Genomic DNA, 71,833 nt, shown 5'->3' with positions numbered 1-71,833 from the left:
GCCATAAGGGCAACGACAAAGAACACGGCAGCGGAGGCGGACAAGATCCAGAACTCGTTGATAAGAAATCTCACCGATGAATCGGTAGAACAGCTCACAAAATACTTAAGAAACTCTGGGAAGAGGGAACGGTTCCGAAAGAGTGGAAACACGCGGAAGTCGTTATGATACCGAAGCCAGGCAAAAAACTGCAGATAGAAAATTTCAGACCTATCTCGCTAACATCGTGTATGGGCAAGCTTTTCGAAAGAATCATCACCAAAAGAATACAAAGACACCTAGGAGACGGAGGATGGTACCCCAACACCAAGTTCGGCTTCAGGGAACATCTGTCGAGCCAAGACGTGCTGCTTCAGCTCAAAGAAGTACTAGAAACAATGCCAAGCAAAGGGGAAAACGTAGTCATGGCCGTGGACATCAAAGAGGCCTTCGACCACGTATCCCACACAGCAATCATGGAAGGCATCAACGCCACCAACTGCGGAAAGAAAACACACGACAACGTGAGAAGCTTCCTCACAAACAGAACTGCAACGGTGGGTTTGGGAGACCTACGAAGCGAGGTCTTTCAAACATCATGCAGGGGAACTCCACAAGGCTCAGTGATATCACCAGTGTTCTTCAACATATCAATGATCATCCTAGCCAAAGAGCTCAGCCAGATACAAGGGATCAGACACGCAATGTATGCGGACGACATCACCATATGGACCAGCGAAGGCTCGTTAGGAAGCAAAGAAGAAAGTCTACAAGCGGCAGCCACCTGCATTGAAGGAGACATGAAGAAGAGGGGACTAAGGTGTTCCATCAAAAAGTCCGAACTTCTCAGAGTAGGAAGGCACCCTACAGAGGCTAACCTCGAGGTGAAACTAGAAGGGCAGAACATACCGGAACAAAGAATGATAAGAATACTTGGTATGTGGCTGCAAGGTAGCAGGAAATGCAGCCACACACTCAGCCTGCTACGCAAAGCGGCGGAGCAAGTAGGCCGAATGATAAATAGAGTAGCCAGCAAAAGGCATGACATGAAGGAAGAAGACACAATCAGACTGGTGAACAGCCTGATAGTCAATCGAATAACATATTCACTACCATACCACGTAACCACCAAAGCTGAAAGAGAGCAAGCAGAAGCTATCCTTCGCAAAGCATACAAGATAGCCTTACATCTACCAAGGAACACGTCCAACGAGAAGCTAATGCAATTAGGGCTTAACAACACTTTTGAAGAGCTGAGTGAATGCCAAATAAAGGCACAACTTCGAAGACTCAGCGACACAAGAACCGGAAGAGCACTTCTGACTAGGTTGGGTCGGGAGACGGAGAACCATCAGAACAACAGGGCAAACATACCAGACGCACTAAGAAGACACATAAGCGTACAACCCATCCCCCGCAACATGGACCCAAACGTCCATGCCAGCAGGAGGAGAGCCAGGGCAGAACACTATGAAAAAACAATAGGGCACAGGGACAGCACGGTATACACCGACGCCTCCCCTTACTATGGTGAACAAGGAAATATAATGGTGGCGGTAGTCGTCAAGCACCAGGGAGAACACACAACGAGCCTCACGGCCAGGGCATCAAATGTTGCAGACGCGGAGGAGATAGCGATAGCCCTAGCAATGAGGGAGGGTGATAGAAAGGGGAGACCCCTGAATATCCTAACAGACTCACAAGAAGCGTGTCGAAACTACACAAAAGTAAGGGTAGGCAAAACGACACTCAGGATCCTCAGCGAGGGGACACCCTCGGGGAGGAGAGAGAAACCTAACATAATTTGGATACCAGGCCACGCGGGGGTCTGGGGCAACGAAAGGGCGGACGAACTAGCTCGAGGGCTTACTATCCGAGCTGGGGGGTCACAAGCCCCGGAGGAGCTCTGGACTAGCCTAGGGGCTGGGTACTCTGAAACACTAAGTTTATACAGGGGGCTCCACCACACAAAGAGCTAAGCAAGGAAGAAGCCGCAAAATGGCGGAAGCTACAGACAGGCTCCTTCCCCAACTTATATATACTAAGCAAGATGTTCCCGACACAATACCGCGCCACATGCCCTTGGTGCGAAGCGAGGCCAACACTATACCACATAACATGGGAATGCGATAGAAACATATCGTTCCACAAACACGACACACCAAGTGAAGGCAATGGGAGAGCCGGCTCACCAGCTGTGAGCTAGCGGCCCAAAGGGCACTCATAGCACACGCAAGCGAGGTGGCCAGACTCAGTGGAGCCCTGGACTAGGGGACCACCCAAGGCTAAGGAGGCAACCTCAACACTTGAAGACGACCTCCACCGCAAGCTAAATCTTATAAATCAATAAAGTTTCTACTCTACTCACTCTGCGATAGCGAAACTCCTTTTAAAAGAGTTTGTTCGATTCTCTGTTACCCTTCAAATAAACTTTCCACAACAACAGACATGAACCTTGAGACAACAAAAAAAACAGGTTGTGCGTATTCGAAAGCAGCCGTTTCCAAATATCTAGTACATGACTCAAAGCGAAAGCTTACTGCGATGAGCACGCAAAAAAAAAATGTGTGGATTGTTGAGGAAATGACCAAAAATATTTGAAACTTTGAGCAGCTCCAAAATTACTCCGTTGTTCATTCATTCGAATGCAAATATTTCCAGTTTCCTAGTCGAGGATTTCAAATACTTTCTACAGGGTGCCTAATTACTTTGTATTTGTACCCTTAGAAACCTTCGACTGCGTTGCATAAAAACCTAGCTGTAGTGGCCCCATTCTGAGGTAGATGAACTGTAAAAATGCTCGTCTTCTGCGATTAAGCAACCATGAAAGAAATTGCAGGTCGCCGAAATTAGGCTGGACATTATCAAATAATTTTCGTGCCATGACTACAAAAGAAAGATAACACAGACGCTTGAAAAATTCAGGGGGGCACTTTGTTGACCTAAAGTGCGGTGAGGCGAAAGCCTTAAGCGCAGTGTTGCTGCTTGTGTCACTGATGTGTTGTTTAGATGTTAAGCTTCGCCTCTGAGAGTGAAACACGACAGCGTCTTGCAACGCTGCCAGGGAGTCCACAGAACGCCATCGCCCGTTCGGTTCTACGCCTTGCTTGTCGGTAAATCGGTTTGTGAGGAAAGGAAATGTATCTGTATCGCATACGTCGGTGGACACCTGAGCCTCGCCGTAACGGAAAGGGAGGGAGATGAGAGTGAACGAAGACACCGCATTCACTAGACGCACCTTTGTTCATTCCAACCATCGAGCTGGCATGGCGGAGGGGTTAGCATGCTCGTCTCGCATGCCGAAGACCGGGGTTCGATTCATGCACTCATTCAGTGAGCTGACCCAGGTATACAGAGCCTCACGCCAGCTCTACCCTCCGCCCCACCCCTCCCTAGATAACAGACACGCAACACTCCGGCGCAGATTACAGACACACACTCTCCCCTCGCCCCTTACCCTAGCCCACTATCATCCCTCCTTCCCTACTCCGGCATGCGCCCTATGCCCAGAACCCTTCGCTTCATCCCTCCACATCCTTTTCCTCTGCCCGGCGGGCCCTCCCGCGCGGGACCTAGAGAACCTCAAGACCTGGGAGGACTCGGAGACCCTGCTGCGCTCGGAGGACCCGGCCGTGCAGACCATCGCCACCGGCCGGGCTGCCAGTGTTATGGACCTCAGGAACATAAACAATTGAGTGGAGTGGGGCCGTGCGGGGACCCTGGGGCGTGCCCCGAATTCCTGTTGTAATAAAGTTTTTTCTCTCTCTCTCCCGAGCTCGACCAATTTCCTACTTGGTTTTATTTATTTACATGGCCTGACTAGAAAAGTTAATTAGGCTAATTGTGTAATTAAACAATTAAAAAATCAGGGGGCACTTTGACTGTCTAAAGTGCGTGGAGGCGAAAGCGTTTTCCGCACCACTTTCGCTGCTTCTGTGGCACTGGTGGCGTCACATATAATTGAGTACTAATTAGTAAGTGATTACAAATCACTAATTAGTGCTTTATTACTGATTACTTCCTGAATACTAATTTTACAGCTAATTAATTACGCTTAAGCTTCGCCTTTAGGAGTGGTACGCGACAGCGTGTTGTAGCGCTGCCAGGGAGTCCACGTAACGCCACCACCCGTTCGGGCGCGATGCCTTGCCCTTTGAACGAAACGCTTTTCGAGGAAAGGAAATGGCGCTGTAATTCTCAGTCATCTCGGGGGACACCTGAACCGCACCGTAGCGGAAGGGAGGAAGTGGGAGAGAAAGAAGACAAAGAGGGCCCGTAATGAAGAAAATGAAAATTGTATTTGAGGAAAGGAAATTACGCAGTAACTGTCTCACATATCTCGGTGGACACCCGTCAAAATTCAGGGGGGCATTTTTTTTGCCTAAAGTGTGGTCACTGATGTGTGGTTAAGATGTTAAGCTTCGCCTCTGAATGAAACGCGACAGCATCTTGCAACGCTGCCCGGGAGTCCACAGAACGGCATCGCCCATTCGGTTCTACGCCTCGCTCGTCGGTAAATTGGTTTTTGAGGAAAGGAAATGTATCTGTCTTTCATACTTCGGTGGACACCTAAACCTCGCCGGAAGAGAAGGGAGGAGGATGAGAGTGAGCGAAGACACGGTATTCACTAGACGCGCCTTTGTTCATGCCAAACCACCGAGCTGGGATGGCGGGGGATTCTGCTTCTGGCTGCCCTGCTAGACGGACGCAGAAATGGCTCGCTCCGGGCGAGGTGTCGCAACTGCCTTTGTTGGTCGGGATGAATCGGTGTCTGGACCACCTCCTGGTTTTCGCTTTCTGCTACCGTCACTGCCCGCTGACGAAGGTATGCGTTTGTGTATTTTCTTGCACGGTGATACCTCGAAGCGTCCGTATCGAATAGAGGACTTTCGTCAACCATTAGAAGATGCCGGCGTCCTTAGGGATGTCAGCGGCATTGGCGCTTACCAGATGAGCCACCTCTGGCTCGTGAGGTTCCGCACCCAGGAGGCGAAGGACACTGTACTTTCGGCCGGGGGCCTGAGTGTGAAAGGCGGTTACTGTGCCATTATTGATCCCTGTCGAAAGGAGATCAAGGTGAAGATTCACTGGGTGCCATTTCACATACCCAGTGAGACCCTACGGAAGGCCCTGAGCGAGTTTGGGGAAGTGATGGAAATTCAGCATGAGGAATGGAGTGTTCCAGGATTTGAATCGGCGGAGTCGACAACACGTGTCGCTCGAATGGTGCTTAAAGAGGGAGTCACGGCGGAGGAGCTACCGCATCTTTTCAAATTCTACGGGGGCTCCGTCCTTGTGGTTGTGCCCGGTAGGGCGCCTGTTTGTCTCCGATGTCGCAGACGCGGGCATATCCGCCGCGACTGCCAGACGCCCCGCTGCACTAAGTGCCGAGCCTTTGGTCATGTCCGTGAGGACTGCATACGTACGTACGCCAATGTGCTAGGGGCGGCCTCAGAGGACTGTGATGATAAAGAGGATATCATGGACGTTGAGGAAGCTGAAACGGCGGCCCCTGATGACCGTCCAAAGAAGAGTGCGTCTGGGGAACAGGGAAGCGTCTCCAACGGAAACATGGAAGCTTCGAGCAAGACGCCGAACGAACAACGAGCTTTGAGCAACGCGACTGAAACGCCGCCGATGAGTGACCAGGCGTCTGCCATGAACGCCGAAGCGGAGCCAGTCGAGGATGAAAGGGCATCACATGACACCTTCGGTCCGGCTAAGCGTGCCAAGACGGTGTTGCCGTCCCCTTCACAACCTTCCACCGAGGTCAGGTCGCAACGCCTTGAGCGCCAGTGGCTCAGACCCACCGGGGCCAAGGGGAAGTATGTGCCTGAGTGTCGTTCATCGTCCGCGTCTCCCGTGCGCAGCGCAAGGAGCGCTGATTAATCGCCCCTTCTCGGAGGGTAAGGCGTACGCCTGGTAAGGGACTTGTACCTTTTTGTGCTCAGGATTTTCAGCATGGCTTGTCTTCCGTCAAATTTAAAATGCGGCACGTTAAACGTGCGTGGACTAGCAGCTAGACGTAAACAATGTCAGCTAAGGCGCCTGCTCTATGAGAAAGACCTGGACATTCTTGCAGTACAAGAAACAAAGGTAGAGAGTGCGAGCGCGACAGACGCTATGGTTGCGCAGTTCAAGCCGCGATATAACGCGCGTGCTAGTCACGCAGTGGGGACATCAGCGGGCTGTGTTCTGTTAATTAAGAACAGTCTTAATATCGAGGAACAAGCAGTGGTGTATTGCACGAGGGGAAGGTTTGTGCTCTGTGATCTGTTGTACGGGGAGGAATATTTGAGAGTTATCTGTGTGTATGCTCCTACGAAACCCCGTGAACGACTTTTGTTTTTCCAGGAACTATGTGCGTATCTGGAATGCAATAGACTTGTCATTCTTTTAGGGGATTTCAATTGTGTTCTCAGTGCAGATGACCGATCAGGCTCAACAGTCACCGAAAACGAAAGTGCTGTTTTCTTGAAAGAAAACATTGAAAAGTATTCACTTCAAGACGTAGCCCAGTTTGCAAAGGGCGGAATGAGGCGTCATTATACACATTTTCAAGGGCGTAGTCATGCTAGGCTAGATAGAGCTTACGTTTCCCTTGACCTGGCGGCAATTTGCGATAACTACATCGTCGAACCGGTTGCGTTTAGCGATCACTGTTGTGTCATATTCACCATTGGCAGGAATGTGACACCTCAAGCGAAATTCAGCTGGGACTTGTGGAAACTGAATGCAAAGTTACTAAAGGACGATTCATTTGTTTTAGAAACAAAGAACGTGTTAGAAGAAGTTCGGTTGAATTATGGAAAAAGTTGGGCAGAAAAGTGGGAGGAATTCAAAATTGATGTCAAAAAGAGGGCTATTGAAAGGTCCGTAGAAATCAAGCACGCTGAGAAAGCGAGACAGAAGAACCTAAAACAGATGTTGAAAGAATTAATTACAGAGGAAAATAGAGCTCCGGGACTATACAGTGACCTTATCAGCGAAGTTAAAGCAAAGCTTGAGGTTATCGATGCGACATTGTTTCAGGGAGCTGCAATTCGTGCACGAGCAGATCGCTTGCTGGCAGATGATATGCCCAGTAGGCGAAATTTGACGACAGAAAAAAGATACGCTAGAAGAAAAGATATTGTAGAAATTGAAAACAAAGGCATTCTGACAGACAATCCCAAGGCGATAAGGGAGGCTTTCAGTGAGCATTACCGTGATTTGTTCGCTTCCAAATCGGCAGATGTACAGGCCTTTCAGGATGAATTTTTAAGTCTATTACCCCGACTGACCAGTGAAGACACTGACATCCTGTCTGCCGACTTATCAACAGCGGAATTGGAATGCGCTATTGATGAGCTTCACTTGGGGAAATCGCCAGGTACTGACGGGATAACAGCAGAATTTTATAAGGCGTTCAAACGTGAAACTGCTCTCATTTTGCAACGCGTTTATGAAGAGTCATATAGAACTGGTATTTTACCACCGTCGTTTACTCGTGCACATACAGTACTTATACCGAAAACTGACAATCCTGCTCAGCTTAAGCAAGTTACAGGTTATCGGCCGATAACGCTTACTAATGTTGATTATAAAATTTTTATGAAAGTATTAGCCAAACGTTTACAATCAGTTATGGACATCTTGGTTGGCCCCCACCAGACATGTGGAATTCAAGGGCGGACCATCTTCACGAATGTTCATGTCACTCGGAGTATACTGGAATGCTGTTACGCTGACTTTAGGCGAGTCGCAATGTTGCAAATTGATTTAGAGAAGGCATTTGACCGTGTATGTCATGACATTCTTTTTAAAATCCGTGAACATGTCTGTGTTGGAGAAGTTATTTTAAAAGGGGTTAAAATGGCCTATAGCAACTGTACCACGAATCTGGTTGTTAACCGAGAGCTCACAGACAGAATTGCCGTTAGAGCATCCGTGCGGCAAGGCTGCCCAATGTCACCGCTACTTTTCGCTCTGTACCTGGAGCCACTTTGCCGAAATGTAATAAATAACAGCTGTATTCGTGGTTTCGAACTGGAAGCATGTGAAATTAAAATATTGGCTTATGCCGATGATGTGGCAGTTTTCTGTAGTGACCACAGCAGCATAGAACATGCGATGTCGGTTGTTCGTAGATTTTGTGATGTAACCAATAGCGTTGTTAACCTGGACAAGTGTGCGGGCCTTTGGCATGGGAATTGGGCATCAGCGCCTTTGTTTCATGCAAGTGTAAAATGGTCACATGTTCCTTCCAAATACCTAGGTGTACCTCTTGACAAGTATCGAGATAACGATGACTTTTGGAAGGAGAAAATTCAAGAACTCTCCACGCGTGCACAGAAATGGTCGGGGAAGGAACTGTCTGTATTCACGCGCGCAAACATATGCAATGTATATCTGGTTTCAAAAGTGTGCTATTTGTTGCAGGTCCTTTCATGCTCTCGACTTAGAATTCAAAAGTTTCATCGTCTCTTCGCAGTTTTTGTTTGGCAGTCCTCATGGGAGAGGACTAAACGTGATAATTTATTTCTGCGTTTGAGAAAAGGGGGTCTTAATTTGCCACACTTGTACCTGAGGCAGGTGGTGTCAAGATTTCTGTTTCTTCGAGATCAACGCGACCCTTTCCTGCGGACATTTATTCAAGTGAGGCTTTCTTCGGCTTTGCCAAACTATGTTATTTCTAGTGTGGACGGGATGAGATACAGTGCAAGTAGGTTTTTGAAAGAAGTGGTCTTTGCTTTCCGGTTTCTGAATGCGCGCTTCAGTTTGGAATATCTGTCTAATGTCACGCGTAAGAAATTGTTAAAAGATTTGCTCGACTCTGTCTTCCCGGAGCCAATCTATCGATCTATGTATAGTGGAGGCCAAGCAGGAAATGTTTTAAAAAGAGTACGAAAAATGTTGGTGCCAGCGGGTGTGAAGACGTTCTTCTTCAAGTTACACACTGGGACGTTGCTGGTTAAAACATGGATGGAGGAAAAGGGATTGTTTCTACCATGGGGTGCTGACTGCTTGTTGTGTCGCAAACCAGAGTCAATAGAACACGTTTTTATTGATTGCTGGGATGCGCTGCTCTTTTGGGACGTGCTCCAGCGTACAATAAAGAAAGACTTACCCCTAACGCCGTATGGGATACGATTCCTGGACATAGAGCCGGATCTTTATAAATATGATGTAATTTTCCTGCTTGGCCTGCACAGTATTTGGCGAAGCAGGATGGCTGTACGACACTGTGATGAAGATGCGCGTTCTGTCCGCGATTACTTCAAAGAAAACATATTTAAGCTACGTGAAGTGTACAAGGAGCTATGTTTTGGAGATGAAGTTATCGAGTTGATGGGAGAGTTGTGTTCCCTGAGACAGTTTTGATTTTCTCACGCGAGTGAAACACATGTCCGTTCTTGTTGTTTGAGTGTGCAGCGCAGAACATCTGTTTATGATCTGTTGTAATCTGTCAAAACAGGCAATAAAGACAAAAAAAAAGAGCTGGGATGGCGGAGTGGATAGCATGTTCGTCTCGCACGCCGAAGACCGCGGTTCGATTCCCGAGCTCGACTAATTTCTTACTCGTTTTTATTTATTTATATTGCATGACTATAAAAGTTAATTAGGCTAATTGGGTAATCAAGCAATTAACTATGCTCAGTCCCACTTACTTGGAGCATCACTATAAGATAACTTCAATTGGTTGCATGGTTACTAGCCAAAGTTCAATTGGCCCCGTTTGATTTTCGCGCACTGTGACGTCACGACCGTTTCGACTAATTGAAAAGCGTGACATTTCTGTCGACAACTGCTGCTTACAACGATGAGACATTAAAGGCTTTCGCCTTAATAAGCTTAGTACCACTTACTTGGAGCATCACTATACGATCCCTTTAATTGGTTTTATGGTTACTAGCCAAAGTACAATTGGCCCCGTTTGAAATTCAAGCACTGTGACGTCACGACCGTTTCGACCAATTGAAAAGCGTGACATTTCTGTCGACAACTCCTGCTTACAACGATGAGGCATTAAATGCTTCCGCCTCAAGGAAGGAAGGGAAAACTTTATTTACACTAATGGTTTTTCCTGCGGTTTGGGGGCATCTTCAGAGACGACTTGGTTCTACCCCCAGGAGCCTTCTCTGTCGAAGTCGTCCGCCTCTAATCAGTGGTCGGTTGCCCTCAGTCCAGGGCTCCGCTGGCCACTGCCGCCCGTTGAGCTCGCTGTACCAGACCTTGTTGGTCTTCGCAGCGGTCGCTGGACAGCAGAGTCTCCCACTGCTCCACACTCGGGTTTTGTATTGTGGGGACCACGTCTATGTTTTGGCAGGCCCATGTGATGTGGTATAGTGTAGGTTTTTCGTCGCGCCAGGGACATTTGTTCGTGTATATCGTAGGGTGCATTTTGTTTAGTATATGTAGGTTTGGGAAAGAGCCTGTTTGTAATTGTCTCCAAGTGACAGCTTCCTCTCTGCTGAGAGATTTGTGTGGTGGGGGATATCGCATTCTTCTGCCTCAATAGTTTTGTAGTATGGCCGAGTGAGTGAGTGAGTAGAAACTTTATTGATTTATAAGATTTAGCCTGCGGTGGAGGTCTTCTTCAAGTCTTCTCTTCAAGTCTTGAGGTTGCCTCCTAGCCTTGGGTGGTCCCCTAGTCCAGGGCTCCACTGAGTCTGGCCACCTCGCTTGCGTGTGCTATGAGTGCCCTTTGGGCCTATAGCTCGCAGCTGGTGAGCCGGCTCTCCCATTGCTCCGCACTTGGTGTGTCGTGTTTGTGGAACGATATGTTTCTGTCGCATTCCCATGTTATGTGGTATAGTGTTGGCCTCGCTTCGCACCAAGGGCATGTGGCGCGGTATTGTGTCGGGAACATCTTGCTTAGTATATATAAGTTGGGGAAGGAGCCTGTCTGTAGCTTCCGCCATTTTGCGGCTTCTTCCTTGCTTAGCTCTTTGTGTGGTGGGGGGTATTTGTATCTTAGCCCCCTGTATAAACTTAGTGTTTCAGAGTACCCAGCCCCTAGGCTAGTCCAGAGCTCCTCCGGGGCTTGTGACCCCCCAGCTCGGATAGTAAGCCCTCGAGCTAGTTCGTCCGCCCTTTCGTTGCCCCAGACCCCCGCGTGGCCTGGTATCCAAATTATGTTATGTTTCTCTCTCCTCCCCGAGGGTGTCCCCTCGCTGAGGATCTTGAGTGTCGTTTTGCCTACCCTTCCTTTTGTGTAGTTTCGACACGCTTCTTGTGAGTCTGTTAAAATATTCAAGGGTCTCCCCTTTCTATCCCCCTCCCTCATTGCTAGGGCTATCGCTATCTCCTCCGCCTCTGCTACATTTGATGCCCTGGCCGTGAGGCTCGTTATGTGTTCTCCCTGGTGGTTGACGACTACCGCCACCATTTTATTTCCTCGTTCACCATAGTACGGGGAAGCGTCGGTGTATACCGTGCTGTCCCTGTGCCCTATTGTTTTTTCATAGTATTCTGCTCTGGCTCTCCTCCTGCTGGCATGGAGGTTTGGGTCCATGTTGCGGGGGATGGGTTGTACGCTTATGTTTCTTCTTAGTGCGTCTGGTATGTTTGCCCTGTTGTTGTGATGGTTCTCCGTCTCCCGACCCAACCTAGTCAGAAGTGCTCGTCCGGTTCTTGTGTCGCTGAGTCTTTGAAGTTGTGCCTTTATTTGGCATTCACTCAGCTCTTCAAAAGTGTTGTTTAGCCCTAGTTGCATTAGCTTCTCGTTGGACGTGTTCCTTGGTAGATGTAAGGCTATCTTGCACGCTTTGCGAAGGATAGCTTCTGCTTGCTCTCTTTCAGCTTTGATGGTTACGTGGTATGGTAGTGAGTATGTTATTCGACTGACTATCAGGCTGTTCACCAGTCTGATTGTGTCTTCTTCCTTCATGCCATGCCTTTTGCTGGCTACTCTATTTATCATTCGGCCTACTTGCTCCGCCGCTTTGCGTAGCAGGCTGAGTGTGTGGCTGCATTTCCTGCTACCTTGCAGCCACATACCGAGTATTCTTATCATTCTTTGTTCCGGTATGTTCTGCCCTTCTAGTTTCACCTCGAGGTTAGCCTCTGTAGGGTGCCTTCCTACTCTGAGAAGTTCGGACTTTTCGGTGGAACACCTTAGTCCCCTCTTCTTCATGTATCCTTCAATGCAGGCGGCTGCCGCTTGTAGACTTTCTTCTTTGCTTCCTAGCGAGCCTTCGCTGGTCCATATGGTGATGTCATCCGCATACATTGCGTGTCTGATTCCTTGTATCTGGCTGAGCTCTTTGGCTAGGATGATCATTGATATGTTGAAGAGCACTGGTGATATCACTGAGCCGTGTGGAGTTCCCCTGCATGGTGTTTGAAAGACCTCGCTTCGTAGGTCTCCCAAACCCACCGTTGCAGTTCTGTTTGTGAGGAAGCTTCTCACGTAGTCGTGTGTTTTCTTTCCGCAGTTGGTGGCGTTGATGCCTTCCATGATTGCTGCGTGGGACACGTTGTCGAAGGCCCCTTTGATGTCCACGGCCATGACTACGTTTTCCCCTTTGCTTGGCATTGTTTCTAGTACTTCTTCTTTGAGCTGAAGCAGCACGTCTTGGGTCGATAGATGTTCCCTGAAGCCGAACATGGTGTTGGGGTACCATCCTCCGTCTTCTAGGTGTCTTTGTATTCTTTTAGTGATGATTCTTTCGAAAAGCTTGCCCAGACACGATGTTAGCGAGATAGGTCTGAGATTTTCTATCTGCAGTTTTTTGCCTGGTTTGGGTATCATAACGATTTCCGCGTGTTTCCACTCTTTCGGAACCGTTCCCTCTTCCCAGAGTTTGTTTCAGTATTTTGTGAGCTGTTCTACCGCTTCATCGCTGAGATTTCTTATCAACGAGTTCTGGATCTTGTCCGCCCCCGCTGCCGTGTTCTTTGTCGTTGCCCTTATGGCTTGAATAACTTCTTCTCTTGTTATCGGTTTGTCCATGTCCTGGTTTTCTTTCCCTTGGTATTCTCCTTGGTAGGCTTTCACCTGTTCTTTTCCGTACCATTTCTCTTTTACTGCTTGGATTAGCTGCTCCTCCGTCCCTTCGTATTGGTGGATCAGTCTTTGTATCGATTTGTTACTTTCTGCTTTGTTCTTCGATGGGTCCATGAGCTTCCGTAGTATTTGCCACGTTCTGGCCGTGCCTAGGGTGCCATTCAGTGTTGTGCTGAATTGTTGCCATCCCTGTCTAGCCAGTTGTGTTGCGTATTCTTCCGCTCGCTGGGTGATTTCTGCTATCTTCTTTTTTAGTTTCCTGTTAAGCTTCTGTTTCTTCCAGCGTTTGGTTAGGCTTTTCCTTGCCTCCCATAGGCCGAGGAGTCGTTTGTCTACCTCTGGTGCCTGTTCTGTGCGGTTAACTTCTTTGGTATATGTATCTCTTATTTGTTTAAGTTGTTGGCTCCATTCTTCTACAGACGTGATGTCGCCTTTGATGCTTTTGCAGTGGGTGCGGAAAGCGTCCCAGTCTGTCAGTCTTGCCTTGCCTATTTTCCTTCTGATGCTTTCGGCTTCAATGGCCACTCTGATTATAAAGTGGTCGCTGCCTAGGTTCTCCTGTGTGTTTTCCCACTCTGCTTGTTTAGCTCCTCTGACAAAGGTTAGGTCGGGACACGTGTCTACGCTTACGCTGTTGCCTTGCCTTGTGGGTTGGCTCTCATCCGTAAGTAGCTCGCAGCCTGTGTTTTCTGCTGCTGTACATATGCTCCGCCCTTTTATGTCCTCTTTTTTGCTGCCCCATTGCGGGCTTTTCGCGTTGAAGTCTCCTGCTATAACTAGGGTGTTCTGCCCTGCAAGTTTCTTTGCCTCCGCGAAAAGCTTGATGAAGTCTCCCCTGTTTTTAGGTGGGCTATATATGTTTATAACAAAGGTGCTTTTTGCTTTCCTTTTCCTTTTGGGAATTATTTCAGTTATCACGTATTCTAGCTGTGTGTCTGCTATTTCCCCATGATTTATTGCTGTTATTTTGTCGCTAATGAGTGTTGCTGTTTTCCCTTTTTCCTGGCATGAGTAGCCTCTTAGGGTTGGGGTACAGTTTGTTTCTTGTAATAAGATTAGGTCTGGTGGGGTTCCCCTAGTGCTAATGAATTGCTGCAGGAGCCCCTGCTTGCGCCTGTAGCCCCTGCAGTTCCATTGCCAAATCTCTAGTTGTTGTCCTCCTGCCATGTTGCTGTGTTGCAGCTACTATTGTTCCCTTGGGTTTCTGTACCGAACCTCCGCTCATTAAAGAGGCGGTCTCTGGCGTCGTTTAGTGTTCTCTGTGTTGTTTGATTTTTAACGTAATTACGGAAGCTCTGGTCTTGCAAAGCTATCTTCTGGCTTAGTTGTTGCATTTGTTGCTGCATTTGTTGTTGCATTTGCAGCATGAGTGTTTTTAGGTCTTCCCCTGCCGTGTTGGTCTCCCCCATGTTTTTGTGGGTTCTCTATAGTTTGTGGTGGTGGTGTTGCCGTTCTCACTGGTGAAGGAAGGAAGGAAGGAAAAACTTTATTTTACTCTAGTCCTTTTTCCTGCGGTTTGGGAGCATCTTCAGAGACGTTTTACTCCTTGATTTTACCCCCAGGAGTCTTCTCTGTCGAAGTCGTCCGCCTCTAATCAGTGGTCGGTTGCCCTCAGTCCAGGGCTCCGCTGGAACCTGTTCTCCGTATCTCCTGTAGTTCTGCGATTAATTCGCTGATCTGCTTTCTTAGCTGCCTATTCTCCTTTCTTATGTTGTTGATTTCTGCTCTTAGGCTTTCGTTTTCTGCCTTGGTGTCTGTTGTGTTGTTTTCCTCGTGCGGAGCAAAAAGTATTTTGGGAGAGCCGCCTCCCCAGCTTACCTTAACTCGGGTTTTGTATTTTGGGGACCACGTCTATGTTTTGGCAGGCCCATGTGATGTGGTATAGTGTAGGTTTTTCGTCGCACCAGGGACATTTGTTCGTGTATATCGTAGGGTGCGTTTTGTTTAGTATATGTAGGTTTGGGAAAGAGCCTGTTTGTAATTGTCTCCAAGTGACAGCTTCCTCTCTGCTGAGAGATTTGTGCGGTGGGGGATATCGCAATCTTCTGCCTCTGTAGTTTTGTAGTATGGCCGAGTATTCCCTGGGTGCTGGCGCGAGTTCCGCGGTCTCGTCGGAAGCTCTGAAAGTAATGTATCCTCGAGCTATCCTGTCGGCCTCTCGGTTCCCTGCCACCCCTGCGTGCCCCGGTACCCACACAATTTTGTGTCGGATCTTGTCGTTTTGTTCTTCCCGGTTTTCAATTCTGTCACTCGCTGCGAGGAGTATACGGAGCGCGTGACGACCTATCCTGCCATTCATGTAATTTCGGCAGGCTGTTTGAGAGTCCGTGAGTATTTTTAGTGACCGCCCGGTTCTATAGCCCTGCGCCACCGCTAGAGCAACGGCTACTTCCTCGGACTCTGCAGCTGTGCAGCCTCGGAGAGACGCGCTGGTCATTAAAAAAATTCAGGGGGCACTTTGACTGTCGAAAGTGCGTACAGGCGAAAGCGTTTTCCGCACCACTTTGACTGCCTCTGTCGCACTGGTGACGCCTCCACTTGATGACGTCACACATAATTAATGACCAATTGCTAACTAATTACAAATTCTTAATTAATTGTTAATCACCAATTAATGGCTAAATACTCATTAACTGATAATTAAGGCCGCTTAAGCTTCGCCTTTAGGAGTGGAACGCGAGAGCGTGTTAGAGCGTTGCCACATAGAACACGGAACGCTACCACCCGTTCGGCACGATGCCTTGCCCTTTGAACGCAGCGCTTTTTGAGGAAAGGAAATGGTGCAGTAATTCTCCCTCACCTAGGTGGACACCTGAACCGCACTGTAAAGGAAGGAAGGAAGTGGGATTGCAAGAAGAAAGAGACAGAGGGTCCGTAATAAATAGAATGAAAATTGAATTTGAGGAAAGGAAGACGGAGAGAGAGAGACAGAGAGGGGGGGGGGGGGGGAATGTCGGCGAGGCGATGAAGAGCGCGCGGCGGTGGCGGCCCTGGCGCGCCAGCCGTGCGCCGTGTGATGCAACCCGCCCCTCGCGCATGAGCAGCTTGGACATTCCAGAGCTCCGCCAAATGGCTTAGCGACTAGCCTAGTGTTGCTTTCGCAAAAAAATCAAGCATTCACTGCGCAGGAATTTGCTTACACGGTAAACAATGTGGAGCCGAGCATGGATCAGCCAGCACTGTACCATATGTTGCTGCCTTTTCTTGTGGGGTCAATGGCTTATGGGTGTGATAACCACTTCGGTTGCGAGAAGTGCCAGGCCCAGTTTCCAGAAACACTCCGAAAGTTTTCTCATTTACTTTTAGCTGCTACAACTGGTTAAAAAAGAAAGTAGCCTTATCTCCAGGCTTGGTTACCGGCCGGCCAGACCAGACAGCGTCAGCGCTGTGCCTGCAGAGATAATGATTCACGTCGAGACTAGAAAGGGAACGAAGACATCTGTATTAACCGGTGCAAAACATAAGCTTCTAGCCTAAGTAAAGTTTACCTTTACACACTACAACACTCGAAATTGTTACAGAGCTATGAACAGAACGAAATGCAAAGCAGCGGTAAAGCAAAGCCTAACACAAAGGCCGATGAATGGCAAAATACATTTTCAAGAAATGCTTTCTAATGAAAGTGTTCAATCATTTAGGTGCAATTATAAGGCGAGTCCACAATGGAATAGAACAAATAACTCCTGTCCTTGTGACTGCGGAAGGAAGACTCAGGAAGCCACAAATACACGTGGGGCTCGTTGGTCTAGGGGTATGATTCTCGCTTAGGGTGCGAGAGGTCCCGGGTTCAAATCCCGGACGAGCCCGAACACTCACAATGGTGATTTTTATTTGAGGCCGGTGTATTTTTGAGTACTCCCGCTCCTTTATTTTGTACCTTCCGCTTCTAAAATACAAGTTTAAGACTATTGACGACAATAAGGCTTCAGAAGAGCAAATAGGGGAACAGGTTGCCGGATAAAAATATTTTTGGAGAGTTTGTAGAAAGTGCGTTTTAGTCATTTCAAATACTATTTAAAAAAACATATACTGGCTGCAATGTGCGCATTATCTACTATTCCTTGACTTCATTATCAACGCATCGCCTTGAAGGTTCTGACAATTTCAAGTTTTCCACATCATGACTGTGTATAATCATAAGTGTGTATATTCATCATAAGTGTGTACTTTGCTATTCAAATCTGCCGTCTAAAGTCAATATTTACGCATTCTGAAAAATTATCTTGTTTACCCCTTATTTAATAGCAATACAAAAATTTGCCTAGATGCGTAAGCCGGATGGTAGCTGCATGTAAGTGGTTGCCGTGGCCTACCTCAAATATCTTAATTTTTAACCCTTGGCTAAAGTTTGTCTGGGCACCCTGTATAAGCAGCCAACAATCGCAGTTCAATTAGGTAGCAATATTTTCGATCTTAGTACATATTCATTCATTTTACAACATCGCCCCGCCGTGGTTGACTTAGTGGTTACGGCACTCGGCTGCTCACCCGACAGCCACGGGTTCGAGCCCCGCTGCGGCGGTCCAATTTCGATGGAGGCGAAATTCTAAACGCCCGTGTATAATGTGCAATGTCAGTGCACGTTAAAGAACCCCCCGTGGTCGAAATTTCCGGAGCTCTTTACTACGGGGTCCCTCATTGGGCCTTGGGACGTTAAACCCCAATAAACCAAACCAAACCAATAATTTTGAAATGTCTTTTTACAATTTGGAAAAAATGCTAAAACACCTCATGTTTGAATGCTTAGATATTTAATACGTGTTTTGCTTTACAAATTCTTTATCACATTCATCTGCTGAACATTTGTTTGCCTTTTGTTGTGTAGTTTCCTTTATTTTTTTTCACCTCGGATTGCTCCGCGTGCGCTGGTATATTATACTCTGCTCATGCTGCCATAGGAGGCCCTATTTGCAGTTCCGACTTTTCGGCCTCCTGCTCTATACCAGGCGTTTTTTTAAGCGTTTAGAGATTAAAAAAAAGACGCTGATAGTAGATTGCCGCCTTCCTGGAATGTATATTCGGCTCGGCGCACACAAGATAAGGACATAGCGGTCAAATTTACTAAATTAATTAGCCACATTTCGTTAACTATCTTTTTGACTGTCCCATTACGCTGCATATTGCAATCAGAATACTGAAGACTGTAAGGCTTCAAAGCTAATACAGATTGCGGCATGGCCCTAAGTGCAAGAGATATTGAGATGTTCGCGATTGAATTTTCAGCCTTTTCGATCCGATTCGGGAACTGGAAGTTCAGAGTGCGCCGAAAATCCCAACCACGATACTACTCCAGAGGCTAACGAAACAATGACGACAACCGACGGCTCCAAAGCTAGCTCCGACTGCGGCAGGTATCCGCTCGAGAAGAGCTTACAGTCACTGCCCCCGTGAGCATCACGAACTCTTTTATCGTCGTTGGCATTGAATGCATAGAGGCACGTTTACTGCCGTCAGCGGCTTCGAAAAAGCAGCATGGTGATAACGCGCAAGATTTCCCTTTCCGCTCTGGCTCGGACAAGAAAGTACCCGCGGCTTATCGGCTTGCGATTTATTTTTCACCGGAATCTCTACTGGTCCGCTGCCGGCAGTCGATTCTGTTAACAGAAAGAACAAAGCTGCTGCAATGCTATACATATGAACTCTGAATGCGTGTTGCAACGGCAGGGCAGCTGCAACCACGATGCTCGTTGAGAAGAAGGTGCAGATGGCTGTCGCCTGTGTAAATACGAATGGCAGCGCCCGCGTCGCCTCAAGACTATAGGCTCCCAGAATTCTGGCCGCCCGGTTCCGTCACATACGATGTTCGCTAAAATGCACAAACTGTTCCGGACCACAGGATCTGTGCTTCATTCAAGGAAGGCAAAGTGAGCTATCCTGAGTGAATAATTTGATATCAAAGTTCTCGCCTACGTTCGTGCATACCCCGATGTCAGCAATCGCCTAATCGTCAAGGCTGTTGGATCCTCCCGCTATTCAGGGTGAAAAGCGCTCATGAAGCATGGTTCTTATCCTTACCACATATCGCTTCATCAGGATCTCAGTGAAGATGATTATAAAAAGCTGTATGAATTCAGCAACTGGCCATTGAGCAGATGTGACGAAGACTGACACTTTTTTAAGAAGGTTCTGTGCACGGACTTTTGCCGTAATGGGGATGTCAATGTACGCAACGTGCACTACTGGCATGATCCGAACCGGTGCTGGCACCGGGAACACCACTACCAAATCCGGTAGTCAGTAAATATCTGGTGTGACATTTACTCAGATCGAGTAGTGAAGAGCCGCTCTGCTACCGTGACACAGTGCTAGTTTGTGTGGTGAATAGCGTGGGTCAGTTTGCCTGCGTTGGTGCGTGCGTTGCCAACCTACACGGCACTAACCGACTTATTGCACATATTACAGGCTGTGGCAGACAGTTCTCTGCAGTAGCTACAGGCGATAAATGATTAATATTGTTGTCTAATGACTCCTCCAGCTCCATATCTTACTACGCCGATACTTGATCTGCATTATACGGCTCCTGTCACCTGCCTAGAGTTTCTGTTGACAACACACGTCTGTAAGCGAATTCGACTTGTCAGCAAAAGCAACAACATGAACAAGGCGCATTTCAGCCCCCGCTGCTCTGCTTCAGCCATCCCTAGATATGGCCATCGATGAACAACACTGGCGTACACTGCGCGTATTGGGCATCTGTGTACGCCCTCTCCATTTGAGAATAAACGGGATCGGAGGGGTGAAATGTGTGCAACAAGGATGCGAACGCAGTCGATGCTCCGCGGCGTCGTCGTTACGAATCAGCGCCGCAAGTTTCCACACTAGGCGAGCACTACGACGCTCAAATCACGCACGTAAACTTCATCCCAGGTTTGATATAAGGTTGAAAAGAACACAGCATGGAAAGCATATGACGCCATCACCGGATTATTTTGCAAGTAAGCTGCGATTTGTCGCCACGATTTCAAGATTTGGATCCCAGAGCTTAGGATACAACGCCGTTGGCTTCGAAACGGGTATCACGGGGCTATTTTCTACGTAAGTGTCCCTGAATAGTGCCGTGGCGAAATAGCATGTAAATGCCATGTTTGCAGAGTAAATGCGGCTTCTGACGCCGGACAACTGACAGCATAGACAGAGAGAGTCACAGGTTCAATTTTGGTACGCAAAAAAATTCGGTGTAGTTCTACTGAGTGTCCATTAGAGAGCTTTCGCGTGCAGAAAAAAAGGGCAAGAAAAAGAGCCTCCGCGACGGTGACCAACACACCCGCCATTCATTAACCGGTATCCATTCTCTTCTGCCCGCCATTGATGGCCTGGGCATCACCCTTGAGGAGGGTTGACATATAACACTTGGACGGCACAGAGATAACCACGGGACGGCACAATAACATACACCGAACCACCTATCCAGGTGGCTGTTTGAAACAGGGCATCTCCCCGAAGGGAACAGCGGGATCTACGGAGCCTCTCCCAGAACTGCACCCCCTGAACAAACCGGTCGCCAGGTCCGGGGGGAGCCTGTACCCATGCGGTAGATATCCGACGGTGGGTTTCGAACCTGCCACCTCCCGCAGCCGAGGAGGACGACCAAACGACTAGGCCACGGCTGCGGTGATAACACGCTCTTGTTCTGCAGTAATTTAACTGTAGTGTGGCGCTGTCTTCTTTATTCCTTATCTTGCGTCGAAATGTTGCGCAATTATCTTTCGAGGTTTTGCTAAAGAATGTATTTACTCCAGGTTGCTTCCCTTGCGTTAGTGAAGGCTGTTTCTCATGCAAGCGAAAATGCTCGCGATTCCTGTCGCCACGGCGTAAAAGCCTGTTTCTATCCGTCGCGGCGGCTCGGCCCGCCAAAGCGAAGTTCCAACAAATTGGAAGTTTTGCACGGCGACAGCGCGATAGCTCCGCTCTTGTGATCAATGAGTGCACGGCGGAAAAGCCATCAGACAAAAAGAGGACTCGTGCGGGAAAGACAATGTTCACTGCACGTGCTTCCAGACATGTCCCGTGGGCTGTTCAATGAAGCGATCATCATCGAGGTATCGAAGCACCCACTTCTATCGGTTGGCGGCAGCCGGACAGTGGTCCAGGCCTGCAAATTTTTAATTGAAGTTGGAAGGTAGATTTGAAGGTTCTAGAAGTAGTGGGAAATTTGAAGTGCTTCTGAGCCGCCACTGGCCACTTCCCTTAAATTTTATTTCTCTCCTGAACAATCTACGCACGTCCAAGAAAGGTATATAGCTAATCCTGTTTACCCCGAAAAGCACCAACGAACGCTAACGTTTTTCATAAAAGGTACTTCTTTATTGGCATTTCCGAAACATAGTACAAAGCGCTACAAATATAGCAAATTGCAACATGAAAACAACACTGTCTGTCAAAGCAGGGTAAAACAATATGCGCTCTTGTCCTCGGAGTACTCGCTCGAATAACCGAAAAATCTCATATTGCCGCGAAGGTATGTAATGTTTCCGTTATAATGCAAAGACGCTGGCACGCAGCTTTAACACATTGTTATCTGAGGTGCAAAAGCGTTTATCTCGAATGATAGCAGACACACACAAATGCTTCGACATTTCTAGAGATTGTCGTAGTTGCCTTTGGCGCAGTATCTTGAGAGCTTTTTGTCAGCTTTAAATTTAGCTCGGCCGAGAGTGGCGCTGGTGCTGCTTTCTACTACCGCTAAGCACGGTTGTTGCTATCGCCGCCGTCCATTTGGTCAGTTCTTTGTGGGCGCATTTCAGGCCAATAAAGCTAAAGCGTATCGCTCTCTTCCACCGGGATGTCTTCATCACCCCGTGACAACACGTGACATCAGACGGACGGACGGATGATGGCAGCGCCCTCTATGAAATGAGGTGGTTGCATTTTGTACCATGCATGGATTTCTTTTCTTTAGATTTCTTTCAGCGGTCTCTCCAGCTTACCGTTGTTTTTATAAATCCGCCTTTTTCATATGATTTTTATTCTGACCTTTTAGGCTTATGTCACCATCCTGATTTTGAGCCACCAATCTTCCAATCGTTTTTTCTACGTTCTACCTCAGAATTCACCTGATCATTGATATCTATAAACCCTCGACCTCGGAGAGAGTGACTGCGCCTGCGTCCACATCCGCATGGACACCAACACAATCTAGCATGGTATGTGTAATTTTTTCTAAAGATTTAATACAGGCTGCGCATATGTCACCTTCTTCGTTAAATTTTCTTGGTAGCTTCGCTTTCAAAGACGCCATGATCTGTCTTCGAGTTATTTTAAAGCAATTCCATTCAGCTCTACTTTTTGTATTTTCTGCATAGTTATATATAAAGCCTATATAAGGACAACGTGTAATACAAGAGCACTAACAAACCACCTTGAAGCGGCTATCGACGGGCATATGGTAAGTACATTGGTAGACACGGGAGCGGACTGCTCTTTCATCAGTGAACCGTTTACGGCTAAGCTCAAGAAAATGACGACCGCTTGAGACAGCCAGCAAATACGCACAGCAGGATGCAAACTTCTGGTGCTGATCAACGGCCATCGTCCCCGTGTGCGCCGGGTAATCTGAAAAATTCCAAGTCGTCGTTTGGAAAACATACAGTTGGGCTGAGACCGAGTACGGGACGTCGAAAGAAGCATCGCTCGTTTTTGGAATGAACTATTTCAGCTACTATTGAAGATTTCATCGAATAATACAAAGACATCCATAAAAAGAGGATGATGGCTTTCTAATAAAAGCTATCCCACCTTCGAACCGCATAGTTTGTTCTTTTTTTACTGAACGGAATGCTGAATGTGAAGTCTCTTTTAACCACGAATTCTTCTTCTTAACATAGTTTTTATGTATTCTCCTAACCTCTCACTGAATTTATTTATATTTCTTTTGAAATTATTGAAGTCCATCAAATTTTTAGAGTAAGGTTTCTTTTTCTTTATAGCCAATATGTTTTCTGTTTCTTCTTTTTCTTTAAAGTAGTAGCTGTAGTACAGCGCTGTAGTACAAAAGAAAACAGCTAAGGACTGCTAACTAGCAGGATGGTTAGCTAATACTAAGTACTTAACGTTTCAAATATTATACCAAGGTTTCCTAATTATTGAGGGGCCTGTAGCCCACCGTAAATAATATTCACTTCAGTTTTTAGAATTTCGAAAACGCTATTAAACTCGACGCTGTGGCCCAACAAATGTTGGCTATCTCGACGAGTTTCGTGCATTAGAGATGTTCCTTTGCTTGCAGACTTCTCGAAAGCGCATGTGTTTTTGTGTGATGTAGCAAAATTTTGTTAGGCCACACCGCCGAGGTAACCGCACTTTCGAAATTCTAAAAAATAAAATGCATATTATTTACGGTGGGCTACACGCCTCTGAATAATTAAGCAGCGTATCAGTAATAGTTAAAAGCTAACTATTATTTTTACTTCCCCAGCCGGCCAGTTATCACATCTTTGCTGTATTCTGATATTCTCAGCCGATGGCAATACTATGCCTAAAAAAGCGCCTCTTCTAATTGAAAAAGCCTTTTTTTTATATAAAATTGTGGAAAGTCTTTGATGAAACACCCTGTACTAGCTTCAGAAATTACGAGAAAGTATTTGACTAATATAAAAACTAAGCACACATGGAACGACTAAGGAATCGATGTGTATAACAGCCTTATATACATTAATGGAAGATATCTATAACGGCTGCAGAGGCAGTAGCGTTCTCTGTAAAGAGAACAATAAAATTCTATTAAGGAAGGGTGTTAGGCAGACAGTCATGATGCTATTCACCCCTGTTTTCAGAATATATTCACAGAACCGGGTTGGGAACAGTTAGGGATAATCGTTAATACAAAATTCCTTAGAATTCTGCAATTCGCTGATAGCTATGTCTTGCTAAGTAATACTGAAGACACAAAACTACGCAGGAGACAGGACACAGAAAAGTTTTGTGTCTTCAGTATGTCTTACCAACTAGCCTCTCATCACACACTTCTAGAATTGCTAAGTAACTCGGAGGATGAACTGCAAAACATTATCGATGATTTAGACCGGCAAAGCAGAACGGTGTGTCAAAAAATTAATCGACAGAAAACCAACGCATTGTTCAAAATTCCCTCAAGACAACAGCGGTTTACAATTCGTAGCGAGGCGCTGAAAGTTGTAAGTGAATATGTCCACTTAGGGAAGACAGTTGCGGCCGATCAGGATCATGAGAGGGAAATAACTAGAAGAATAAGAATGGGGTGGAGCACATATGGCAGGTTCTCTCAGATCATGTCCTGCAGTATACCAATATCTCTCAAGAGACAACAACAATATTTGGTTTAACAAAAACTTGAAGCACCTTCTTAGTAGGAAAAAACGGCTTTATCGTTCCGCGAAACTAAGCCAAAAACAAGAAGCATGGGAAAGATACCACGCCTGCGCGAGTAAATATTTAAATGAATTGAGTGCTGCGAAAGATAAATTTTTCTCTGTTGACTTGCTATCCATTCTCAGAACAAATCCCACCAAATTCTGTCGTATCTCTCTCCCCTAAACATAAATCTAATCGGTTCGATCTTGTAGGACCTGATGGCGAACCAGCTGATACTAATCAATGCGCAAAACTTTTAAATGACTACTTCTCATCTGTGTTTTCGCCTGTCAGCAATTCTACACCCACAGTTTTGCAAACCAATAGTCAAAAAGAAATGCCGGAAATTCAAATTAGCCCCGAAGGAATCTCCAAATTAATCAGTTCACTCAAGCTCTCATCATCTGCAGGATGTGACCAAATAAACAGTAAACTACTTAAAAACACTCTGTCATTATCAAGCCAGATACTACACCTAATATTTACCCAATCTTTAGACACCGGAATCATTCCTGACGATTGGAAGATAGCCCAAATTGTTCCCATTTTCAAAACAGGTGATCGCGCATGCCCAGCTAACTATCGTCCAATATCTCTTACTAGCATATCTTCAAAACTTTTAGAGCACATTATATCATCAAGCTTAATGTCCCACCTTGATTCAATTAATTTCTTTTATCCCCATCAGCATGGCTTCAGGAAATCGTTTTCATGTGAAACCCAGCTGGCAGAGTTCACCCAAGACATCCTTAAGGCCATAGACGATAACCTCCAAATAGATGCAATCTTCTTAGACTTCTCGAAGGCATTTGATCGCGTACCTCACAACCATCTGCTTGCGAAACTTTCGTTCCTGGGAATTCCTGCTAATCTGATATGCTGGCTCGAACATTTTCTAAAAGGACGCTCGCAGTTCACATCCGCCAATAACATCCAGTCACCCTTAACAGATGTAACATCTGGTGTCCCCCAAGGGGCCGGGTTATCACCATTACTCTTCTTAATATACATCAATGACCTGCCCTCTAATATTCAATGCAAATTGCGACTCTTTGCGGATGATTGTGTCATCTATAATGCAATAAGTAGCCCAACCGATAACCTCACTTTGCAACATGACCTTGACATTATTGCATCATGGTGTGAAAAATGGCAGATGCCTTTAAATCTTACTAAGTGCAAATCGTTGTCCTTCACTCACAAACACACCTTGACGAATCACACTTACAGCATTTCATCAGTCCCTATAACCGTTGCAAAATCTTATAAATATCTAGGTGTACATCTCACATCAACACTTTCTTGGGTCACCCACATTAGAACCATTTGCTCCGACACTTCACGCACACTTGGCTACCTGAGAAGAAATCTGAAATCTGCATCACCTAACATAAAACAACTCGCGTATGAAACATTTGTACGGCCAAAATTAGAGTATGCATCATCCATCTGGCACCCATGGCAATCGTATCTCACCATCGAATTGGAATCAATCCAAAATCGTGCAGCTCGGTTCATAACTTCATGTTACTCAAGAGAAGCCATGTCACCGCCCTCAAACAGTCCCTCCGTCTCTCAACACTAGAATCACGCCGCGTCGTTTCCCGCCTATGCTTACTTCATACATTTTATCATAACACAAGATCACGGCACGCTCTATTAACCGCCCCACTACGAACGTCCTCCCGGCTTAGTCACGGTAACCCGATAGCACGCATCAGTGGCCACACGTCTGCTTACAACAACTCATTTTTCCCCAACGCAATAGCACTATGGAATTCACTGCCTAACGACATCGCTGCATGCACTGATCACAAAACATTCCGCGAGAAAATAAAAATTCACCTCACATAGATCTTGATCACTTCTGCTCTCTTTGTTGCGAGTATTGCTTGACATATCTTTAATAAATGATGTATAACCTGCTGGGAAACCCTGATATGACTACAACCCCTTTTATGTTTGTTTGTATGTTTGTTCTTTTATTGTTATGCATGTTCCCATCATCGCCGTTGTAAACAAATATGCCCCCCCTTATGTAATGCCTTCGGGCCTTTAAGGGATCAATAAATGAAATGAAATGAAAAGCATACAACAGCTACACAATACCGGTACTCACCTATGGGGCATAAGCCTGTAGGCTAACAACGAGGGTTCTGCTTAAGTTAAGGAAAGCGCAGCGAGCTATGGAAAGAAAAATGATAGGCGTAACGTTAAGAGATCGGAAGCAGGCGGAGTGGGTGAGGCAACAAACGCGGGCTCATGACATCCTAGTGGAAATCAAGAGCAAGAAATGGGCTTGGGCAGGGCATGTAATGCGAAGAAGACCGATGGTCCTTAGGAGTAACATACGGGTTCCAAGGGGAGACAAGCGTAGCAGAGGTCAGCAGAAAGTAAGGTGGGCGGATGAGATTAAGAAGATAAAAAGATTAAGAAGACAGGGTTAATTATACAGATATGGGAAAAGCCCTGGTCCTGCAATGGGCGCAGTCAGGCTGATGATGATGATGGCGGTAAAGATGCACATGGCGGTGCCATGGCTATATTAAATTAATGCATAATTCCAACATAACTGTCAGTTCTAGAGACATTACCATAGCGCGCACCGCCACATCAAATGCGTACCGCGCGCTGGCCGTGTGCGCGCGCTGATTCGTCGCGACGCAGCAAGCTTATTGCGTGCAGCTCAACGCCACCTGGCGCTATCTGTCACCCTCAGGGCGATCTGCGCATTCCAGTGGCGGAGAGCGGTCGTGATACACCCTATGCTATACGTCTCTAAGAGATTCAGCGTAGCGCGATGCGCTTCGGTAAGAATCCAGCTGCGCATGCCCTATGCCATGCTTGCGCCCTCAACGGCATCTGCGCATGCGCAACTGACCCCTTCAGGCACTGATTTTCAATAGCGGATTGCGAATCGGGCTATGCAAAGTACCGTTATAACTTCCAGTCCGCAACAAGACGCATAGAGACGGTTCCTTCTCGAGCATCTGAATTAGCGGCAGACGGCTCTGTGGACAATATTGCCACCGTACGATCCAGTCAGTGCCACCGTACAGCGGCCGAACTGTTTTAGCTGAAACGTGCCATGACTTCGACATTCGAGGTGCTCGAAGATTGTCTCCTTCCTCGCTCGAGATCTCAGGTGTCTGGAACGCCCATCTCGTCTTATTAAACCTGGCCTGTGTTCTTCAACCGTTTGTCGGTGACAATATTGCCACCTGGTGTTCTCAGGTGGCGCTGAAGTGTCTTCGAAGACGTTGAAGTGTCTCGCGCTGGCTGGCTGGCTGCTTGCTGTATTCTGCCGGTTAGCGACCTGTCGCCCTATTTTCCGTTACATATTTTGGTGTAGGCGCTGGGTAAAGATCCCCGTATATGTCTCATACTCCTCCGGATACCCTGGGCTGCAGTCCTTCGCTAGTGGACACCCCCGTGCACCGTGCTAGCCGGAGAAACCAAGGCCTACCTCCAGAACACGGGCTTTTGGAGTCTGCCAGAGCACCCACCCATCGACCTGCCATGCCAGCTGCAGCCTACTACACCTTGCAGAATCCGCGACTGCCCAAACCATTCCACGGCAGTCAGCTCGAAGACGTAGAAGACTGGCTTCTCGAGTTTGAACGCGTGGCCTCATTCAACCAGTGGGACGACGCCGCCAAGCTTCGAAACGTCTTCTTTAGTCTCGAGGATGGTGCGCGTACCTGGTACGAAAACCGAGAAGACGCCCTAACATCATGGCACGAGTTCCGCCGACGCCTGCTGGAGACCTACACCAGCACGGATCGTCGAGAACGGGCTGAACGGGCTTTGCAGTCTCGCATTCAAATGCCGAATGAGACTGTAAGCATGTACGTGGAGGATATGACTCGGCTCTTCCGGCGAGCTGACCCGGCCATGCCCGAAGATAAAAAGGTGCGCCAACTCATGCGCGGCATTAAGGAGCAACTTTTCGCTGACCTCGTGCGCAGTCCACCTGGGACTGTTGCTGAGTTTCTCACGGAAGCGGTCACGATGGAGAAGATGCTCTTGCGGCGGTCTACCACCTACGACCGGCCGGTACTCGCCGCTTCACTTACAGAGCCGCTTCCTGCCTTCGGGGCTAACCCTTGTCTTCTCCGCGACCTGATCCGCTCCGTTTTGCGCGAAGAGCTCCAGGCGCTTTTCGGTTCTCCCCTGCCGACGGCCGGCTCTCTTGCTAGCCTCGTCCGCGAAGAGGTTCAAGCCTTGAGACCTTCGTTCCCGTCCGTTGACCCGCCGCTTTTACCCACGGAGTGCCGTCGTCCAACGTATGCTGATGCCTTGCAACGTCCTGCGCCCCCTTCGGCGCAGTTTCCTCCGTCCAATCAAGGCTCGCTGTTTTCCGCACACCCCGACACGTACTACATCGACAATCGACGATCACCCCAGCGGAAGACAGGACCTGTGGCGTGCTCCAGATCGGCGGCGTCTCTGCTTTCACTGCGGGGAACCCGGTCATCTGTATCGCCAGTGCCCGTATCGACAGCTTGGGCTGCAGGGGTTCCCTATCGACATGCCCCGTCCACCAAGAGGTCAACGACCCCGGGAGATCGAGGACTACATAGCCCAGCAGCGCATGGCGACAATTCCCCAGCGGCAGTCTCGGTCTCCATCACCATCACCACGCCGACCTACGCCACAGCCCCAAAGCTCCTCCTGGATGGCGCAGAGACGGTCGCCAAGTCCCCGCCGGGAAAACTAAAGAGAGCGACCTCAGGGGGCGAGGCCGCTGGCAATCGATGCGAACAAGACCCCCCGACAACGCGAACAGGGACCGACCGCGATTTAAAGGCAACGACTGCAGTACCTAAACTCGGAGATCGATTCTCGTTGGATATACCCGTGCTTCTCGATAGCTATAAGGTTAGTGCTTTGGTGGACACTGGCGCTGATTTCTCGATTTTAAGCGGAAAGCTAGCGGCGCTTCTTAAATAAGTAATGACGCCATGGTCCGGCACGCAGATTCGCACGGCTGGCGGACATGTCGTAAGTCCGCTTGGCCTATGCACAGCAAGAGTCCAAATTCGCAGTTCCACATTTGTTGTCAGGTGCCTAGTTCTACCTGACTGCTCCCGTGACTGTATCCTTGGCGCTGATTTTCTCCGAGAGTATGGAGCTATTATTGACCTCTGAAAGCGCACTGTCACATTTTCTACCGAGAAAGCTGATGTTTACTCCGAGGACTGTCCACGCCGCGCCGCCCTCCGAATATCCGCCGAGAGCGTTTGGATTCCGCCACGCGCCAGTGTTTTTGTGAGTTCACTGCGACGGACTACGTGAAGGGACAGCGGTCGCAGACGGCAACCTGTCCCTTTTGCTCACCCACGGCATCTGCTCAGCGCGAAGTCTCATCCACCTCCGCGACGGCTCCTCTGAGCTCCTGGTGACTAACTTCTCTAACGAGCCCCGGCACCTTTTTCGTGCTACTGCCATCGCATTCGTCGACCCCTTAGCGGAGGTTTCTGAATGTTTCGCGTTCGAAGCTGTTAGACCTGTGCGCCCATCCCTTGACATCAGCCCGGACCTTTCGGTGACTCAACAGCGAGAACTACGTGCCCTCCTACTCGAATACGCTACCTGTTTCACTTCTTCGTCGAAAGTCCGGCAAACGGCTCTTCTCAAGCACCGCATCATTACGCCCGACGATGCCCGCCCCATCCATCAGCAGCCGTACCGTATCTCACCGAAGGAGCGTGAGGCGATCCAAACGCAGGTGAAGGAGATGCTTTCAGATGGAATCATTCAACCTTCCAGCAGCCCCTGGTCTTCGCCTGTCGTGCTGGTGAAGAAAAAGGATGGGACACTCCGCTTCTGCGTGGATTATCGAAAACTGAACAACATCACTAAAAAAAGACGTCTACCCGCTGCCTCGTATCGACGACTCGCTCGACAGACTTCGTCGCGCCCAGTACTTCTCCTCCATTGATTTAAAGAGTGGGTACTGGCAGATAGAGGTCGACGAGCGGAACCGCGAAAAAACGGCGTTCGTGACACCCGACGGACTGTACGAATTTAAAGTGCTACCTTTTGGGCTATGTTCAGCGCCGGCAACTTTCTAGCGGATGATGGATACCGTTCTCGCTGGACTAAAATGGCAAACTTGTTTGGTTTATCTCGATGATGTCGTCGTATTTTCCGAAACCTTTGCCGAACACCTTGAACGCCTGAGGACAGTATTAGATGCCCTCCGATCGGCCGACTTAACGCTAAAGCCAGAGAAGTGCCACTTTGGGTACAAAGAGTTGAAGTTTCTCGGTCACCTCGTGAGTGCCGATGGCGTTAAGCCCGACCCCGAGAAAACTGCTGCCGTCGCCAACTTTCCTGTTCCTGCAACAAAGAAAAGTGTGCAACGTTTTTTGGGTCTGTGCGCATATTACCGCCGCTTCATCGCCGACTTTTCAAAGATTGCCGCACCCCTGTACCACCTCACGCGCAATGATACACAGTTCGTGTGGGCTGCCGAGCAGCAGGAGGCTTTTGCCGAGCTGCGCAGACGACTGCTAACAACCCCTGTTCTTGCGCACTTTGATGAAGAGGCTGAAACCGAAGTCCACACCGACGCGAGCAACGTCGACCTCGGCGCCGTACTCGTCCAACACCAAGGTGGCGTGGAAAGGGTCATCGCGTATGCAAGCCGCACGCTTTCTCGCGCTGAAACAAACTATTCGACCACAGAAAAAGTATGCCTTGCGGTTGTGTGGGCAACCATGAAATTTCGTCCGTACCTCTACGGCCGCCCGTTCAATGTAGTTACCGACCACCATTCGTTGTGCTGGCTTGCCAATCTTCGCGACCCATCGGGGCGCCTAGCCCGATGGAGCCTCCGCCTCCAAGAATTCGACTACACCATTGTGCACAAATCTGGCCAGACGCACGAAGACGCTGACGCACTCTCTCGCGCACCCGTCGGGTTAGCGGATGATAGCATAGAGGACGAGAGTGGTTTTATTGGAGTTGTCAGCGACTTAGACCTAATGACCCGACAGCGAGCTGACCCAGACCTGCGACCTATCATTGATTATCTGGAGGGCCGAGCTTCTGTCGTACCCCGACAATTTTCTAGAAACCTGCCGTCCTTCTGTCTCCGGAACGGCATTTTGTTTAAGAAAAACTCCAGCACTGTTGAACGAGCGCACCTCCTCGTCGTTCCGGCAGATCTCCGCACCGATATCCTTCTTGCATGTCACGATGAGCCGACCTCCGGCCACTTGGGCTTTGCCCGCACACTTGCACGCGTGCGCCTGGCGTATTATTGGCCCAAACTTTCTCACGCCGTCCAGCGTTACGTCAGAGGCTGCCGCGATTGCCAACGTCGTAAGGCGCCTCCTCTCAAGCCAGCGGGTTTGCTCCAACCTATCGAACCGCCTCGGACGCCTTTTGATCAAGTCGGCATCGATCTTCTGGGCCCATTCCCTGTGTCCTCTCCGGTCATAAATGGATCATAGTCGCGACCGACTATTTAACAAGGTATGCGGAAACTAAGGCGGTGCAGCGCGGTACGTCATCTGAGATCGCCCAGTTTTTTATGCAACAAATCGTGCTGCGTCATGGCGCACCGTCCCACGTAATCACTGATCGAGGTACGGCGTTTACGGCACAGCTCATGCGCGACGTGTTCGAGCTCAGTCACACGAACCATCGCAAAACCACTGCCTATCACCCACAGACGAACGGGCTCACAGAGAGACTCAACAGAACGATCGCCGACATGATCGCAATGTACATAGACTCGCAGCACAAAACCTGGGACGAGATTCTCCCGTACGTCACATACGCTTACAACACGGCCACCCAGGAGACGACCCGATTTACACCATTTCGTCTGGTCTACGGACGTGACGTTCAGACGATGCTGGATGCAATGCTTCCATGCTGCACTGATGACCACCCACTCACGCCAGACGCCGAGCAGTTCGCTCAGCGCGCCGAGGAAGCACGTCAACTTGCCCGTATTCACATTCAGCGGCAGCAGAGCACGGATGCGCGCCGCTACAACCTCCGTCATCGGCACGTCGAATACCATCCGGGTGACCAAGTTTGGGTGTGGACCCCGGTACGCCGCCCAGGCTTGTCTGAAAAACTGATGTGCCGTTATTTTGGACCGTACCGAGTTTTGCGCCGCGTCACCGAAGTGACCTACGAAGTTCTTCCTGACGGGACTGTGCAGCCTCAGCGTCGTCCACCCCGCTCTGAGGTTGTGCACGTTGTCCGCATGAAGCGCTACTTCACGCGGTAATGGATAGTACGCTCAGTGTTCCGCTAGTTTTCGCGTGGGACACCTTCGCCCACCTCCCTTGTAAATTTTTATGTGCTTGTGCGGTTTTTTTTCTCTTTCCACTGCCCGTACTGCAACCCCGTTTTTATGTTTTTCTTTTTTTGGGAGGGGGAGTAATGCCACCTGGTGTTCTCAGGTGGCGCTGAAGTGTCTTCGAAGACGTTGAAGTGTCTCGCGCTGGCTGGCTGGCTGCTTGCTGTATTCTGCCGGTTAGCGACCTGTCGCCCTATTTTCCGTTACAATATCATTTCCCCCCTTGAAAACATGGTATTCGACAGATATTCTTCCCACATCTCCGTTATATTTATGACACTGAATTGGCTCGCTAACGGCGATGATAGGAGCTTGATGCGTTTCTATGTCATACGAAACCAAGAAACGATGATAGAGTTTACCTAGCATTTACTAAAAGTGTCTCTATACTGCAGAATGGCGACCAGCCGTGTAATGCAAAGCAAGTACCTCCAGTGTGAAGTGCCAGCCTTCATCTAATTCTCAAGCTCATGCACGAGTAACTCCAGAGAAAAGCACAAGGTGCTGCTTTCGTGGATGCTATTCACAGAACAGTTTGAACTGAATGGATCGTGAACGTGCCGTCTGTGTAGTATGCATTTATAAACAAGCACAGCCCTGTTTCCAAGTTGTGTATTTAGGACAGGTCTGTGATTTTCTGCGATAGCGAAACATCTTTTAAAATTGTTTGTTCGTTTCTCTGTCACCCTTCAAATAAACTTTCCACAACAGAGGACACGAACTTTGAGAAAACACACAATAAAACGGGTTGTGCGTATTTGAATGCAACTGTTTCCGAAAGTTTGGTATATGACTCAAAACGAAAGCTTACTGTGATTAGTACGCAAAGAAAACATGATTGTGGGTGGATTGTTAAAGGACTGACAAACACATTTTGAAGCTTTGAGCAGCTCCAAAAGTGTTTCGTTGTTCAATTCGAATATAAATATATTCAGTTTCCTAGTCGAGGATTTCAAATGCTTCCAACAGGGTGCCTAATTATTTCATATTTGAACCGTAACAAACCTTCGATTTCCTTGAATAACAACCTGGCTGATGTGGCTCCATTTTTATCGAAAAGAAATGTAAAAATGCTCAAGTCTTCTGCGATGTAAGCGCAGATGACAAAATCCCAGGTGGCCGAAATTAGTCCGGACATTATGAAATGATTTTCGTGCCATGACTAAAAAAGAAAGAAGACAACACGAGCGCCTGAAACACCAAGCATTCATTGAGCAGGAATTTGCCTGCACGGTAAACAATGTGGCTTCGAGCATTAACAAGCCAGCACTGTATCATATCTTGATGCCATTTCTTGTGGGGTCGTTGCCTTAAGGGTGTAATTATCGCTTCGGTTACGAGAAGTGCCAGGCCCAGTTTTCAGAAACGCTCGGAAAGTTTTCTCATTTTCTTTTAGCTGCTGCAACTGACTAAAAAAGAAAGTAGGCCTATCTGCGGGTTTGGTTACCTGCCGGCCAGACCAGAAAGCGTCAGCGCTGTGCCTGCAGAGATAATGATTCACGTCGAGACTCGAAAGGGAACGAAGACATCCGTATTAAGCGGTGCGAAACATAAGATTCAAGCCTAAGTAAAGTTTACCTCTACGCACTATTTTATACGCACGAAGTTGTCACAGTGGTATAAACAGAACGAAATGCAAAGTAATGGTGTAGCAAACCATGACACAAAGGCCACTGAACGACGAAATACACTTTCATAAAATGTGGTCTAATGCGCAGAGTTCAAACAATTTAGGTGCAAATATAGGGCTAGTCCACAATAGAATGGGTCCCATAACTCCTGTCCTGATTACCGCGGAAGGAGGACTCAGGAGCCACGGACACACGTGGGGCTCGTTGGTCTAGCAGAGAACTCTTCTGTGGATAGACCAACGAGCCCGCCACCAGGAGTAAAGACTTTCTTTTTTAAGTTACATACCGGGACGTTACCAGTTAAAAACTTTCTAGAGGGAAAGGATTTCTTTTTACCGTGGGGATCGAACTGCTTAATTTGTAAACAGCCTGAAACAATAGACCATGTTTTTTTGCACTGCTGGGAAGGGGTTTATTTTTGGGACGTGTTACAAAGGACCATAAAGAAAGAGCTACCACTTGACGCGCACGGAATTCGCTATTTAAGCACTGATAATGAGGATGGGGTACCTTTTGATCTCATAATGCTCTTGGGCCTCCACTGTATATGGCGCTCCAGAATGGCAGGCTACCATTGTGACAAAGACGCAAGACCGGCCCGAATTTATTTTCGGGAAAGCATGGACTGGATTCTTGCAATCCAAAAAGCAGCTGCGGAGCCTCCCGAGTGGCTCTCAAGACTAGAGCCGTTGTGTATGTTGCGGGAATTTTAAGCTGACGAAGCCAGTCTCGTGCTGGCTGACCACGACAGTGTCGTATGTATATAGCGTTGTGTGTATTTTTGTTGTGCAATGTCATGAGCCAAAGACAGGCAATAAAGAAAAAAAAAGGGCTCGTTGGTCTAGGGGTATGATTCTCGCTTAGGGTGCGAGAGGTCCCGGGTTCAAATCCCGGACGAGCCCGGTCTCTTTTTTTAGCACTCCCGCTCCTTTCATTTCTAGCTTCCGCTTGTAAAATGCCTGTTTAAGACTGTTCAGCAGAATAAAGCTTCAGAAGAGCAAATAGGGGAACTGGTAGCGGGATAAAAATATTTTTGGAGAGTTTGTAGAAAGTGCGTTTTATTCATTTCAAACACTGTTCTAAGAAAAACACAATGCCTGCAATATGCGCATTATTTACTATTCCTTGACTTCATTATCAACGTTTTCCACTTCGTAAGTTTGTATATGTCGCTATTTATTTTAATGGAGTCTTAATATTAAGCGTCATTGTGCTGAGCAGTTGATGAAAGAAGCTTCCCTGGAACGATAGATTTTGGTCATTTTATGTGATTTTAACAGCAGGACGCCGTTGTGTACGGAGAGGAGTTGGTCGCGGATGCTTCGGGGGTGCATATGAATTAGTGTATTTTTTCTTGATACGCACGGGCAAGACCATCAGATTCTTGCGCAATAGTCTACACTTCTTGAAGGTGTTTTTGACACATTTATTTCATTCAACGCCATGCACTGCGCTACTGCCTGTGTCACACAAAAATCGCAGCAGAGCTCACCCAGCCTTGCCAACCGGGAACCCCCCCCCCTTCCTGCGCAAGCGGCCGGAAATGGCCCGATGCTCTGTGCTTTTGTCGCGGAACACCCGCTCTTCAGGGCTGACAGATGACGTGGAGCGCGGGTGGCAGCCTTTTCCAACATTCACGGGCAATAATTTTGAAAATTAAAAAAACTGTAAGATATTTTATTGAAATATCGAAGGTGATGATCGAGTTTTCCGATGGGTAGCGAAATTTTTCTTTTATAGTGTTTTCATCACCCGTACCGAGCAGTTAGGACTGCCATAGAAAACCAATGGGGAACGCTTTTGACAACAGAAAAAACGTTAATAGAAAAAAAATGCAATCCTGCCGGGAGATCTGCGGATAAAATGGGTCCCATAACTCCGGTCCTGATTACTGCGGAAGGGGGACTCAGGAGCCACAGACAAACGAGGAGCCACAGACACACAGATTCTTCTTAGTGAAGCAGCGCAACGGCACAAGGCCAAGGGAAGAAGAGGACAAACACAGCGCTGTGTTTGTCCTCTTCTTCCCTTGGCCTTGTGCCGTTGCGCTGCTTCACTAAGATATGTCAGACCAACTCGCCCACCAGTTCATGTTGTTACACAGATTCTTACAGTGAAACCCTAAAACACATGAAAAAATTACGCTCCTCAACTTTTCCCGCACAATAATGTTTTTCTCCAGAATTTTTGGGTACCCATGAACGGCTCGTACAATGGAACACCGACGGTGGTTGAGGCTAAGTGATCTTCGGACCATTGAGCCCGGAACGCTGCACGGCAGGCTCGAAAGTCAAGGCCCTTAGTAGAGAGGAAAGGGGCCAGAGGCGGACAAGGAAGATTCGAGGGCACAGTTTGGAAGGTCAGGAGACGAGAGGTTGGCGGAACGACGAGACAGACGAAAATCCTAAGCTGCGGGTGGAGAGAACAGCCGAGCTCTGGCCGCCACCGAGGTTAGACGAGCGCGTCTCCTCGCGCACGTTCCCGCTTAGACGACGGTGCGCGCTTGAAGAAGTTCGTTACGATGTGTGCGAGCACCGGCCAAGCACCGGCGCTAATGTCGAAACTATAAAACACTGGGAGTTCAATTTAACTGTCATCTAAATTGGTAAAACCATTTAAATGCGGTAATCAATAATTTCTGAACCTTAGTGGCTATGAGTCGACATCGTTGCTCGGTGGCCGCTTTGGTTATACCACTGTTGAGTGCATCGTTATTAATGTCATGCTTAAATTATGCCAGTTAATCTAGAGAATAATCACTACAGTTAATAAACAACGTACTTTTTTCTGCAGAGCCATGCATTACAATCCATTTTCAATCTTGATTTCCGGGCCCACATGGTTTATTTGTTCGAAAAATAAGACGTGGCGAGAATACTTAGTTATGTGATGTGAAACTAATGTAGAGGTATGTTAAGGAAGCCATCTTGAGAACCTGTCCAGGCTTGCTAATCTCAGACCCAGTGTACTATATACCGAAGTCGAAAATTTGGACTCTGGAATGCTCCCTCGTATGGAACAAATTTGGCTAACAAAGATTATCAGACGGATTACCGCTCCTTCTGCACAAACTTGACGCACTAAATTTTGACGTATCTCGATTGCAATTAAAACATATTTGAAGAATAATTTCCTGCAGTTAATTTATCGTTTGCATCTGATGTACAGGATTGTGTGAAGGGGTGTGCTTCGTTTTCGACGGATGGCTGTCTGGCATCTCTTTTTTGTACAAGTGCTTTGTTATTTTCCTTGTATAATGTGTGCTAGGTATTTCAGTGCATTTTCTTCCGTATTTCCTTCTGTGCGGAGTGAAAAAAAAATTGTTACTGTCCTATTCTGTGAATAGTTCGTAGTGCTGATAAGTAGCCGCCCACAAGTAAAGTTTGTCGGTTTTCCAATGCTGTCTTGCGTAACCTGCGGTGGCTGGTAACGCAAGCAGCCCCATGTGGCTTTTTACACGCCCCTTCAGATGCAATTTATGGGGAAAAAATGGAATGACATGACCGGCCCAGGGAACCCATACATAAACATGTACAGCAGCAAAGAACCCCGCATGACCCCATCGACATGGCGATCCCGACTCCAACGCAACAGACCGTCCGACGAGCGCGGTGAGCCAGTCGTCGCACTCCCTCACCTGCGGTATAAAAATGTTCTCCCATGCTTTTGAGGCGTAATACATTAGTGACCTTCGTACGTTCACACAGGAATAATTTTTTAACGCTGGCTCGAATCAAGTGTGCTGCGATGCATCTTCGGCATATATGAACCGCAATCTTAAGGCAGTTCAGACTATATAAGTAACAGTTAGGTGTTCCACAACCTAAACCAAGGCTTTTGAAGGAACACAAAAGAGAGGTGGGCGCCACTTGGGTCTCATTCGCACACAATATATCAGCTCGTCCACATGTATAAACACATCCAGAATCACTATCTCTGTGTCTAGATTGATTACTCTTAACCACATTTGTAGGATAGCGTTGCTTAATGCAATATTAACGTGAAACGTGCGCTGTTGGTGTTATGCGGCAAGCAATCAAGTGCAGTTGTATGTGAATACCACAAGAAACACGATTACCCATCGAGCTCCCAAGCTGAAAGCAAACCTTTTCATATTTTATATAAAACCGCAGAGCTGCATTATATAATAAAGATCGCACAACGAACTCTAAACGACTATATACATACACAGCTTTCCGCCCGATATCGCGAATTCCCTATCCTGACCTTCACACTTCAGTGAAATCCAATTTGGACAGCCGAAATTAAACTTGCTAGTGCTGTTCAAATTGTGGTGAGGAATGTTCTCAGATCCGTCGCTGATAGGTTGCTGCAGGCATTTGGGTTTCCATGGTCGGGATACGTGGCAGTCAAAAAATGCGCGCGCGAAGATGGGAACCAAACTGGAGACGCGAGCACTCACACTGCGTCCGTGGAAGGAGCAACGGTGTCGTAATGTGCTGTACCGTAAATTGGCTGCCACGTGCTGTCGCGCGCAAGTTTTGTCAGTGTGAAGATGATCCAGCATAACTAGGGCTACATTGGTTTGGTGTCCGGCTGGTATAGTCATCGCTGCCGCGGGTTCCCATTGGAGAAGGTGGAAGTATATCGTTTAGTGCGAGGGTAATACTTAACGTGCTTCCAACCTAAGTTTGTGCAAAGCATCAGCTTGAGGGCGACCTTGGCCAAACCGGAGAAATAAAATAAATACATTGAAACCACAGGATTTCAAAGCCATGATGGCGCGAAGTTAGTGATTAAGGCTAGTGTCCACTAGACAGAAGACGGGCAAAGAGAGAAGCTTACAACGTCCTGGAATTTGAGGTGATGCGCAATGTTAGGCCATAATTCGTATCTCCCACTTAGGCGGATCAACTTGGACCAGAATTGCGGATCGACCACTACTGTTTCCCGTAGTGTCGAACAATGTATAATATTAGAAAAAAAAAGTAGGCTAGGGGCCTTCCGGTGCTCGATCTAACTGCTGGCAGCACACCACACCCTCCGATAACGACGGTGCCGCTTGCTTACGCTCGGCACTTGCCAAACTTGCGACAGCTGAATCAAGAACTCGGAAAAATAATGCTCATGAATGAAGAATTCAACGCCGCTAGAAGCGCGACACGAAAGACGCGTCAGCGGGCACTCTCAGCGTCTCGATCAAAGGTGCACTATGCTCGCCTCATCTATAAAGTAGGTAAGAGGGAAGGGGCTCATATTTACTCCCATATTCTTCCCTGATCCCCCGAAACATATATATAGCTGCTACCACGAAATAAATTTCCACGCTTACTTCATGTAGAGGCTTCTAAATTTCACTGTACTCCGAAGGCGGTAAATTTTGGACTAGTTTATACCTGACATTTATATTCGCACTTCTTTAGCGCAGGAAGGCAAGAACGAGAGAAGGACGAGTAACATGGGCTCTAGTCCCAGTTGTTCAATCAGAAGCTAAACACAGAGCATATAGGTATAGCATACTCACCGTAGCAAGGTACCGCCGGTTTCCTTCGAGGGTGTTTGGAATTTCAAACTTTCTCTATAACTCGCCTAAGTCATTACAGTGAATGTAATGAGCTGTAAGAGCCGAAAAGAAAGTGAGCCGGGAGGAGGGGTTAACAAGATTTTGGATTAATGCAAAAAAAAGGCCGACAATGACAATGCTCATGACAGTATCACCTATTTATTACTATTTCTCTGCCTAAGAAAAAGAAAAAAAGGGCTCGTCCGGGATTTGAACCCGGGACCTCTCGCACCCGAAGCGAGAATCATACCCCTAGACCAACGAGCCGGCTCGGGAGCATATTGGATTGCGTTGCGTCGCTTTGGCGTTTAAAAACCCTTGACAGCTGGAATAGCGCTTTTAATCATCTTACGATATACCTTTCAATGCTGCTGTTTGATATCTTCAGCTTGTGCACTCTACTTTTTTTTCTGCTGTGGCAACAAAAAGGGCTCACAGAGGCCTGTTATTGTTTCGTAATATGCAGAATTTTTTTTCAAAGTCAACCATAGGCTTCCGCGTCCTCGAAGAGCATATAATGGGTATAGTCGACAGGGATGAACTTCGAGAACAACTCTGGTACAGTTTATAAGACCGCAGTGTAAATATGCTGTTCAACCTTGCACACCCAGAAAAGGTTAGCAGGTCTATTATTTTCCGTACATCGGAAGTGACGCAGCGGTCAATTTATCTACTTCGGATGGCTGACAATAAAGGTGACACGTTGGGTTATTTGGTTCTTTTCACAGCTCAAGTAAAAAAAAAACAAACGGGCTCGTCCGGGATTTGAACTCGGGACCTCTCGCACCCGAAGCGAGAATCATACCCCTAGACCAACGAGCCTATGGCTCTCGCTACGCGGCAGCCTCATCTCATCGAGGTAACGTTGCAGCCATCACCACCTCACCGTGAGAACCACGCTGAGAACACGGAGAGTGCACTCAGTCATTTTAGGTACCCTCGTAGGGCCACAAGTACCCTCGTACTTGCGGCTCTGGCCAGAACGTTTATATGCAATGAAGAAGATGCTGGTGTTATATTTGCTGCTTATATCTCTTCATTAGGCGATATCAAACGCAGCATGGTAATTAAGCCTATGGGGTAGTTCTTTCTTTTAAATTCAGCTTTATTAAAGAAACAGCTGACTGGATGACTACTGTGTGAAAGATGTCATCACTGTTGACCAGAATGTGTTACATAAGCAGCCAACGATCGTAGTTACTCTAATTATGTAGCAATATTTTCTATCTTAATATCTATATGCCCATTTTGCTATGTCGTTGTACAAGTCCAAAAAAAATGTTATAACACCACTTTGAATCCTTAGATATTTGGTACGTTTATAGCATTACAAGTTCTGTATCGCATTCACCTGCTGAACATTCGTTTGTCCTTTGTTGTTTGTTTGTTTTCTTTTTCTATAATATACCAGCGCTGTGCAAGCGCTGGTATATTATACTCGGTTCACGCTGCCGTAGGGCGCCCTATTTGCAGTTTCGACTTTTCGGCCCCGTGCTCTATATATATATATATCTTATAACCATGTACTGTACCTCAAATATGAAATAAAGATGTTCACGTTCAATGCAAAAAAAAAAAGTTGCTAGCGACTTTTCTATAGTCATACTTGTCGGAAGCTCTATCCGTGATCTAAAAATAGAACAAAATGTTTATCACCGGTTGACTCCGAAGAGTATCACTTCAGTAAAGTTCCTAGCAACTTTTATTCCTATAGTGGATAGCTTGCTGAGAGTTGAGCCATAGTTGGCTCTTTGTATTGTAAAGCATGATACTGCAAAATTAAAGACTCTAAAAAGGAATACACGTTTTATATTCTTTTTTTTGTTTTTTTTTGTGTGGATTCGCTGCCAGCCTCGTAGAGTCACAGCGCCGCAGCCTAAGCCTCAGTGAGCGGAAGAAGCTTGAGTGTCAATGGGCGTCAAAGCAGCCTTTCGGTCAAAGTCTCATTTCTCGGTATCTTATACCAGCGCCACGCGGGCAGAAAATGCTTACTGCCTTAGGTTTTAAGGGCATTCGCGCGGTGTCACACCGAAAATGCCTTATACTATTCACAATTTATGGAGTTCGAAACAGCATGCCAGAGAAATGCGTTCTCTCGACCGAATTCTATGATAGAAAAGCATTCAAATTTGTTAGTAGAAACTTCCTATAAAGTAGGAAGTAGTTTGTCGATAACGATTAGCTATAGATGGGGCACCTCTACTGCATTTTTGATGCGAATGGCGCCATTTTGGCATGCACATCTGACAGATACTCTCGGCTAATGCGCAGCTGACACACTCAAGTGTGGCACGGGTAATACTCTGTCCCACAAAGAGCTCGAACTGAACATTTATGCATTCGAGGGCTAGAGCTGCAGTGAGGCTGCTTCTAAACGCTGTAGTACATGTGTTCGTCACATTTTACTGCCTTGCGATTCTCGCTATAGCCTGTCACTGCTGGCAGTTGTTAGCAACATGTCTTTAATTAATTAAAGGCGATTAATTTAGGGCCCTGTAAAGAGACGGCGGTTTAAAATCCTTCGTTTCGACGGAGGCAGTAAGAGCACTGCTACCTGGTTTAGCTTTCATTCACTGTGATCCCAAAAATAGCACTGATAAGACCGCGGTGAAAGAAGCCCTCCACAACGACAGCTAATACGTGCCAGATGGCAACCGAAATGGACTGCGAGCGTTGCGCTTGGATAGTTACCAAGTAGCTGCGTCAGTTACACTCGATTGCTGAGAAGCTGAACCTACTCGTTGCTTCTGCCAAAAGGAGTGGCTACGCTCCCCTCGGCCTTGGACTGCACGCCGCTGAGGTTCCTTGGTGTCATTATCGGGGCACCGCACATTTTTCTTCATTGTAACATGTGCATTATAAAGAAAAGATGAGCGGACAGATCTGTTGATGAAATTACTGAAGTTGACACTTTTTTTTCGCTTTGAGGCCTGCCTTCTTGGCGCGCAGTCTCAGGAGTGCTGAAAGGGCAATGTGCTGTACGCCGGCAAAGGTGGTCGGGCAGAAATTAATGCTGTTTCTTTGCCTTTACCGAAATGTTATTCCAAGGGGTTTGGAACAATTCAATGAACACAACTCCACTGAACAATTCATAAACTTCTTTAGTGCGAGTGTATGTTAGCATACAAACATCTATCCGTCCCTTCGTTGGTGATATATTGTTCCTGCTAGTACTTGTGGAGTAGCAATGCTAAACTTAGACGCCCAACCTATTCGCGCATTGTAAAGTTGCTGGTAAAGACGTAAATCAGGAAGTCAATAATGGCGCTTTGCTCGCACGCGCAGGCTCCTTCAGGAAACACTGGAGTAAGTAGTTTAGCATTTTCAGTTTGCGCAACAAAACATATGTTTCAGTGGCAAGCCTCTGTGATTCTCGACATTTCAAGACGTATTATACACTTGTGAAGTCAGTACTATGTATCATTTGGCGGCATCATGCTGGCGACCTCTGATTCACGCTGTTGCTCCGCTGTATTCCTTCAGGCATCAGCCATCTAAAAACACAGCTTTCTTTACTGAACACAAGTTCCTAAAAATTGCTTCCGAAGCCATAGTAAAATGCCCGGAAAGTGCCTGAATAGGCTATGCCGCCTTTAAATTACATGCAGGCAACAATGCTATAGTTATAGTTTACATATCGCTGTAGTTTACAAATGCTATAGTTTACATATCGGTAGACATATTATAGCTACCCTTACAGCGCACCAATGCAAATACAATAGTGGTAGTAAATTCTCTCGGCAATTTCTAATCGTTCATGTGGGTAGACACAGGAAAAGCAAATGTGAACTATAGCAATACTGGACCAATTTCGCGCATATTGCAATAACTTTCACAGTAAACAAAAACGTTTCCACAAAATCAACTCAATGAAGAGCGCACGAGAGTGAAACCAAAAGTTGGCTATGGGGTAAGCTTCACACATTATGCTGAGAGAAATATACTGCGAAAGCTTCCTTCCTAAATTGTGTACGAGAGAATATATAACTGAGTACACTGAATATATCAGGGCGCTCCTACAAGAGTTCTATTATTAGTGCCGATGATGTCTTTAAACTGTAATTTATGCGTTATCTCCTTGTAATTATTGTATTCAGTCGTAGTCCATATGAGGACTGCGTATCTTGATATTGCCATGAAACTGCGCGCTCTTCATTAGGTTTTGACAAAGGGCTTCATCTGATAATTTTTGGTTCACAACACTGTTTTAACTCAAGTGCGCCATACTTGGAAAAGTTGACGATATGACGATGACAGTATTCCAATTAAAATTGGACTCAAAATCAACAACTCATGCACATTGCTCTCGGAGTAAATTTTGTCAAAGTGTTGTTCGCTTGATATAGCTGGCGGTTTCCAAGACAGAGAGCAACATTACGAAAAAGTGCTACTCATGTCAGAATTCAAACCACCTTTTCACATTACCTTAATCAAAGCTTGTCACACTAAGCTACGAATGTTACACCAGTTGTCACTGTTACTATTGGTCGTACACTGGGCTCGCGGTAATGCGCTGTCAGTCAGAGAGAATTTTTTATTAGTTTCTTTGCGATTACGCTTCCTTCTAAAACTGACGAGAAAAAACTCGTACTCGAAAATAAAGCAAAAAAAAACGAAAGGCGTGCGTGCCGGGCTGCTTCGCTGAGGTTCACATACCCAGGGTGCCGAAAGATGTAAGACCGGCTCTGTCTCAACGAACGGTGAATGCACTCTGTGGTGTTCATTCATAAGAAACAGCTGCCATATTTTCATTTCGTATTTTAAGTCTTGTGTGTGATTTGCTGCAATTTTCAAACTTCTTTTAAAGGAGTTTTGATTCTTTGTAATCCGCAAAATAAACTTCGCGCAACAACTGGCAAGCTTATGCTAAAAAACGCATACAAACGCCAGTGTGTATTCGAAAGCAGCAGTTTCAAAATGCTTAGTACAAAACGCAAGTTGAAAATGTTCACTGGAGAGAATGTAAGAAACTGATCTTGTGTGGTTTGTTCAGAAACAGACCAACGATACTTGAAATTTATAACATTTCTGAAAGTATATTACCTTTCATCAAGTTCACTAAGAAGTCATTAAGTTCCATGTCGAAAACAAAATACTCCTAAGACGCTCCCTTTTATTCTACATTTTAACCACCGCTCAAGCCCCAGTGACCCTCAGTAATTAACCAGCTGTGGCAGCCCCATTTTGATTCAGGGGAAATGTAAATGCGCTCAAGTCTTCTGCGATGTCAGAACACGATGCAGAACCCCAAGTGGCCGAAATGTATTTGGAAGCCTGAAAAATGACGACTTTAACATCCTGCACGTAGCGTGCATACCCCGCATAAGAACTTCTCCAATGAAAAAAATAAAACACTCCTTGAGCGCGCAATGATCTTCATGAGCAAACATTTATGCCAACTAGCATTGTTCACCTTAACAATTAATCATTTGTTGACCCCCTTTCTTGTCGGTCGTTGGACTAAGGATATGATTACCGCTTGGGAGCCAAAAGTGCAAGACTCAGTTTTCAGATAAGCCCGTGATGTTCTGTTCTTCTTTTAGTTACCACGGCAGATGAGAAACTTATGCTTATCTCCAAACCTGGATACCAGCTGGTCAACCCAGACATTGAGTCAGCACAGTGTCTGCAGTGATAACAAGCCAGTTTTGAAGGGAACGAAGACATTCGGATGCACTAGTGCCAAATGTTGACCTTCTAACATGAGTAAATTTTACTAATACCAAACATGTTACTACCTGGTTGTTGCAAAGTTATAAACACAACGCATTGCCCGAAACCACAAAAATGTCGTCGACCACGAGGAGCACAAACAAGCCGCTTAATATAGAAATAAATATGCAGGAAATACGTTCTAATGACAACTGTTCATGCCTGTGAGGAGCAATCACAGGGCGAGGCGGCCCTGCGTCATTTTCCAGGCTGTTGCGGAAGGCAGGCACATGATTGTGGGCACCAGAGCAGAACGTCCAAGCGGGGCGCGTTGGTCTAGGGGTATGATTCTCGCTTAGGGTGCGAGAGGTCCCGGGTTCAAATCCCGGACGACCCCAATTGCTTTTTTCTTTGTCACGCTATCAACATTTCTTTTCTATTAGCGGCCAGTCTGTTAGCGAGCACGTGCGTTACTTTCATTTGCAGGTCGCTTCTAAAATCTATGTTCTCTTCACCTAAAAATGTTCTCAACAGCGAATAGAATGTTTTGGAACATTTAAAAGGCAGTTAAAAACAAAGAAGACGCACAGTTAATCTGTTTATACTGACATTGCTTGCATTGTCTAATTTACCTTGATTTCATTATTATTTCCGTGTCTTTATTTTCATGTTCTTGGCTTTTGAAGTTTTTCCATTCGTAAGCTCGTATAGCACGTCATTGCTACTGTTTTTAATGTAGGCTATTCAAGCTGAAAGCCATTTTGTTGTGCGTTTGATCAAAGAAGCTTCCCTTAAGCACTAGTTTATGGTCTGTTTATGTGAGTTTAACCGCAGCATGGTGTTGTGTATAGAGAAGAGTGAGCAGCAGATGCTCTCGAGGTGCACATGATTTAGCCTGTATTTGTTTAATGTGGACGCGGTAGGTCTATAAGGTTTCTTGCGAAACGTTCAGCGCCTGTAGAGCACAATTTTCCCGGCAAATTTTCTTTACGTGCCATGCAATGAACGACTGTCTGTGTCACACAAAAACCGCAGCAGCGCCCACGTGGTGAAGAATTATCGAATAAACATTATGAAGGGAGAAAAGGAAGAAGGTGGTGATAGTGAAAGGCGGCAGACAGCTGCCGTAGTGAAGAGCGGCAGAATAAATTCCACCTACCTAGTTTGTTTCGTAACCAACCATTCCGGACAAAGGCATTTTTGCACAGGAAAGAGTTTATGAACGAAATTTGTTTATATATTGCAATACTTCGTTGTACCAATCAATATCTAATATGAAGCGGCGTTATGGCACTGAGCATTTCTATGGTTTATTTTCTCCCTTTCTATCACTGAATGTTGTCGTAGTACAGTGAATGCGTGGCATTAACTCATCATTATCCCCAGCTTATCCCCATCATTATCCCTACTCGTACTACAGGACAAATGTTTTTTCAATGTCTCTCCAATTAACCCTGTCACTTGCCAATGCGGCCAACTTATCCCCGCAGACTTCTTATTCTCATCCACCCACCTAACTTAAGGACCAACGGTTACCTCCCCTTCGCATTACATGCAATTCCCTACCCCATTTCTTCTTCTTGATTTCGACTAGGATATCATTAACCCACGTTTCTTCTCTCACCCACTTCGCCCGCTTTCCGTCTCTCAACGTTACACCTATCACTTTTCTTTCCATAGCTCGCTGCGCTGTCCTTAACTTAAACTGAACAATCTTCGTTAGCCTCCAACTTTCTGACCCATAGGTGAGCACCGGTGAGATGCAGCTGCTGTATGCTTTTCTCCTGCGGGATATTGATAAACTGTCTTTCATTATCTGTTAAAACCTGCCATATGCGCTAAACCCCATTTTTATTCTAGCTATTTCCCTCTACGGGGGCACGACACCGCACGTGGCACCATGCTCAACCCGCTACTGACATTTCAGGTCCTGCTGCTCTGGCTGCCTGCTGCTTTTCGCCCCTTTCCTCAAGTTCCGTCATCCGCTCGTGGCGTGAATTGCGCGGTCGGTGACCGTGTGCTCTGCGCCGTAGTGGACGACATTCCAAATTTAGCCCGGATACCGCTACTCCCCTGGCAACCCAGCCCCTCATCGACGTCATGGATCACCGGACCCGCCTGCACAGTATATATACCGCCATCTGCCGCGCACCACCTGGGGCACGACACCGCACGTGGCACCATGCTCAACCCGCTACTGACATTTCAGGTCCTGCTGCTCTGGCTGCCTGCTGCTTTTCGCCCCTTTCCTCAAGTTCCGTCATCCGCTCGTGGCGTGAATTGCGCGGTCGGTGACCGTGTGCTCTGCGCCGTAGTGGACGACATTCCAAATTTAGCCCGGATACCGCTACTCCCCTGGCAACCCAGCCCCTCATCGACGTCATGGATCACCGGACCCGCCTGCACAGTATATATACCGCCATCTGCCGCGCACCACCTGGGGCACGACACCGCACGTGGCACCATGCTCAACCCGCTACTGACATTTCAGGTTGGTTATATGAACAACTGCAGTGAATGTAAGACTAGCAACCGCTGCCTTGTAGCGGTGTCTTGCCCCTATGTGATGAAGTGGCGTAGCGCTTTGCGAATGTGTTGCGACTGTATAGCATCCCACCTGTTATCCCAGCTAATGTTATATCTATCAGGTGATGTTGAGCTGAACCCAGGCCCTCCAACTGCACTCGACAACTCGTCTGTTTTAGACACCCTCAAACGCCTCGAGAACGCGCATATTGCCATGTCTACTGAACTAAAAGAACTTAAGGCTACTCAAGACAACCATGGAAAGCTTTTATCCGAGCTAAACAACCGCATTTCTCTGTTGGAATTCGCTCACAAAAAAGACTCAGACGTGGTGAAAATCGAAGAAACTAACGAAATAAAACGGGAGCTTGCAGCCCTTCATGCTGCCAATATTGATGCAAACAATCGTATGAGAAGAAACAACTTACTTTTCTTTGGCCTTAAAGACGTCGAAAAGGAACCTTGGGAAGAATCTGAGAAAAAAGTTCGAGACCTGTGCTCTACTGAGCTCGGTGTAGAACTAGAAGCAGATTCTATAGAACGTGCGCATCGACTAGGAGCATTCTGCACCGATAAACAACGGCCAATCATCATTAAGCTAACTCAGTTTAAGACAAAGGAAAGCATTCTGGCGTGTGGTCCCAAACTGAAAGACACGGTATACGCAATCAGAGAAGATTTCGCTCCGGAAACCCGTCTTGCTCGTTCGAAACTTCTGAAATTTATCCGGCCTCAAAAATGTGCATTCAAACTGCGACTTGATAAAATGTACGTTGGGAAAAAATGCTATGCTTACAACTCTGCCACTGACACGGTGATTGAATGTACCGCTCGTGTTCCCAACACCGATGGTAGCGAATGACGCGCAGCAAATCATGCTCCCAACAAGCGTCCTTCATCATACCTCGACATCCAAATCGCCTTCACCAACATAAGAAGCCTTATTCCAAAGCGTGACCAACTTCTTAGCTTCATTGATGACATTGACGCCCACATTATCATTCTAACTGAAACTTGGTTGACTGCAGAAATCCTCGATAATGAATTGCTTCCCACTAATCTGAAATTCACCATCTATCGCCGAGATCGCGGCGGCCGTAGAGGGGGTGGCGTTCTAATAGCTGTAAGAAACACATTGTCATCATCCTTAGTGTGCCACGACGACGTACTCGAACTATCATGGATTTGCGTTCACACCTCAAATGGGAAAGCTGTATTTGGTATTTGTTATAGACCACCCGATTATGGTCCATCCTTCAGCAACTTACTCTGTCATAGTCTAACATATATTAGGGACAACTTCCCCCACTCACCTATTTTTCTATTTGGCGATTTCAACTTCCCCAATATTAACTGGCCTCTACTTAGCACACCTGGTAATTCACAATCCAGTGAGCCCAAACTATTCCTTGATCTAACTCTTGATTTCAATCTGCATCAATCCATATCACTTCCGACGAGAGGGAATAACACTCTTGATCTATTGCTCACGAGCAGTCCTGATGACATTAAAAGCGTAACGATTCACCCCGGAATCAGCGACCACGCTCTTCTTCACATTTCCATATCACTACTGCTAAAAGTTAGGTCCGCAACTGAGAAGATAATCTTCGACTACAAAAGAGGCAACTTTGATGCAATCAACGTTGAACTTGCACGGTTTCACGAGTGCTTTCGTGAGTCATATGCGTCACGAACGATCAACCATAACTGGGAACTATACAAAACAACAATGATAAACCTAAGAAACAAATACATACCAAAAATAAATATTACATCCGATCATAGCAATGAGTGGTTTACTGTGACTTTGAAACGCCTCCTGAACAGAAAGAAACGCCTCTACCGGTCAGCAAAGTCGTCTAACTGCCCTGCAAGGTGGAACCAATACTATCAGTGCGCAAAAACCTATATCGAAAGCCTGTGTGCGGCAAAACACAAATTCTTTTCAGTTGACCTTCTCAAAATCCTACAGTCCAACCCCAACAAATTTTGGCGTATTCTCTCTCCTAGGTCTCGGCCGAACCAAATAGAACTCATGGGAACTGATGGTGACCCAGTGGACCTAGATCAGTGCGCTACCGTACTGAACCAATATTTCACATCGGTTTTCACTCCCACACACAACTCTACCACCTCACTTCCACCAGAAACTTCACCGGTTACGATGCGTAAGATACTGATTAATCCCGACGGTATCAGCAACCTCATTGATTCTCTTAAACTGTCTTCCTCGGCTGGGTGTGACCACATCAACAGTAAGTTATTAAAAAACACATCATCAACCTCGTCCCAGATATTAGAATTAATCTTCACCCAGTCTTTGCAATCGGAGGAAGTCCCGGATGATTGGAAAGTTGCCCAAATCATTCCAGTCTTTAAAGCAGGTGACCGCAAATCAGCCTCTAACTACCGTCCTATATCATTAACCAGTATCCCATCCAAACTTCTCGAGCACATTATATCCACGAACCTAATGGCACATCTAGAATCTAACGACTTCTTTTATCCTCACCAGCACGGTTTTAGGAAACACCTTTCATGCGAAACACAGCTTGCCGAGTTCATACATGACTTACTCGAATCTATGGACAATAACCTTCAAGTAGATGCCATATTCCTCGATTACTCTAAAGCATTCGATCGCGTCCCCCATAACCACTTACTTCAAAAGCTTTCATTGCTAGGAATTCCCGCCAACCTAATCCACTGGATCGAAAATTTTCTTTCAGGACGCAAGCAGTTCACTTCCGCAAACGATAGCCACTCACCCTTCACCAGCGTAACATCAGGGGTCCCTCAAGGCGCTGGACTGTCACCGCTTCTATTCCTCATTTACATTAATGATCTCCCTTGTAACATAAACTCTAATTTACGGCTTTTTGCAGATGATTGCGTCATATACAGAGTTATTGAGGCGGCCAATGATTCATCTTTACTTCAAACCGATCTTAACACACTCGCGTCATGGTGTAATACGTCCCTCCTGTCGTTAAACATTAGCAAGTGCAAATCTATGTCTTTCACGAGAAAACGCACTATGAATCCGCATCAGTACAGCATTGGTTCACTTCTTGTCGACCCCACATTATCATACAAATATCTTGGCCTCCACCTAACACCATCACTATCATGGGTAACCCACATTCAAAACATTTGCGCAGAAGCCTCACGCACACTCGGCTACTTACGACGTAACTTGAAGGACGCATCCCCTGAAATAAAGAAACTAGCATACATGACATTCATTCGCCCGAAATTAGAATATGCGTCATCCATTTGGCATCCATCGCAAGCTTATCTCGCCGCCGACCTCGAAGCCGTACAGAACCGCGCCATCCGCTTTATAACATCTTCCTATTCAAGAAAAACCAGCATCACTGCACTGAAACAGTCCGTCTCCATTCCATCGCTCGTGTCACGCCGCATCATATCTCGCCTCTGTCTTCTGCATCATTTCTATTATCATCCGCGCTCACGCCACGCAAAACTAGAACCCCCCCATAGGACGTCTAGCCGCTTGAACCACAATCATAGCATCGCTCGCATCAACTGTCGCACGTTAGCACTCAGTTCTTCTTTTTTCCCGCACGCAATAGCTCTATGGAATGCCCTGCCAAACACCATTGTATCATGCACTAATCGCAAATCATTCTGTGAAATACTAAAGGACCATTTTTCGTGAGTGCAATCTTTTCAATTATATGTTGTGCTTGAGACAGACAAGTGTCCTAGCTTTTTTTCATTCCTTAGCCTTTGTTTACTCATGTGTTAAATTTTTTTTTTACTTGTTACATATTGTATAACCTTTTCGACGCCCCTTACCTGTTGTACATCTCTATTCCTTTTCAATGTTATTTTTTTTTCTTTCTTTGTAGTGTTCTTGTCTTGTTCGTACAAATCTTGAGTTTGCTCCCCCCTTATGTAATGCTCTCGGGCCTTTAAGGGAAAAATAAATGAAATGAAATGAAATGAAATGATCCGGATCAGCGGTCACTGCCTGCTCTAAGTAGATGCATCCCCTTACTACTTCCAGCACCTCGATACCAATTGTGAACTGCTGTTCCCTTGCTAGACCATTGAATACTACTTTGGTTTTTTGCATGTTAATTTTTAAAGCCACATTTATGCTCCGCCTGTCGAACTCATTCTTCATGCTTTGATCATTGGTGATACTCAAACGGTGGTAATTTATTAAATCCTTGAGCTTACAGATCGCCGGTAGAATTTCTTCGTGGGCAGCTGGCAGACAGTCGAGCGATAGTTATCTTTTTGGAAAATAAGGTGTGGCGGCATGGAAATGAAATATAGCAGAAAGGAACACACACACGGGACGAGTGTCATTTTTGTGCTAATTTTTTCTGCTTTTTGTGCATTCGCTGCCATAACGCCTCATACAGCTGCCGCAGCATCGCGCAGAAGTGAGCAGAGGTAGCTTGCGTGTCTCTGTACTTTAAAGTATTCAACTATCAATCAATCAAACCTAACTTATTTTCACCAAGAAGAAAATATACACGGCGAAAAATGAAGTCAGGAGAAAAAGACACACAGTAGCAGCTTAACAAGGCTGCAACCACCCAGGCCGCAATGACTACATTTCAAAGGTTTAAACTATCACTCTAAGAGTGGGCTCAGTAGAAAAAAACATAAGCGGAAACAATCAAAAGAAAAGCAGTCTTTATGTATAACTAAGGTTCGTTACAGAAATGACTCTTTATTGTAACTTTTGTTCAGTGCCATTACGTCTATCTGTTGCTTCGCGAAATCATTACGTGTGCGGCGGAAAGTGTAATCAGTGCAATTGCGGCCATAGGTTGGGCGTATGAAAGGAATTTTCTATGGTAGTTCATGGCAATGAATTGAGACTTGCGTTTGTTTGCGGCGATTCAGAGCAATAAATCTAACTTCCCCTTTGTAGCTCCGGTGTAACTGTTGATTAGTTTGTACTTTTATATCTTAGCAGCCTTTATTACCTTGTATTTATAGAAGAGAATTTTAGTGGGCTCACTGAACTGGACATTTTTTATTGCCCGACCTGCCTTTTTTTTGTAGAAAGACTAGTCTGTTTAAATTTCGGTTATCACACCAGTACACAGTAATTAAGTACTGAATGAAACAAAGAATTATACAAAGGTCTTCAGCTTTGGGGGGGAATAAATAGCGATTTCAATTGAGCATACCTACTCATTTTCGCGGTTGTGAGCAAACTCGATTGACATCATTGTTGAATTGAATGTGTTCAGAAAAGATAATTCCTATTGTTTTCATCATCATCATCATCATCATCAACCTGACTACACCCACTGCAGGGCAAAGGCCTCTCCCATGTCTCTCCAATTAACCCTGTCCTTTGTCAGTTGCCGCCACTGTATCCCTGCAAACTTCTTAATCTCATCCGCCCACCTAACTTTCTGCCGTCCCCTGCTACGTTTGCTTTCTCTTGGAATCCACTCCGTTAACCTTAAGGACCAGCGGTTATCTTGCCTTCGCATTACATGCCCTGCCCAAGCCCATTTCTTCCTCTTGATTTCAACTAACATGTCATTAACCCGCGTTTGTTCCCTCACCCACTCCGCCTTCTTCCGATCTCTTAACGTTACACCTATCATTTTCCTTTCCATAGCTCGCTGCGTTGTTCTTAACTTAAGCTGAACCCTCTTTGTTAGCCTCCACGTTTCTGCCCCATAGGTGAGTACCGGTAGGATACAGCTGTTGTATACTTTTCTCTTCAGGGATATTGGTAAGCTACCATTCATGATCTGAGAGAACCTACCATATGCGCTCCACCCCATTCGTATTCTTCTAGTTATTTCCCTCTCATGATCCGGATCTGCGGTCACTACCTGCCCTAAGTAGACATATTCTCTTACTACTTCCAGCACCTCGCTACCAATTGCGAACTGCTGTTCCCTTGCTAGGCTGTTGAACATTACTTTGGTTTTCTGCATGTTAATTCTTAGCCCCACCGTTCTGCTCTGCCTGTCTAACTGATTGATCATGCTTTGCAGTTCTTGTCCTGAGTGGCTTAGCAAGGCAATGTCATCAGCGAATCGCAAATTACTCAGGTATTCTCCATTAACTCTTATCCCCAACTGCTCCCATTCCAGTCCCTGGAATACCTCCTGTAAGAAGGCAATGAAGAGCATTGGCGAGATCGTGTCTCCCTGCCTGACCCCTTTCCGTATTGGAATTTTATTGCTGACTTTATGGAGAACTATAGTAGCTGTGCAGTCGTTATAAATATCTTCCAATATTTTCACATAACACTCTTCTACACCCTGATTCCGCAATGCCTGCATGACAGCTGAGGTTTCCACCGAGTCAAATGCTTTCTCGTAATCAATGAAGGCTATATATAAGGGTTGGTTATATTCTGCGCATTTCTCTATCACCTGATTGATAGTGTGAATGTGGTCTATTGTCGAGTATCCTTTACGAAAGCCTGCCTGATCATTTGGTTGACTAAAGTGCAAGGTTGTCCTGACTCTATTAGCGATTACCTTAGTAAATGCCTTGTAGGCAACGGACAATAAGCTGATTGGTCTGTAATTCTTCAAGTCCTTCACATCTCCTTTCTTATGAATTAAGATAATGTTAGCGTTCTTCCAAGCTTCTGGTACTCTCGAGGTCACAAGGCATTGCGTATAGAGGGTGGCTAGTTTTTGTAGCACAATCTCTCCTCCGTCCTTCAACAAATCTGCTGTTACCTGATCCTCACCAGCTGCTTTCCCTCTTTGCATTGCTCCTAAGGCTTTCTTTACTTCCTCTCGTTACTGGCAGGATGTCCCATTGCTGTGCTTGACTGCCTCCCTCAGTAACTTGATGATTACATTCGCTACTGTATAGATTTGTATAGAACTCTTCGGCTAATTCAACTATCTTATCCATATTGCTGATGACATTGCCCTGTTTGTCTTTTAGCGCATACATCTGGTTTTTACCTATGCCCAGTTTTCTCCTCACTGATTTTAGGCTACCGCCGTTCCTTAGAACATGCTCAATTTTCTCCATGTTAAACTTTCTTATGTCGGCTACCTTGCGCTTATTTATTAACTTCGATAGCTCTGCTAGTTCTATCCTGTCTGTGGAGTTAGACGTCCTCATGCTTTGGCGTTTCTTAATCAGATCTTTGGTCTCCTGAGATAGCTTGCTGGTATCCTGTCGAACCATCCTACCACCTACTTCTGCGGCGCACTCTGTAACGATAGCTGTAAGATTATCATTCATTGTTTCAACACTGCGGTCGTCTTCATCAGTTAAAGCAGAAAATCTGTTTTGCAGCGACATTCTGAATTCCTCTACCTTCCCTCTTAATGCTAACTCGTTAATAGCCTTTCGCTTCACCAGTTTTTTCCGTTCCCTCTTCAAATCTAAGCTAACACGAGACCTTACCATTCTGTGGTCGCTACAACGGACCTTACCGAGGACCTCCACATCCTCTACGATGCCAGGGTGTGCGCACAATATGAAATCTATTTCATTTTTAGTCTCACCATTGGGGCTCTTCCAAGTCCACTTCCTGTTTGCTCGTTTGCGGAAGAAGGTATTCATAATCCGTAAATTATTTCTATCTGCGAACTCTACTAATAACTCTCCCCTACTGTTCCTAGAACCTATGCCATAGTCACCTACCGCCTTGTCTCCAGCCTGCTTTTTACCTATCTTTGCATTAAAGTCGCCCATCAGTACAGTGTACTGTGATTTTACTTTGGTCATTGCCGATTCCACATCCTCATAGAAACTTTCAACTATCTGGTCATCATGGCTTGATGTAGGCGCGTAGGCCTGCACCACCTTCAGCTTGTACCTCTTATTAAGCCTAATTACGATAGCTGCCACTCTCTCGTTAATACTGTAAAACTCCTCGATGTTGCCAGCTATATCCTGATTAATGAGGAATCCCACACCTAGTTCTCGCCTATCTACTAATCCACGATAGCACAGTACATGCCCGCCCTTTAATACTGTATACGCCTCATCTGTCCTCCTAACCTCACTAAGCCCTATTACATCCCATTTAATACCGGCTAATTCCTCCAATAGCACTGCTAAGCTAGCCTCACTTGATAAGGTTCTTGCGTTAAACGTTGCCAGGTTCAGTTTCCAATGGCGGCCTGTCCGGAGCCAGAGATTCTTAGCACCCTCCGCTGCGTCACAGATCTGACCGCCGCCTTGGTCAGTTGCTCCGCAGCCGCTGGGGACTGAGGGCCGAGGGTTAATTGGTTTGTTCATAGAAGGTTGTGGCCAAGTACTACACCAGGGTGGCCAAATCCTGTTCTGGTGAGGAAGTGCGTTGTCGGTTCTGGTCACCGAAATCAGGCCGCACTCCAAGCCTGGTTATGCAATTCCATCGACACGCGGAGTTTCTTTTCTTCTTTTTTTTTTAATCCGGTGGAGAATTGCGTGGCACCGGGATTCGAACCCCGGTCCTCTTGCACGCGAGGCGGATGCTCTACCTCTACGCCATCGCCGCATCCTATACGCCATCGCCGCATCCTATCTATCCTATTGTTTTCACGTGTCTCTTTCTCTTCGTTGTGTACGGACTAACGGTAATGCCTTCACAAATTTCCACAAGCTTACGTAGTGCACGGAATGTAACGCACTTTGTTTATTCATTAAACATTACGTTGTTATTCTGAGCCCACTCTTTAAGCCTAGAACAAAGGAAGCTAGCGTGCAGTAATATATCGGTCAGATCTTTCCCAGTACCAAAATATGTTACGATCTTTAGCGTAGGTAACAAATTGATAAAATATCAATTAGAGCTACATATAATGTTGCCTTGTGGCAGAAGGCTTTGTATACATCGTTTTTTTTTTTAGGCGAAAGTCTTTAATGCCTCATCGTTGTTGACAGAAGGTTGTCAGCAGAGGTGTCACGCCTTTAGGTTGGTCGAAATGGTTATGACGTCAGAGTGCGCGGATTCGAAGTAATGAGATCATCCACGGATGCCTAACGCCCCCTGTTGGAGCACACGACTGCTAATAAAATAGTTGTCCGCTCCGACAGGGGGCGTAAGGTGTCCGTGGGTGACTACATCACATACCTCATTTCTGCGAACAGAGCCATAGATACAACGGAACTCATCGAAGCAGAGAGAGTGTTCTGCTAAAGAAGCAGTCAAAGTGTGTAGTCAAATAAAGCACTAATACAGCACAAACAGTCTCGCAGTCAATGTCTAACAGTTCGCCAGGAAAGTCGTTCGCCTTCCAGAACTTCAGAGAGCCAAAGTGCGTCCTGATTTTTTTTATTTATTTGCAACGATTTCAACGAACTTCAAGCGTGAGGGCAAATAGGACCGGATAAATTGCGTGCATGTATCACGCAAACCACATTTTTCTAGTTTGTCCATTAATAGATCCTGATTAACACTATCAAAGGTTTTACTGAAGTTTATGTAGATACACAAAATCATTAGTTTCCATTCTAAACTTTCTAAGATAATCTCTTTTTGGATGAGCAAAGCATTTTCTGTGGAAAGCTTTTTCCTGAAACCAAACTGATATCAAGTTATTAGTTCTTGCTTTTGAGAAACTTTATCACTGCGAATATTATTAGTTTTTTGCTAGCCCTTTACAAAATATTGGTGAAATAGAAATCGGTCGGTGTTATTCATTCTACTTCTGTCCCCTCTCTTACGTATTTTGATAACACGAGCTGGCTGCATGTTATTTGAGAATACACCTGTTCAAAGTGCGGAATTAACTATACGTGCTTACACGTGTGCAATCAGATAAAGCACGCATTTAATAGGTCTAGTTTCTAAACCATCTGCGTCCGTGCTGCGACTATTGCTAACGGTCTGGAAAGCAGTAATCACTTTGCTAGCGCAGGTTGGCTGGAGAAATATGCTTCCAGGATTTATTAAGATGTGTGTTATGCGTCTGCTACTACGGCTGTTTCTACCTATTTCGGAAAAAAAACTGTTAAAACTTTCTGCAAGTTCTGATGTCTGCTTTTCTTTGTCATTCATTTTAAGACTCTCGAATTGCGAGGTATTCGTTGTGTTTAGTAATTCATTTGATTTCTCCCAAACTTCATCGCTCTTCCAAGCTTTATCGCATCAAAAACACGGTGGTAATAGCCTTTCTTTGATTTCTCTTTTTAGCTATTTAGTTCATTACAAAATTTCTTGTTTTCGAGCTACTGCTTTGGATTACGTGTTCGTTCGATTAGCTGTTAAAGTTTGTTCTGATTTATTTTCCTCATCCACTCCGGTATAATCCACGCCCTTCCGACCTTTTCTGAATAGCAGTGAGGTTCAATATACCCGTGCCAAGAGGGAAAATTAAACTCCAGTAAGTGCTTACAGCCCTAAGTTTTAACAATATTCGTGAGGTGCGCAAGCAAAATATTAATAGCATTAACCTCACTACCATTCGTAACTTACTCAGTTGCGAATTAATACTCTCGACCCAATTCCTCACATAGAAAAGCATGGAAATCTGTTAGTAACAACTTCCTATCAAGTAACTAGCGTGCGCCACAGGTATTACTCTGTTCCACAAGAAGTCGAACTCAGCACTTCTTCCTTTAAGCGCTAGCGATGCAGGCAGCTTCTGTGCGCCGCACATGAATTTGTCACGTTTTACTGCCTTACCATTCTCGTTAGCCTCTCCCTTCTGGCGGTTTTTAGCAAGGCAGCCTCATACGCTTTAGCAATCCTTAAAAGCGCTTAAGCGAAGGCCGTATAAGGAGACGGTGCTTTGTAGTGCTTCGTTTTGTGGGCAGCAGTTAGATAACAGTGCTCCCTGGGTTTAGATTCCCTCCGCTGCAAGTCCCGAAAATAACACAGATAAAAGCACGCTGAGAGAGGCCCTACGCAGCTACAGCTGATAAGTTGCTGAGCAGCGGCCTAAACGGACTGCGAGCGTTGCGCTTGAATAAGTGAAAAGCGGTTGCGGCGGTTATGTATATTCGAGTACTGTAAACCTGAACGTAGTCGCTTCTTGTGAATGGCTACGCTCGCGTTGCCCTAAAACTCTACTGCTCTGAGACTGCTCGCCGGCCTTTCTGGGGACACCTTTTGTTTATTGTGCCTCGCGCAATATCAATAAAGATGCGCGAAGTGACCAGTTCACAAGACGGCTGAAGTTGACGACTCTCTTTTGTCTCTATGCCTTCTATCGTGGTACACGAAAACAGCGCAAACTTCTCGAAGGACGCAGAAAGGGGAGACGAGACAAAGGCGCTGCTAACAACTGAAATTTTATTGTTCTGACATATTGGTAAATACACTCAAGGCATCAAAAACAGCAACAAAGATAAGGCATGAAACATTGACAATCGCAGCAGGAAACGAGCAGGAAATCATCAATGCCGAGCTGTTGCAAGGAAACGAAATTCCTTATCCAGAAGGGCTATGTATGGGGTGCTGACACAGCGGCCTTTTAGGATACGATTTCCTTGGCTTCAATTACATCTCTCGTGATTTGGTCACTGCACCTGCTCAGCACGCTCGTGTCACTCCAGTGAGGAGTGCATTTACAGTCGCGGGAATGAACGCCCAGATGGCGTGAGATTCGTGTGCTTACATTGTATTTGTATTGTGGCAGTCTTTTGTTAAGGCATCTGCTGGTTTCGCCTACGTAAGCATGACCACAATACAAGGGAATTGAGTAGACTACGCCTTCAGCACTGGAAACAAAGCGATTGCGATGATTCGTGGTGCAGCCAACATATCTGCGACCCATCTGATTTACACGCTTGCACAGGCTTGACAGACAATCTATGGCTGAAAATACTACATCTATTCCTACTTTTTTCATCTTTCTCAGGAAATGTGAAATCTCGAGTAAGTAAGGAATCACGGTGATTTTCTTATCCCGGTCCCTTTGACGTGGTTCTTTTTTTGTCAACATGGCCTCGGCCACCGATCACAAGAGCGTGAGAGGGTGCGTCTTTCGTGAAGTTTGCGCTGTTTTCGTGTGATCGAAAACCAACTAGCTCCTGCGGTGTTCTTCATGTCCATTTTTATAGTGGCTCAAAATTTTGCGATTGCCAGAAGGGGAATGTCCAGCACACCGGAAAAGGTACTGGGGCCGGAATTTGTATTGTTTTCTTTTCTTTGCCGGTATGTTATTCCGACGTCTGTGAACAATGCAATTAAAAGGACCAATTGTACTGATGAGAGTAAAAGTTCCTAATTTGCGAGTGTATCTTGCTAAATCATTATTTTTTGGTCCCTTCTTTAAAAGTTATTGATACTGCTAGTTCTTTTTGACTGCCTATGTTATTTGTGCCACACTGACACCCATGCAATTGGTGCCTTAAGCATTTATAAAATGCTTGTGAAGATTTTATTCACACAGTCAATGTTTACGCTGCTCTCGCACACTAGCTCTTTGAAGAATAACAGAAGTTGTCTGGTATATACTTCTAATGAAACTAAGTTTATTTCTGACCGGCAAGCCTCTAAGCATTTGTACATTTTAAGCCTGCTTATGAAGTCAGCAGTCTGTTACCTTTGACAGCGTCATGATGCCGACGTCTGGTTGGCGCTATTGCTTGGCTGCATTCCTGCATCTATCAGCCATCTTAATACACAGCTTTATTTTTATCTCTTTCCTTCATTACTTTCTTTTTCCTTTCTTCCTTTCTTTTTTCTTTCTCTCTCTCTCTCTCTATCTTTCTTTCGCCGCCGCCGCCGCCGCAGTGGCTCAGTGGTTATGGCGCTCGGCTGCTGGCGCGAAAGACGCGGCATCGATCCTGCCCGCGGCGGTCGCACTTCGATGCAGGCGAAATGCAGAGGACCGGGTACTGTGCGATGTCAGTGCACGTTAAGGAACCCTAGGTGGTCGAAATTTCCATAGGCTGCCACTACGGCGACCATCATAGCCTGAGTCGCTTTGGGACGTCAAACACCACTAACCATCTTCCTTTCTTTCTTCCTTTCTTTGTTTCTTTCTTTCTTCCTTTCTTTCTTTCCTTCTTTCTTCCTTTCTTTCTTCCTTTCTTCCTTTCTTCCTTTATTTCTTTCTTCAAAAAAATATCTTGAAAACTGCTTCATAAGGCATAGCAAAAGGCCCGGAAAGGGCCTGGCTACGCTGTGCCGCCCTGACTGCGCTACCAGCAAATCGGAGCATTTACACTTCCCTAAACAGCTTATACCCAATACAGTGCATAAATTAAAATACATTAAAGGTTTCCATCTCCATCAATACATTTCTAATCAATCATGTCGAAGGACAAGCGAAAAATAAATATGATCTATAACAATACTAAACCAATTTCGCAAACACCACAATAACTTTGACAGCCAGCGCAAATACTTCTATGAAATGAAGCATGAAATGAAAAGCCGCCTAAGAAATGAGTTTCGCACGTTATGCTGATAGAGAAGTATATCTTCAACTTCCTTCTTAAATTGTATTCGAGAGATTCTATATTGCAGTACGTTGTATACGTCAGGACACTCATTCAAGAGTTGTTGTATTAATTACGATAATCTCTGCCACAATTTGTGCGTGCTCTGGTCATAATTAATAAATTCTGCGGTATTTCTTATGGGTACTGCTTCACTTGATATTTTTCCTGAAACTGCGTGCCCTTCACTTGGTGTACTGACAAAAAGCTCCATCGATAATTTTTTTTAAACAGCTCTTTTATCTCAAGTCTGTTATATATGGAAAATTACAGAGCAGTGCTGCCAGTTGATGGTACGTTTTCAATTTCCCGCATTGTGTGCTTTTCTTATGATAAAAAAGAGTAAGCTACTCTCGACTGTCGTTGACCACGAGTCACAGATGAATGGAAAAGTGCACTATAAATGTTACGCCTAGCATCAGACAAGAGGTAGGATCTTAGTTTACATAAAATGTCATTTGATCTAGATTAGTCTTTTCTTGATGCGTTCGCGCAGGGCGGCACGGGAAGTTTTCCTCGAACGTAGCAGGAAAAAATCAGATTGTAGTTCAATGTCAGATAGGTACTACCGACAATCCCTCAGTTAAGGCTGCTGAATTAGTCGTTTAGACTTAAACGACAAATAATTATTTTTCTCATTAAATTGCAATTTATAGGACTTTAATGATGTGTTTTCATTTTTTATCCATACATTTGCCTCCCTGAATCCCCCATGTGAGGTAACTTTTCCGATCTGCGTATAGCACATTTTTTTCCCCTTGATTACTAATAATATTCTTTATGTAGAGAAGGCTCCTTGGATGCAACAGCGGGCACCAAAGTAACCACAGCGCGGATGGGACAGATTATGTCACGTGGAACCTGTAACGTGGAGCTAAGCGTTGCGATTTGATGGACGTCCCTGAACGCTCTCAGCAAGTGAACGACTTTTCAATTGCGCGATAAATAGCCACAATTTGTTGAGCAACAGCCATGATGCTAATCGCCATTTCAAAATTCTAAAACATAACTTGGCTATTACTCAAACCCGGCCACCAATTTATAGATATAACCAGGTATTTGACTAATAGTTATAAAGGCAAATAGCTAACAAGGCAGAAAATGGAGCTTTGGTACACGTTGATTTTGAAAAAAATGAAGGCGCAAGCTTCGAGACAAAGACTCGAGCAAACCAGAGCACACAGCTCTCAAACCAGTGGTTTTCTCCCTTCCCTACCTCACATTTAGAAGCTGTGCTTTTGCTAATTAACATGCATCAGTGATTTTGTGGTGTCCGCCAACACTATTACTACGCCGCAAAAGCCATACTGTTGCCTCAAAAAGCGGTTTCTTTTTAAATTAGCTACGAGATTCCATTGAACACCTGGTAGCAACCAAACGTACAAGATCCTGGCGGTTTCCTGCGAGGCTGTTTGGCTTTTCATTCTTTTCCTATGACGCACCTACGTCATCAAATTAAACATAATGAAACTTAACAGCAATACGTAGAGAAGCGGGAGTAATGGTTTCGGATCGGGGTAAAAAAACCTTGAAATAAAAATGGTAATGGTAGGTTAGCGTACTTAGTAACCGTTTCTCAGCCCACAAAAAGAAAAAAGGGCTCGTCCGGGATTTGAACCCGGGACCTCTCGCACCCTAAGCGAGAATCATACCCCTAGACCAACGAGCCGACTTCAGAAATCTACTGCGACCGCATTGCCTCTTTCGAGGAACGCTTCAACATCGCCTGAAATTCAGAAACTACGAAACTACGATCGATCTCAAAGACCCATCAATGTGCTCAATGCCTTGCGTAGTATATAATTCCGGATGTGAAGGATGAAAGAAGATTAGAGGTGTCGCTTCAAAAAAGTCGTAGGATATTGGTGTTGTCATGGCGCACCCCTCATCACGTTCTTGCACACACGAGGCAGCGCAGCCAGCTGGTAGAGAGCAAAGCAAGGGTAGAGAAAAAAAAGGCTCTGTGTAGCTTCTAGAAGTGTGTGATGAGAGGCTAGTTGGTAAGGCATTCTGAAGACATAAAACTACGCAGGAGACAGGACACAGAACAATGCAGACAGGACTACGCTCGTCCTCTCTGCATCTTTTCTGTGTCCTGTCTCCTGCGTAGTTTTATGTCTTCAGAATCTGTGTAGCTTGTTTTGCTCAAAGTAGTTGTTCCCTCATCATTATATATTTGAGGTAATAGGCATTATGGTACAATTCCTTATTATGGTTTCTTATCCAACATTTTTTTGCCTTTCAACATTGCCGTACAACTCTCTATAAGTGGGACAAATTCAGACGACGAAAGTTGGTTTCTTACATTTACATATTTGAACAGAGCTTCTTCGTGGACAGCCGGTTGATAGTTGCGGTATAGTTAGCTTCTTGTAATGCGAGGTTCTGATGTAAGTGAACCTAAACACAGCACAATGAAGTACACGCAAACTTGACGAATCTCTTCTCTGTACACGTTTTTTTTGCGTGTGTGTGCATCCTTTCTGTGGATTCGCTGCTACCATTCCTCATAAAGCTTCCGCCGCATCGTGCTTCAGGGAGCTGGGGTGGCTTGCATGTCAGCGTGGCTTAAGGCGATCTTTTGGCCGCAGTCCAACTTCCCGCGGTGGGTTACTGTGCCCAACAAAGAGGTCGAACAGAACATTCATTCATCCAAGGGCTTGAGCTGCAGTTTGACTGCTTCTACACGCCGCGCGTGACCACGTTGCGTTTTACTGTCTTGCGATTGCCGCTAATCGGTGATTTTCTGGCAATTGTTAGCATGAAAGCTTTACATGCGTTAACAGTCATAAAATGTGCTTAAGCAAGACCCTTTAAGCAAGACGGCGTTTCTTAATTCTCCGGTTAGTCGGCAGCAGTCAGATAACAGTGGTGCATGGGTTTAGCTTCTGTCCTTGGCAAATCGAAAAAGTGACACTGATAAGACTGCGGTAAAAAGAAGCCCTATAGAGCGGGCACCTGATACAACGTACAATCAGCCGAAATGCACTGCGTGCATCATTCTTAGTTGCCAATAGCTTGAGGCTGCTACACACGGCCGCCGGAATGAATGGCATCGCTCCCCTCGCACTGAGACTGTATGCCGCTGAGATTTTTCGTCAGCCATTGTGAGGGAGCCTTATATTTCTTTTGTTTATTGATCAAATGACTTAAGTTTACAGCTATTTATTGCCCCTGGGGCCTTCCTTCTTGACTCACAATTTCGCAAGTGCTTGAAGGGGAATGTGCATGCAGCATGCCGACGAACATGTTCGGGCAAAAATGTTTGCTTCGTTTTCTTGGCCGGAATGTTATTCCAAAGGTTTTGGAACAATCCAGTAGAAACGAACAACGACACAAAATAATCAAAAAGCTCCTCATGTGCGATTGTGTGTAACTAAGTAAAACTTGATTGGTTGTTTCGTTGCTAAGATATCGCTGCTGCTACGTATCTGTGCGTACTGCCTGTACTGACTGTATCCTTTTGATGGACATTCTGTTCGAGACTTCGACTTCAACTTACATTGAACACCTGGTGGCAGCCCGCCGTACAAGATCCTGGCAGTTTCCTGCGAGGCTGTTTGGCTTTTCATACGTTTCTTACGACGCTCCTACGTCGTCACATTAAACATAACAAAACTGAACAGCAATACATAGAGAAGGGGTAGCAATGGTTTCAGCTCGGGGAAAAATAAACCTTCAAATAAAAATGGTAATGGTAGGTTAGCGTACTTGTAACAATTTTTCAGCCCAGAAAAAAAAAGACGGGCTCGTCCGGGATTTGAACCCGGGACCTCTCGCACCCTAAGCGAGAATCATACCCCTAGACCAACGAGCCAGGTTAGAACAGCAGCGTCTGCTGCTAAATTTGACCATTGTGGAGCCCAGCTAAGAGTGCGAGGACGGGGCCTATGGAGCCCTTCACGTCTGATAGAGGTTGCCTCCAGCCTTTAAATGTCGTTCGCCGTCTCCACCTTCTGTGCGAATTTCTATTACTTTGCTGCGACAAGTAAGAGAGCTGGCACGGGTTCATCCATAATTAAGGAATTCAGTGTTTTTCAGTTTGACGATGAATGCTGTTCCAAATTAAACGAAAGCTGCCTCATTCTTCGAAGAACGCGTATGCTTAGAGCCGACGGGGTGGAACTTCTGGCACCACTTGTGCTCCGTTTTTCGGACCGCAGTGGCTTAGCGGTGGCGTAGCTGTGACGTTATCAGCTCTGGATGGCTGGGATTGAAGCTACCACGTTGGCCTATTTTGGTGTTTTTACAACTCACGTAAAAAAAAAAAATTCTCGGGCTTGTCCGGGATTTGAACCCGGGACCTCTCACACCCGAAGCGAGAATCATAACCCTAGACCAACGAGCCGACTTGAGAATTACCCTGCGGCCGCATTGCCTCTTTCGAGTAACGCTTCAAAATTGCCCAAAGTTCAGAAACTACGGAAATGCGATGGATCTCAAAGGCTCACCAATGTGCTCAATGCCTTGCGCGGTATGATTCTGGATGTGAAGGATGAAAGAAGATTAGAGGTATCACTTCGAAAAAGTCGTAGGACATTGGTGTTGTCGTGGCGCACCCGTCATCACGCTCTTGCATACACGGGGCAGAACAGACGGATGGTAGAGAGCAAAGCAAGAGTTGAGAAAAAAAGGCTCTGTGTAACTTAATTTGATCAAACTAGTTGTTCCCTCATCATTATATATTTGTGGTAATAGGCATTATAGTACAATTCATTATTATGGTTTCTTATCCCCCATTCTTTTGCCGTTCAGCATTGTCGTACAACTCTGTATAATTGGGACAAATTCTGGCGACAATAATTTTGTTTCTTATATTCACATATCTGGACAGAGCTTCTTCGTGGACAGCTGGCTCGTGGACAGCATTTCGTCTCCATCAAAATGCGACCGCCGCGACCGGGATCGAACCCGCGTCTTTCGGATCAGCAGCCGAGCGCACTAAACACTGAGCCCCCCCGCCGGCGGCGAAAGAAAGGAAGAAAGACAGAAAGAAAGATGAAAGGAAGGAATAAAGAAAGGAAGAGAGAAAGAAAGAAAGGAAGAAAGAAAGAAGGAAAGAAAGAAAGAAGGAAAGAAAGCAAGAAGGAAATAAATAAATAAATAAAAAAATAAAAGAAAAAAAGAATGAAAGTAACAAAGAGAGAAGGAAAGGATGAGGTGAAGAAAGTGAGAATAAAAATAAATCTGTGTATTTATATGGCTGATTTCATGAAGGAATGCAGTGAAGGAATAGCGCCACCGAGACGTCGGTGCCATGACGCCGCCAACTGCCGACTTCATAAGCAGGCTTAAAATGCACAAAAGCATAGAGGCTTACTACTGAGGGATAAGTTTGGTTTCATTAAAAGTATATGCCGGACAACTTCTTTTATTCTTCAAAGAGCTTGCGCACGAGCGCAGCGTAAACATTGAATGTATGAATGAAATCTTTACAAGCATTCAATCAGCGCTTAATGCACGAATTTTTTTTCTTTATTACCGACTTGGCCGGGCAAACAAAACAAAAATACAATGACATGACAATAAAAGCACAGGTCAGTTTCTAGCTAGTGCACGATGATAAAATGGGTTAAATGATTTTAGTTGGTCGAGGACAGGCAGCCACTCATGCTGAGGAGCTTGCTGTCCGAAAACTTCCTGGTATACATGATGCTCTCAATGAAATACTGATGAGCCGGATTCACAACAACATGTTCATGCCTGACATCCATTCGCGTACGCCATAGGCTGTGCATGCAGAGCAACATTAGCAGGTCGCAAGGCACTTCACCTGGTTCTGCACATGGTAGGAAGCGTATTCCAAAAGGAGTCAGGGGGAAATCTTTTTTCAGTGTGCGCTTCAACACATCCCAAAGAAAAACAGCGTCATGACAGTCGAGAAAGATATGTTCTATAGTTTCACTTTTTTGCAAATAAGACACTCTACTGACCAAGGTACAAAAAGGCCTTTGCTTTGCAACCATGGCCTCACTGGGAGGGTTCCGGTATGGAATTGAAAAAAGAAAGAACGCACTGAAGGCTTCACCGGCATTCTTTTGACTCTTTTTAGCACATCCCTTTCGGGTCCCAGAAGATACGCACTGCGATAAACAGGCACTGGCAGAAACACATCAAGCAGGTCCTTGTACATCTTTTTCCATGTTACAATGGTTAGATACTCATCGGAAAATTTTGACCGAAGAATACGGACTGCTGCAACAACTTCTTGCAAAAAAGCACTCAACCCACTGCGCCCTGCAGACATGGATGACACAACATAATCAGGCAGTGATTCTGACAATCGCACTTGTATAACAGTTCGCAGAAAATCATTATCGTGACGCAAGAAAAAGAATCTAGTGACTATCGGTCTGAGAAATAAATTTGATAACCCTAGCCCCCCGTTCCGCACCTTGTGGAACAGATTGCATCGGCAGGTACGTTCCGAATGTTGACGCCCAAATAAATGTTGCAAACACTCTGTGCAACCTTTGCACTGAAGTCCTTGGCAAAGTTAACGCTTGCAGAACGTAAAAAATCCTCGCTATTAAAAACATGTTGCACACCGTAGCTCTTGCAAACATGGAAAAGTTGTGACCGCCCCATTTGCTTGTCTGAGCCTTGACTCGTTCGGTTTCGTGGGCCCAATATTCTTTGCTTTCTCTGTAGTTGGTTAGCGGCACGCCGAGGTACTTTCCTGGCGTGTGTACCCACTTCATTCGACAGAATACTTCTGGCGGGGCCTGCCACTTTCCATGCCAAAAACCAAAACATTTCTGCCAGCTTATCGCACAGCCACTTGCATCACAAAAATTTACGGTTCCTCTCACCACTTCTTGCACGCTTTCCTGGTCTCTGCAGAACACTGCTATATCATCTGCATATGCCAATACCTTCACTTCATTATGACAAAAGGCGTAACCTCGAATGTTTTGCGTAGTTAACAGCTTTAAACAAAAGGGCTCCAGGTAAAGTGCAAAAAGCAGCGGAGAAAGAGGGCAACCCTGCCTCACTGACGACAAGACAGGAATACCATTACTCAGGCGCTTATTAATTATGAACCTTGATGTACAGCCATCATAAACCATTTTCACGCCATCGGTGATGATACATCCTACATTCACATGTTCCAACAGCGCGAACAAAATTTCATGCACAACTTTATCAAATGCCTTATGCAGGTCCAGTTGCATCATGGCGACACGACCATCCGTTGCATCACAGCATTCAAGGACACTCCTAGCTACGCGTATGTTAGTAAAAATGGATCTGTCTTTTATGCCGCAGGTCTGGTGTGGGCCAACAAGGGTTTTAATTACTGTTTGGAGTCGTCCGGCTAGCACTTTCATATAAATTTTATAGTCTACGTTAGTTAAGCTTATTGGGCGGTAACACTCAACTGACTGCAACCTACTCGGGTCGTCCGATTTTGGGATCAACACCACGTGGGAAGTTCGAAAAGACGGCGGAGTTAACTTTCTTTCGAAACACTCGCTTATTACGCGCTGCAATGCTATTGCCATTTCTGTTTTCAAGGCCTTGTAAAGTGCGGCACCGAGGCCGTCCGGCCCAGGCAACTTGTTTAAGCTCAGCTGCTGTATTGCAGCTTCGATTTCTGCTGCCGTTATGGGCTCCTCAAGTACCTGCGCCAGGTCCTCCTCGACTCTTGGCATTAGCGACAGGAATGCAGTTTTGTAATGTTCAACATCAGGCGTTTCAAGGCTAAACAAGTTTTGGTAATATTCCAGAAACGCCCTTTCAATCACCTAAGATTTGGAAGTTACGTCATTGCGATAACAAATTTCCTTTATCTCTTTCGAAACTGCATACTGTTTTTCGTCGCTGAGCGCCCTTTTTGTGGGCGTCTCCCCAAGCCAAAATCTTTTGCTGCGCGCCCTTATCACAGCACCTCGATATTTCGTTTCATCTATTAGTTCAAGCTTAGTTTTGGTCTCTTTTATTTCTTGTCTGTACAACCCCGGCTTGACGCCTTCCATGCTGAGCATGAAATCAAGCTCGGTACGAAGTTCCTTTTCTTGCTGTTTTTCTTTACGCTTTAAAACACGTGCTCTTTCTATAGCGGCCACTTTCACGTCGCATTTAAATTGTTCCCATGTTTGTATAAAGTCTGTCTCTTTTTCTAACAAGCTTTTGACTGAGTCTTTTAATTTCTTGCTAAACTCCTCATCCTCCAACAATGAGTCATTAAATTTCCATAATTCCCAACTAAACTTGACAGTTCTTTTCCTGTCCCCAAGTGTGATCACGACTAAAGAATGATCACTGAAGCTGACGTGCACAGTCTGGTACTGGGAACACAAGGGCACAACCTCAGAAGGAACGTAAATTCTGTCCAGCCTTGCGTGACTAACGCCTTGGAAATGCGTGTACTGTGCTTGTTCTGAACCTTGCATTATAATGCCAATGTCTTCCAATTCTGCTTCATTAATCATCTCAGACAGCAGCTCGGCACTCGTGTCCTGCAGGGTTTTGTTGCTTGTTCTATCTTCAGGTCTACACACGCAGTTAAAATCTCCAAGCAATAGTACACGCTTTTCTGTCAGCAGGAAAGGTTGAACACGGCGAAAAAAGGCATCTCGTTCGGTAATTCTATTAGGTGCATATATACACACAGCTCTCCACTCTACACCAGAAAAGTAAAAATCGCATGCTACAATCCGGCCACTTTCACAGGAAAATACAGTTTCCACGGCGACTTTGCCGTTTCGAATTAAAATCAGACACCCTCCCGACTTTCCTTCTGCATGACACACGCAAACACTGAACTGTGCACGGTAAATTTCTGCCATCGCATCTGTCAACTCTTCGCTTTCAATTTTTGTCTCTTGAACAGCCAACAGATCGATTTCGTTTTCGAACAAGAGACGCTTAAGCTGATTTCGCCTCCTTCGCGCAGAAAGCCCTCTCACGTTCACTTTGGCAATAGGCAAGCAAGATGTTATTTGAGACGCCATCTAAATGGTTGGGATTCGCCGCTCTCGAAGTGGCATCGGTTTGCAGCTCACCTCATCAAAAATCCTTCCAGTTTGCAAAGTACGGCGGTGTCAGCACTGAACCCGATCGAAGACCGGGTTACCAACACGAAGACCCTGCAAGGCACCTCCGCTAAGGCGGAGGGACACCCGACGAAGTCCTACGATCAGGAGGGATGTTCGGCTTGGGCTTGTAGGCCGCACGTCGAACAGGAGGCGCTTTGGGAAGAGGTTCCTCATGGTCCGTCCCGTCGTAGCTCGTCGCCTTGTCATCAGCTTCGTCGTGCGTCCTCTTCGCTGGCAAAGTTGACGCCGCGGGCATCTCCGTGTCAATGTCCTTCTCGTCGGTCGATTCCAAAACCGTCTCAGGTGCACCTACCGCAGCATCATCTGCTTTTCCCGCGTCCGCCTCAGTTCTGGTGTCAGGCACAGGTGGTTCTTCTGAGTTGGCAGCCTCATGTTCCGTGGGAAGCGTTGCTTTTCCTGAAGCTATGCTTTTCGGTACTGCGTCTTCCCGACTGTCACGGGTCGCCTCTACCGCGTCGACTTCGTCCATAATATGCTCCTCAGTAGTATCCCTACGACCAGGACCAGCTACGGTAGCATATGTTCGCACGCACTGGGCGTCGTCGTGGCCGAAGCGACGACAGTGCCCGCAACGTGGCACACGGCACTCCCGACGTATGTGTCCGGTGCCGCGGCACCGGAGGCAGAGCGGAGCTCTGCCAGGAACGTGGACGAGTGCGACGTCCTCTCCAACACGCAGCTGGTGCGGTAAGTCCTCGATGGTAACGCCCACCTTCAGCTTCAGTGTCACTGAGCGCGTAGTAGACGACTTGTCGACGCAGCCTTTGACTCTCCACTTGTCCCGAGTTATGTCGGTCACTTTTCCAAAAGCCGCCAGAGCTGCCTTCACGTCATTTTGCACGCCGTGTAGCAGCCAGAACAGCTTCAGCCTGACGCCCTGGTTGCGTGGGTCAATGACCATGCAGCGGTGGTCCTTGACGTTGAACGCCTCCGCCAGTAGCATTTTGTTTTTTCCTTCTTCATTGCAGAATGTCACGGCCCAAACATGATTCATCTGATATGCCCCGAGGGCAACCACTTCCGGCAGCAATAACTGACGCTCAAGAGCGTCACGAAAGTTTTCAACACGGTATGGCCTGGCTTGGACGTCGCCATGCAAAAAAACGGTATGCAAAACACTCGAACCTGTTGGCAAATGCGGCAAAATCAGCTGGTAGTCCTCGTTCGGTTTGATCGTACTCCTGATACCGCGGCCCGGCTGGGCCGCTGAATCCGCTCCTTGGGAGCCCATGATACACACGTCCGTCACGCTCGGTGGCCGGAAGTCGAATCTGCGCTTAATGCACGAATTGTATGGGCGTCAGAGCGACAAAAGTAATATAGACAGTCAAAAAGAAGTAGCAGTATCAAAAGCTTTCAAAGAAGGGACCAACAAAATGTTCATTTAGCAAAATACACTCGCACATTAGGAGCTTACTACCATCAGTACATCAGTGCAGCTGGTTC

The 71,833-nt window shown here is 46.2% G+C and overlaps 1 protein-coding gene and 7 non-coding genes across 8 annotated transcripts; 4 read left to right on the top strand and 4 right to left on the bottom strand.

Moving 5' to 3' along the window:
* Positions 1 to 4,667: 4,667 nt before the first annotated feature.
* LOC149333882 (uncharacterized) lies at positions 4,668 to 9,463 on the top strand. Its single transcript, XM_089558824.1, has one exon. It carries the CDS (start codon positions 4,693 to 4,695, stop codon positions 5,866 to 5,868), a length of 1,176 nt encoding a protein of 391 aa, XP_089414950.1. The 5' UTR covers positions 4,668 to 4,692; the 3' UTR covers positions 5,869 to 9,463.
* Positions 9,464 to 16,704: 7,241 nt separating this feature from the next.
* Positions 16,705 to 16,776, top strand: TRNAP-AGG (transfer RNA proline (anticodon AGG)). The gene has a single exon. It is a non-coding gene; the product is annotated as a tRNA-Pro (tRNA).
* Positions 16,777 to 35,085: 18,309 nt separating this feature from the next.
* TRNAP-AGG (transfer RNA proline (anticodon AGG)) lies at positions 35,086 to 35,157 on the top strand. The gene has a single exon. It is a non-coding gene; the product is annotated as a tRNA-Pro (tRNA).
* A 4,817-nt stretch (positions 35,158 to 39,974) lies between these two features.
* On the bottom strand, positions 39,975 to 40,046 carry TRNAP-CGG (transfer RNA proline (anticodon CGG)). Its single transcript has one exon. It is a non-coding gene; the product is annotated as a tRNA-Pro (tRNA).
* Positions 40,047 to 40,529: 483 nt separating this feature from the next.
* TRNAP-CGG (transfer RNA proline (anticodon CGG)) lies at positions 40,530 to 40,601 on the bottom strand. Its single transcript has one exon. It is a non-coding gene; the product is annotated as a tRNA-Pro (tRNA).
* Positions 40,602 to 45,755: 5,154 nt separating this feature from the next.
* On the top strand, positions 45,756 to 45,828 carry TRNAP-AGG (transfer RNA proline (anticodon AGG)). The gene has a single exon. It is a non-coding gene; the product is annotated as a tRNA-Pro (tRNA).
* A 17,094-nt stretch (positions 45,829 to 62,922) lies between these two features.
* On the bottom strand, positions 62,923 to 62,994 carry TRNAP-AGG (transfer RNA proline (anticodon AGG)). Its single transcript has one exon. It is a non-coding gene; the product is annotated as a tRNA-Pro (tRNA).
* Positions 62,995 to 65,070: 2,076 nt separating this feature from the next.
* TRNAP-AGG (transfer RNA proline (anticodon AGG)) lies at positions 65,071 to 65,142 on the bottom strand. Its single transcript has one exon. It is a non-coding gene; the product is annotated as a tRNA-Pro (tRNA).
* Between the last annotated feature and the right edge of the window lie 6,691 nt (positions 65,143 to 71,833).

The sequence above is a fragment of the Amblyomma mixtum genome, chromosome 8 (genome assembly GCF_055824585.1).
Source record: "Amblyomma mixtum isolate Tamu chromosome 8, ASM5582458v1, whole genome shotgun sequence".
Lineage (NCBI taxonomy): Eukaryota > Metazoa > Arthropoda > Arachnida > Ixodida > Ixodidae > Amblyomma > Amblyomma mixtum.
Note: the sequence above shows the minus strand (reverse complement) of the source record. Positions and strands in the feature narration are given on the sequence as shown.

Bases quoted from the DNA above. Each gene is read 5' to 3' on its own strand.
- LOC149333882 (XM_089558824.1), top strand. From the start codon at position 4,693: ATGGCTCGCTCCGGGCGAGGTGTCGCAACTGCCTTTGTTGGTCGGGAT.